This window comes from Barbus barbus (genome assembly GCF_936440315.1).
Source record: "Barbus barbus genome assembly, chromosome: 3".
NCBI lineage: Eukaryota > Metazoa > Chordata > Actinopteri > Cypriniformes > Cyprinidae > Barbus > Barbus barbus.
This window is the reverse complement of record NC_136731.1, coordinates 26,486,026-26,539,076: the sequence shown is the minus strand read 5'-3', so window position 1 is coordinate 26,539,076 and position 53,051 is coordinate 26,486,026. Positions and strand designations below refer to the sequence as shown.

The following is a 53,051-nucleotide window of genomic DNA, read 5'->3' as shown; positions in this document are numbered from 1 at the left end:
CCTAAAATATGGGTCAACATGATCCATTTCTCTTTCGGAGTGTCTATTTACACTAAGTGCAAATAGCCCATCTTGTTGGCAAAGGCACTAAATCCGCCCACTAACTTGTGATTGAGTTAGTTTAACAATAAAAAAAGAAGTTAGGTCAACTGCAGTTTCAGTGGTGTAGATGGTAAGGCGCATGCGTTTTGACGCGATCGACGCGAGTTCGAGTCCACCTTTTGCCAAACATTTTTTTCTCCCTTTTCAAATCTCATATCGCATCAGAAAGGCATTTATTTTCAATAAAAATTAAGGAAATAATCAAAAAGTTGAAAATAAAGTATCGGGTAGGGTTAGGGAGGGCTTTATTGTCCCAATAAGGTGGCATCCATTTAATACATTTGAATTAAAATTATAATTTACACTCAGTATGTTATTATTGCGTACTGTTTTATAATGTACTACAATACTGAGGTGCAGATAATTGCCACTATTTGCAATAAGTAGTATAAATAGCAGAAAATCTTGCTATTTTAACATAGTGTAAATAGAATCTGTCACTAAAAAAATATGCTATTTGCACTTGGTGTAAATAGCGTCTATAGCCGCTGCCTTTTTCTTTTATTCCAAAAATCATTAAGAAGTAAAAATCATGTTCCATGAAGATATTTTGTAAATTTCCTAGCGTAAATATGCCAAAACTTCATTTTTGATCAGTAATATGCATTGCTAAGAACTTCATTTGTACAACTTTAAAGGCCATTTTCTCAATATTTAGATTTTTTTGCACCCTCAGATTCCAGATTTAAATAGTTGTATCTCAGCCAAATATTGTCCGATCCTAACAAACCATACATCAATAGAAAGCATATTTATTCAATTCTGACATGGTTCTGAATCTAAGGACCATATTAAATACATGCAGATTGTTTCATTGTTAGATTATTATGTGAAAAATGTGTGCAATCATGAATCAAGAGATGGATGTGCAATATCTAAGTAAATAATGTGTTTGGATTGATCTTTAATTTCTATTTTTCTTTTTTTAATCACACATGACCTTCAATATTTTTTGTATTATATTTATATGTGCTTTATTATATATAAGTTATATAACAATATGCTTTGTTATATATATATATATATAAGGTCTAGTTTACACATTAAATATGTTGTACTCAAGTACTTTGTATTGCTTAAAAGTTATTCAAAAAGCTATTGTCAGTTGTGATTTTTCATTTGCATGCTATTCAGATAAAGATGTGGTTGAAATCATGTATGCAACCAAACCTGAATATTGTCAATGCATCACATCCGTGTATACTTAATGTTTTGTTTTAATAAACTGTCAAAAATAATGCAAAAAAGGCATTTGTTTTAACTTGATTTTATTTAAAAATATATATTGTTTATTCTTCTCCTTGTTTGTGAAAAATAAACTTGGTGACATTGTCCAGAATTTCCATAGCAGTGAATGAGGTATTGTATTCATGGCCTGACTACAGAGTTAACTTTGCTTAAGTGCTGAGCAGTGAGCCGTGAAATCACTTTCAGCAGCTAATGCACATTCACAACACCACCAAACAAATGCAGTGTCACATCAGGCTGTTTTCCATAATGTTAAGCATCCAATAGTGTCTTAGACACTCACTGGACTTTCGTAAGCTGTTCTTCCAAATCATTTTTGAATTATTTAAATGGTCCAGTGGTACTAAAGCCAAACACTTACTCTGTCTAGATATTGTTCACATGCACATGTTGTACTGGCTGTTCTATTTTATGTTGAAGAATTGAAACCATCTATCTGGCTACTGATATCCTGGTCAATGCTTTTTGGACTTCTTGTTGACTCACCTTCAGTTTTGCAATGGAGTAATACATGTCATGCCTACTGTTCAGGGAAGCTCCGCTTTCTCGTAAACAATTTATATGTCATACCAAGCAATATATTTCCCATAGAAATATACTTTTGGTTACATTTGGAGCAGAAGGAAAAAGAGTAAATGACAGCAAAAATATCAAAGTTTTTTATGCATTGTATCTGTAAATTTAATTAAAAAACAAATCCTACAATACTGATATTTCATGAAGAGGTCTTTTTACATTTATTAGTTTTGTTGTAATAATTTAAAAATGATAAATACATGACAGATACAGAAAATTCTGTTATTTTTGAGGGGATTTCAAATAAGGTTTTGCAATCCCATATATCACTACGGTGAGCCAGACCAAGAATGGTTCTCTGTTAACTAATGTTAACACTTTTGAATCATTGCACAATAGCAATTTTATGTAACAATTTGATTTATTATGACTTAGTTCAGAAATTTCTTTTAAACAGCAAAACCTTGAGGTGTTCTCATTTTGTATTTCAAGTGAACATTCACAAACTCTTTTAAACATTATATGATGATTAAAGCTATTTCTATCTAATGGACAGAGAAACTCGAGTGCACTGAAGAAAATCTATATTATTTCTTATTTTGATGAAAGACTGATTTAGGAGACACCATCTGTTAGCTAATAAATCTGTTGCCTACCATTTTATTGACTTGGCAGTCATAACTGCAGGGGAATGATTTTAATGACTAACATTTCAATAGATTCTCCTGCTACGATGCTGGTAATGTCTGAACTTGACTGACGACTGACAGGGTGAAACCAGCATTTATGAGAGATTTTATGAATAGCTGATATGTTTGTATAGTCATTTGCAGATGAAGCATTCATTCTGGAACGGAAAATGTTTTTTAATGAGGATACAACAGCTTTTAGCATATGGCACAGGAGTTGAAGCCCACAGGTGCTACATTCCTCGCTTTGAGTTCGAGAAGTAATGACTGTGGTTGCAGTTTACATTGGTAGGATCCCATGTTTAGATTTCAAGTTCATTCTTCCATATGGCGCCAGTCGTGGCCATCCGATGCATGCTTTTCAACTTACACTGGCCTACTTTGAAATGTCTTCATCATTTTACTCATCACCTTTTGCAGGAGAGCCTGTTGCATCCTAAGGGAGTCTGAGCATAATTGCCCACTGTTCATCTCTCCCAGGGCCAGCATATTTTCCATTTTCATGAAATGAAGCTAAGGACGGTCACTTTGCTTGAATTGGATCTGTGCCATTCAGAATAAAGACTACTTTGTTGGAGAGGCTGATAGGTAATTTCTTTGGACACAGTTTGGCATATTTTTTATAGTCAATAACGTTTTTGGTTAAATGTCTGTGATTAACACAAGCTCAAGATATTTAAAAATGTTATTCTATGCTTTAAAAATGTTAGTGATACCCCATCGTGATTTTTTTTAAAGCTTTCACTCATATGTGATTGTCTTGAAAAGGGTGATTTATCCATCTATTTGTCTGTCTGTCAATATATTTAGAGACAAAGACAGTGATAAGGATTTATCTGCAAATCACCATAAACATTAGAGGGAAGACATGTCCCCCAATATTCAAAGTAAAATATATCAAAATAATTAAATAAATAAATACAGTACTGTAGAGCACAGTAAGTAAAACTTGAAATGTGGCGTTTCTTGCCTTTCTTTATAAAACATAAACAAAACAAATGAAAGACTGATAACTGTATTTCTATATTTTTCACCAATCCTGTCTTGTGGATTTGGATACAGGTTTACAAAGGCCTACATGCAACCATGTCAAAACAGAAAACATTGAAAAGTGGGACATGGGACCATAGAAACAGTGTAGGGAAAATAATGATGATGAAATATTACATCCTTAGATAATGTAGTCAAAATATTACACAGTAACTGATGTCAATGGACCATATTATCCTGAAAATCATTAGGCCAATCTGACATGCAAAAGCCTCTAAAAGCCATGTTGGTCAAAAATGAGATACATAGTATATTTTCATCAAGTACTTTCACTTCAAATGCGCAAAATCCCAGCCTCAACAACCCATTTAGAAGTACCAGTACTTACATAGAAACCTATACAAAGTAGCCAGAAAGAAATGCTTATTTTAAAGAAAAACGTCAAACGTACTTACAGGCTTTTGCATCTGAACTCTTCATCTAAACATGGAATAGCCTATTGTCCGTCAGTTTCCATAAAACAATGAATTAAGCATGATTTAGAAGTCTACAGTTAGCCTACTTCAACTAATAGTTATTTCATCGTAATGAAATGAATAGACAGTCATCTCAGACTTCTCAGATTTCAAATTTGTGAATTTGCAATGGAAATACTTTAAGTTGTAGCTAATGACTTTCAATGAACTAATTTTCTTAGGTTATGTGTATCCAAGCAATTTAGGGAAAAAAAAGTGGTGAAACACATTCAAGATTCAAGCTTCAAGATTTTTATGTCACATACACAATTATACAGAGTATAACCAGCAGTGAAATGTAGGTCAGGTCCGCTCCAAGGACAGTGCAATTATAAAGTATACAAATATTAAGAAGAAGAAAAGTAGAAAAAATAAAATAAAAGAATAAAATAAAATAAAAGATAAGATAAGATAAAAAATATAAATATAAATGTGCAGGTCAGTATGTTGTTGACTTAAGTAGTAATAAGAGGAATGTGCAAAAATAATGTGCAAAAAAGTTGTACAGGGTATTTAAATAGCAGCAATATGAGGTAGAGAAAAATTATGAATAGCTTATTGATATATGATATTTACGGAAGCGCTTACCAGATGGAAGCAAAGTGAATAGACGGTTACCAGGGTGATTTGAGTCCTTGATGATTTTGACAGCTCTACTTTTGCAGCGTTTGAGGTAGATGTCCTGCATAGAGGGGAGAGCAGACCCTGAGATGCGCTCAGCTAAGCGCACAACTCTCTGTAGTGCTTTGCAGTCCTGATTGGAGCTGTTTCCATACCACACTGAGATGCACTGAGTCAATACACTTTCTATGGTCCCTGAATAGAAAGTTTTCAGGATTGCTGGTGAGACCCTGAATTTCCTCAGCTGACGCAGATGGTACAGTCTTTGCCTGGCTTTCTTGACATGACAATCGGTTTGGAGATCTGAATCTAAAGTTTTTAAAAATGACATCAAAGTGATTGTAAAACTGTAAGAAGGAAAACAGAGACACCTAGAGAACGCAGACTCCAGGCAACGCAGAAGAACTACAACTCCCGTGATCCTCCGCGGCTTCGCCTACAACGAGACGCATGTGCGTCTGACGTCACACCCTGGCTTGTTTTGGCCGTTTGTTTCGATATCCGGCGATCAAACGCTTTCGATGTGCTGGATATTGTGTCTGAGAGGTACGTGCAGTTTATTAAGCAGTCTTCGTGTGTTGTAGTCTTATTAGAGTTGGTTTGCCTTCGCCATTAAGTTGGGATGAAATGCCCGGCTGAGGATGAAAATCTGTCTTGTTTTAGTGAAATCAGCTGGCGCGGAGGGTTAACACAAAACAGCTAACTTAGCTAAGCCTGGCTAGGGACTTTAGCGAGTACATATTTGTTTGTTTCGTTTACTCTACTGTATATTTGACTTCTGTGGCACTGTCCACATGTTATAAGAGACAAAGGAAAACGAAAGGTCATAACATCAACAGGGTTTCTCAGCACTGCTATGCGAGGTCAGCTAGTCTGTTCTGCCAATCTGCTGGAATTAACAGGCTGTGTTTCAAAACCTAGTGAGCAGACTATTCAGACAGCATGTTTGGGTGTCCTAGGCGCGTTGATTTGAATCATCATAGATAAACAAAACACACTTAAGTCTCTGCACACAGAGATACTCATTGACAACACTCATTTAAATATAAATGCACTCAATCCTCAAGGACATTAACTGTCTTAACTCGTGTGTGTGTGTGTGTGTGTGTGTGTGTGTGTGTGTTGTATATGAACTCAAGCTGAATAATGGGTATAATGAATATAATGTTTTGAATCTGTCACACTTGCCTGCTTTAGAAATGTCAGTCATGTTTGGAAACTACATCATTTCGTGGGAAATGGGAAATGAAATCTTACCAGTACACGCACAGATGTATCCAATCTAAGTGTCAAATTGAGAAACTATGACTGTATTTATGTCTTAAGCATGATGAATACACCGTGTCATGAATGTGTGGTTATGCTTGTCTCATTTCAGGTTCCTGTGTGTGTGCATGGGTGTTTGTGTGAGAGAGAGAAGGTGGTCGACTCAGGGAGTCTGTGTGTCTTATCATGGCTGACGGGTCCAGTGACGATGACGTCATCCACCTGGCTAGTTTCAACACCCATCGCGGTCGAGGTACTAACACTTTTAGGCTTTATTTTGGTGTTACTTTCATCTTTATTGGAAGTACTAGTAGTATTCTGTGTGTCATGACTCTTGTTTGTTGTGTTATTTTGTTAGCTAAAAGAGTTAGGGCGAGGATGTCCTACATAACCATATCTTCATCGTCGGATTCTGATGATGAACCTGTCAGATTCGTACCAAATGTCCCTGTCGTGGTCAAGGACGATGAAGAAGAGGAGGAGGTGCGCATCTTAGAGGTAACTGGAACTGCGTTCCAATTCACAGGGTCCCTGTGTAGTATTCACTGCTCTCTACATGCTTAGCAATGCATATCTGTAGAATTCATGAATATGATAATATAGCCTACTAGTAGGGCGAGTCAGCAGGGACCTGGTGATTATGGTTTTATAACCATATATAGGTAACAGTATAATAATATTGCGTGATAGTTGTTCAAAAACGTGCATCTGCATTTGACTTTGGTACTTTGCACAGTTGTTATTCCTATTTGGTTTGCATTTTGTTTGAATTTTGTGAGACGTCACACCTTTCAAAAACAACTGAAGAAGAGACACCTCTTCTGCAAGAACTTAACCTCCCCACACCCATAAACCAATGCACTTAGACACACACACCCTCTGCATTTCGCCTCTTCTCTTGCTTGCTTTCTAATTTAAGCATCCAATAAACCTGGCATTGCATATTGCAGATATTGCTGGCTATTTGACTCATAATAAAAACAGTTACTCGCTCGTGTGTTGTGACATTACTGTCGAATCCAATATAGTCAGCACAGCATCGTCTTTTACTTTAAATCTTTCTGAAAATCCCACATTTTGTGTAGTAAAATGAATTGAACAAAGGACCAAGTTCATACTGATGCTGTCTGGCACAAGTTCATCAAATAAAGTTTATCATTTGGTTTCTGCATAGACTTGCATTTGCCGCTCTTGTCATTTACCTACCATATGTGCAAATCGGTGGGCGTGGCTGAACAAGCAGCGATGTAGAAGCAGGCGTTGATCTTCCTCTGCGGAGGCGTTGGTTATCCACACTATTACATCATAGAGTAGAACATTCCACAAGCTGGCGTTTTGGCGGATTAGCTTCAATATAAGCTGTTTTTAGACTAACGAGAAAGTTTTGAGTTCTGAACGTTACAGAATGTTTTTATAGCACAATGACCTCTTATCTGTCAGAAGATCAAGGGAATTTTGATTTCTCAGTTCAAGACCCCTTTAAGGTGATCACAATCCTGAAGCAAAGTCAGACCCATTGTCTTGAAGGGTTTTTATTTTTTGCAATATGGCTAGATTACTATATGATATCCTAATTATTACATGGTTACTTACCAAATAAATAAATAAATTAACAAATGACAATTAGTTTTCCTCATTTGTATGTCACTTTGGATAAAAGGGTCTGCTAAATTAATGAATGTGAAACTTGGTACATTAATTTTTCATTTGAATTATTTAAGTGAAACTTAATAATAAATGTCAATGAATGGCATGGGCTTAAATAATATATAGATGCTTAAAGAGAATCTTACATGGTATATTGTGAGCTTTTTTGTTTTACACAAAAGAATTGTTCAATGTGGGCACGCAAGCAGTTGCTGTGGTAACAAACAATATGATGCCTGCTCAGGGCTCGCAAAATTTCAAAATCCCTGGTAGCCCTTCGGGCAGGTACTCTTCAGATTTTGGTAACTGAAAATTTATTTAACTAGCCCAACTAAAAAAAGACCATAAATGTCAATCAAAAACATTTTCAACACACATATCAACAAACCTTTATTTTACTATTTACAGGGTATCTGCAGAATTTTAAAAAATCAATTTAAGGCAATTTATGACTGAGCTGCACAAGTAAAATGAACACCGTATGAGTGGGGTTGGACAATATTTGTGGCACCTGCTACAATTCTTAAAGGGATAGTTCACCCAAAAATGAAAATTCAGTCGTTAATTACTCACCCTCATGTCGTTCCAAACCTGTAAGACCTTCGTTCATCACAAATTAGTATAATTTTTATGAAATCTGAGAGCCTTCTTACCCTGCATATACAGCAACGAAACTACCACATTCAATGCCCAGAAAGGTACTAAGGACATCATTAAAATAGTCCATATGACATCAGTCGTTCAACCGTAATTTTATGACGCTAAAAGAATACTTTGTGCGCAAAGAAAACAAAAATAACTTTATTCTACAATTCTTCTCTTCTGTGTCAGTCTTTGACAAGCGTTCATGGGAGTTTCAATTTAGCATCAAACTGCCTTGCTATTTTCTAGGCAACAGGGATATTATAGTTAACTAAAGCTAAATTACTTGATTAAAAATATAAATTAAATATAAAATATCACAAACTTTTAATTTCAAGTAGTTGCCAAGTCAACATTTTTCATTTTAATTTAGTTAAATTTGATGTGCTAAAATATGTAAAGGTGTGTATATATATATGAATAAAAAACTGCTTTTTACTGTTACAAATAAAAACTCAATGATACTTAAATAAAACTGGTGTGGAAGGCAATAGCGCATGTAACCATTTATTATCTTGTGAAGTCTACAGTCTAATGATTTTTAATGATTTTTAATTGTTCCTTAAATGTCTAAATACTTTTTTAGCAGCACTGTTTTTGTTTTGGCCATATTTTTTTTCTCAAGAAGTGACAACTACAGAGAAATTGAGTTGAGAGAAATGATCATGTGTTCAGTGCTTCAATTTCTGATTTCCTGAAAATTGATGTGTAATCACTGCACTAAAATGTGATGAGCAGTTCCTATTCAAATATTAATCATACACACACTTTCCATCTGGCAGCCACAGCCCTCACCTCATCGTGAGCTGATCCGACCTGCTGCCAAGTGGGGTGCGAGCACCTTCCCAAGCCAGGCATCTGGATCCAACAGACATCCTACCAGCTCACACGCTCATCATCCTTCTGTAGTCACCGTACATCCTACATTAGGAAGCCAAGCCATAGGTGTCTTAACCACGGACCAGAATGCTGTACCCTCAACGTCTAGAGAAAATGCCTTGCACAGACCTCCAATGCCTGTTAAGGACTCACTGCCCCTTCCTAAGGACCTTTCAGCCAGTGCACACTCAGTGAATCAGGCCAATTCTGTTTTCTTAGCTCCTCCCACCACTGAATCAGGTCAGTCAGACTTGGGCAACAAAATTAAAGTGGTAATCTGGCCGAGAACTGAAAGGACCACAAAAAGGCCTCGGACACCACAGGAGACTGTGCTAGTAGAGGTCAGACGAGATGAGCAGCCAGCGGCCCCTCTCTCTCCTGCACGTTTCCCTGCACCGGCTGACAATGAGAGGCCTGGACCGTCAGCGCCTAGAGAACCCATCATACAGCAGACCCCTGACCGGACGTCCCTTGATATGCTGGTGAAGGGGGTGGTGAGTCTTCTGATTAGCTCCTCATGTTAAAGGGTTCGTTCACCCCAAAATGAAAATTCTGTCATTAATTACTCACCTTCATGTTGTTCCAAACCCGTAAGACCGTCATTCATCTTCGTAGCACTAAGATATAATAGTAAGATTATATTAAAGCTAAAATCGGAGAGCTCTCTGACCCTCCATATACACCAACGCAACTGAAATGTTCCCAGGTCCAGAAACATAGTAAGGTCATTGATGAAGCAGTCCATGTGACATCAGTGCCTCAACTTCACTTTTGCGAAGCTTAAATTTTTTTGTGCACAAAGAAAACAAAAATAATGACTTTCTTCAGCAATTTTTCTCCCTTGAGTTACCATCTTCCACCATTTTGGAGAGTATCACAATGCACACGCACGCTTTCCTCTAAGAGTCAACAATGCTGATTGTGCCGATTACATTCATGCACGTTTTAAGTTTATTAAAATTTTGGGGTACTCTCCAAAATGGCAGAAGATGGTAACTCGGGGGAGAAGAATTGTTGAATAATTCGTTTTTTTTTGTTTTCTTTGCGCACAAAAAGTATTCTTGTAACTTTGCAAAATTGTAGTTGAACCCCTGATGTCACATGGACTGTTTTACCGATGTCCTTGCTACGTTTCCGGACCTGGGAACATTACAGTTGTGTTTCTGTCTACAGAGGGTCAGAAAGCTCTCGGATTTCATCAAAAATATCTTACTTTGTGTTCTGAAGATGAACGAAGGTCTTACAGGTTTGGAACGACATGAGGGTGAGTAAATAATGACAGAATTTTCATTTTCGGGTGAACTAACCCTTTAAAGGATCCGAGTGTGCATATTGTATTTTAAAGGTAGGATTAATTTTGATTTGTTTTGACATTTTCAGATGGACCTTTTCCCTGATGTGCAGGATGCATATGTAGCAGAATTGATAGAGAGAGGTGACCTGAAAGATTTAAATGTGTAAGCACAAACCTTTTTCTGCTCATTTCTTGATCAGACATATTTTGTTCACGTTTAAAGAACATTATTTGGGTTCTTTATCACAGAATATGCAATCTATTGTTGGAAAATCCTGATTATCCGAAAAAAGCAAACTCCGTTTTGATACAAAGCAGTGTTCTCCTTGAGACGAATGATTCTGAGACGCAGGTTTGCAGGTTTTTGTTGTTACTATAAATGTATTAAATATAAACATCTAACTAATGTGCTATAATTTACTTGCTTTTTCTCTGTTACGCAGGAAAGTGAAAATTATTTTGATTATTTCAAACTTACGACTGTTGGCCCAGAGGTTGTCATTCAAGCTGCAGATATGCTGATGGGTGACTTCAGAATGTTGAGCTGTCAGGATATCAAATGGGCCCTGAATTGCCTCAAAGGACACTATGCAATCACCCGAAAGGTGAAAAATATTCTCTGTTTTCATTGTGTGTATTTTAAGGAAAATTGTGAATGATCTAAATATTGATTTGATTTCAACTAGGGCTGTAACACTTGTTATAGAAATTTTGGCTTGTGGTGTCCAAGAAGTAACTGCGATTTAAGAAGTAACTCCCCTAAGAGTCAACAATGCTGATTATGCCGATTACGTTCATGCATGCCCCCCCCCCCCGAACGTAAACAGCGCTGATTAAGTTGATTACATTTTGGGGTACTCTCCAAAATGGCAGAAGATGGTAACTCGGGGGAGAAGAATTGTTGAATAATTCGTTTTTTTTTTTGTTTTCTTTGCGCACAAAAGTATTCTTTTTGTTACACTTGTTACACTTTTTATAACACTTGTTATAGAAATTTTGTCTGGTGTGTTTAAGAAGTAACTGCGATTATTACAATTAATTGTTTGTTTTAGGGCTTTGACGATTATGATGAATAATTGTCATACATTTTTGTGTGCTAGATTTAAATGTTACAAATGACTGTAATAAACTAAATCCTTTGGTTGTCATCTGCAGTGCAAGATGGATACACTTAATATTGAAGTAATTTATTACTTTTTGTAAATAACAGAAACATTCACAATAAACGGGCTGTTTTTCAACTATTTAGTGTAAAGTTGCAGCCACGTTTACTGTTGCTCGGCAAAATGTTGTGAGCGAAATGGGTGCAATGAACGGTTTCGCCTGATAAACTTCAAGTGGCAGAGAAATTGTGTCAATGGTCCATTTGAGACGGGTCACCAAGTTCGCTCCAACCCTAATCAAACACACCTGAAGCAGCTAATCAAGGTCTTACTAGGTATACTTGAAACTTCCAGGCAGGTGTGTTGAGGCAAGTTGGAGCTAAACTCTGCAGGACACCACCCCTCTAAGATCAAGTTTGATGACCCCTGATTTGAGAGATAGGTGGCATCACGCGCCAGCTGTTGTGAATGCGCTCAGGACAGTTGGACAGTGTATTAGTTTTGGACACGTATTTCATGGTCATTACTTTAGTATCATTTGTATTTTGTCGCATTCATTCATTTTTTTTTTTACCGATAAATTTCACAGAACAATTGCAAAAGTCACTCTCCAAATATTGGAATCAGCTATTGCCAGTCTCATATTGTATGTCCACTAGTCATTTGTGTGGCATTAATCTTTCTGGTAACCATTCAAGGCCTTATTCGAAGCCCTCAAGAAGTGGCAAGAGAACTCCACTGACCCCTCAGGGAAGAAGAAGAGAAGGAGAGAGCCAAATGAGCGCGCATTCATAGACTTCAAGTTTGAGCAGGGTGAGTACATATGTATTTGTTTTTTGTATGCTTTTTGAACGCAAAATAAAACCAGGTAAACAGTGAAATGCTCATTGCATCTCGTTCATATCAGGTTCTTTTAAACTGGAGAGAAAGATGTACTTTCTGGAGAAGAATCGCAGATGGAGCCGCGGTAACGAGACTACACTGGAGCCGTCGCTCGTGAAAGAGCTGCAGTTCTATGAGCAGAAAGCCAAGGAAATGGCTGAGGTACTTTACACGGTTCACTTCTTCAATTTATTTCTAATGGTTCCTCCTGAAATAACACAAACAAATAGGGTTGTGGTGAAATGAGCTGATGGGGTGTTAATTGTTGAAATAATTATGAGGGTTTTTCTCCCACTCTCAGCATGAAGATTTCCTGTTGGCTTTGCAAGTGAATGAGGAGCAGTATCAAAAGGTGTGTGGGTGTGAAGAGCCAGTTTATGTACTTGAAATTTTCTTGTAAATGACATGTCTATGGAAGTAGAATAATGACAATAGTTTTTGAAACATAAAGCATGCTGAATTCCACAAATCAAAAAAAAAAGATGCATTGCAATTAGCAGTGCTTGCATTTTAATGCCTTGTATTTCTAGGGCTTGCATTTTTAGGTCCTGAAATTTAACATAGTTGTTTATTTAAGCTGTGAATATTTCAATTCAAAATATTTTGCACACTTTTTAATAATTAAAAATTCAATAATTCATATTCACCTTACAGAATTCACTTCCAAAATATTCAATCTGTTTAAAAATACGATGTGTAATATTCGACAGGCAAATTTCTGTAATTTTATTTCACTTTCCAAATTCGCTGCCACAAATTCAGGTGGTTAAAATTCGGCAGAAAAATCAGCGGTACACATCCGGGACCCGAAGGAATAGCAGTAGAGCACCGATGCATGATCTCCAGCTGATGTCGGCCGCTCACCAGCAGGTGGTGCAAGCGGCTCTTGATGAAGGCCATATGTGGATCAAGTCATTCATTTACAAAAACTGATTTGCAGAAATGGAGCAAGCGCTAAGTAGAAGTTTTGATTATTTTTTATTCTTTATTTAGGTTGCTTAGTTTCTGTAACTTTGTATCATGGCTTGTGTGACTGTGCTGTAATACTGGGGTTCCCCGTCACACTCCAGGATTCCCCAGCGACGCGTAACCGCCTCAGTGATATAACTAATACAGTGATATAAGACCTCAGATCTCAAACACACTTTACTGATGATTATGCGGACAATATACAGGCAAGCAAATGAGGTCAGAAGAATGCAACGTGCTGCATTTGCGTTGCTTTCCCTTACCACTGATCTATAGAGTCGACAGTCCTACAAATATATCAATACCACGATTAGTTTTAACAGTAAGCAACCACTTTATATCAACATAAAAAAGGAGTTCAAAACCGCCTAGGTGTATTGTTGCTGCAAATGAAAACCAGAGAAATCATTGACGCGTTATCGCACCAAAGGGGCTGTCTAACACTTCCACCGACTAGGTTAAAACGTCGAATGTATTTAAATTAAAATGACTTTTAACATTTAAAATAACACACTTTCAAATTGTAAAGCTTGTATTGCTCATAGTGATTTACTACAGATGAGATTGTGCCAATACCGCCCTTTTTATGTACATTACACAATTATTTACATATAAAAAATCCCTGGAAAGATTTTTTTTTTTCATGTTCCAACGGTTGTAGTATGTTGCTAGGTACAAAACTGACTTACTACAGGGTTAGATTTTGCCAATATCTCCCTTACAGTATGTACAGTACACAAATATTTTTTGGAAAAAACTACATAAGGGTTTTTCATGTTCCACAGGGTGTAGTACGTTGACATTTTACCAATATTTCCCTTATTGAATGTGCAATTTACAATTATTTAAATCAAAAACAAAAAAAATCTGTAAGACCCCAAAAAGGAATTGTTCATGTTCCAAAGGTTGTAGTATAAAATGTTGATGTACTTTATGTACATTAAGGGAGGTATTAGCAAAATTTCACCTATAGTAAGTCAGTCTAGTAACTAGGAATGTACTCCATCATCAAGAGCCGCTTGCACCACCTGCTGGTGAGTGGCCGACATCAGCTGGAGATCATGCATCGGTGCTCTACTGCTATTCCTTCGGGTCCCGGATGTGTACCGCTGATTTTTCTGCCAAATTTTAACCACCTGAATTTGTGGCAGCGAATTTGGAAAGTGAAATAAAATTACAGAAATTTGCCTGTCGAATATTACACATCGTATTTTTAAACAGATTGAATATTTTGGAAGGGAATTCTGTAAGGTGAATATAAATTATTGAATTTTTAATTATGAAAATGTGTGTGAAATATTTTGAATTGAAATATTCACAGCTTAAATAAACAACTATGTTAAATTTCAGGACCTAAAAATGCAAGCCCTAGAAATACAAGGCATTAAAATCTTTTTTTTTCAATTTGTGGAATTCAGCATGTTTTATGTTTCAAAAACTATTGTCATTATTCTACTTCCATACATGTCAATCCACATCATAAGAAAAAACAAAGATTTAGAGTGTGAAAGCTATTTTGTCCCTTTTCACATAGTTGAAAATTATTGCATCAAACAGATTAGAGGGACCTCGCTCAGCCTTATGTGTGTTGAAAGCATGTGACATTTTTGACCTGTGCTCTCAGGACGGGCAGTTGATTGAGTGTGGCTGCTGCTGTGGGGAGTTTGCCTTTGAAGAGATGACCCAGTGTACAGATGGCCATTTGTTCTGCAAGGAGTGTCTGGTGAAATATGCCCAAGAGGCAGTGTTTGGCTCAGGACGGGTAAGTCTGTTCAGACTGTTCAGTCTCTGAGGATACCTTTATCTTTTGAATTGTATTACTGGAAACTTTGTGTGCGGTCATGACCATTATGATGTCACAATATTTTCAGGCATTGAGCACAGGGTTCATGATTTGTTCTCATGTTTTTAAAATTCCCGTTTATTTTGGTTTCATTTTGCCATGTGCTTTTTAGGTGCTTCCCAGTTTATCTCCCATCTGAGTTTCATTTTCATTCCAATATTCATAGACAAAAGATATATTTGATTTTTGTACAAAAAATGGGATACAAGTTCTCAGAAAAGCTGTGGCAACATTGGTTTGCAGGTGTTTAATATTTTATGTCTAATGGAGTGAAGTTCATACCGTGTGTTTAAACACATCCTCTACCATTCAAACGTGTGTGGCCTGTAAGTGTTTTTTCAAAAGAAATGCTCACCAAGATTGCATTTATTTGATCATAAATACAGTAAAAACTGGGGAAAAGAACTGTTTTCTATTGTAATGTTATTTAAAATTTAATTTATTCCTGTAATAGCAAAGCTAAATTTTTAGCAGCCATCAGGGTTCCTACAGGGTTTTGCCCCTATTTATTTCATTTTTTTGTAATAGAAAATTAAGAATTTAATTAATTTAAATTTATTGTACAAGACGTCAGAGTCAAAATATGACTGAATGAATTCAAGGTCTACTTTTCATTATGCAAAATGCAGGTTATAAGCATTTTGGGTTTCTTCTCACAATATTCTTAGCACCATATTACATAGCCTCAAGGACTTTTGCGAAAATAAAATATATACAGACTTTTATGTGCGCACGAGAAACCATTAAACTTGGCATATAGTACGATGCACACTGAGCCACCTATTGTGCCATCAGCCCATTTCGCAGTGTGTTTTTTTTTTTTTGGCCACCGCAGAGTATGGGTTAAAGAGACCTAAGACCTTGAAATATGGCATACTGCCCTAACGAAAGCCAAATTTTAAACACTTTTTTTTTTTTTTTTACTGTACCAGTCTTTTTTATAAACCCTTGAACTTGGCACATTTTATGCCATCAGCTCATTCTGTGTCATGGTTTCTGTGCCGACACGGAGGATGTGTTAAATTAGACATTAGGCCTTGATATTAGAGGTACTACGAGAAAAGCCAAAATTTGAGCAAGTAGATTTCTATTACTTTATGTGCATCCATGCTCTTGTTTTATTGATAGTAAGATGGTAGTGATGCACAAAGGAAATAGGTTATATAAAACTAGAAACTGTAATCCGTAAGCATGCAAAAAGTTTGCAAAAACGTTTCTTGTGTGCATGTAAATGTCTGTTGTTTTATTTATTATTATTATTTATATTAAGGGCTCTGTACGTTAATGTCACTTAGAGAAAATCGTTGAAAAAAAAAACATTTACAGATGACTACTATATAAAATAAATAGTAATGAAAATAATGCTCTATGAACCATTTATGTTAAATATGTGACCCTGGCGCACAAAAGCAGTCATAAGTAGCACAGGTATATTTGTAGCAATAGCCAACAATACATTGTATGGGTCAAAATTATTCATTTTTCTTTTATGCCAAAAATCATTAGGATATTAAACAAGGATCATGTTCCATGAAAATATGTTGTAAATTTCCTACCGTAAATATATCAAAACTTCATTTTTGATTAGTAATATGCATTGCTAAGAACTTCATTTGGACAACTTTAAATGCCTTTATGACTGGTTTTGTGGTCCAGGGTCACATCTACTGAGAGGTTTGGAAATTTGAGTCTGGAAGAGTATGTAATTTTGAAATGGAAAATGTGTAGGAACCCTGAGCCATTACTCCAGCCTTCAGTGTCACATGATCCTTCAGAAATCATACTAATATGTTGATGTGCTGCTCAAGAAACATTTCTTAATAATTATCAATGTTGAAAACACTTAATATTTTGTAGATTCTTTGTTGAATAGAAAAGAACAGCATTTATTTAAAATATAATTTTTGTAGCATTCTAAATGTCTTTACTGTCATTTTTTTTATCAACTTTATGCATCATTTAAAAAAAGGAATCTTATTGACCCCAAACCTTTTAACTGTAGTGTAGATTCTCAATGCAAGCACTCGTTGAATTATACAGTTACAGTATATTTTGGTATTTTTGTTTCAGATGAATTAAAAAAGCGTTCTTTGTGTTTGTTTGCAGTCGGAGTTGAGTTGTATGGATGGGAGCTGCACCTGTTCATTCCCTACCAGTGAGCTGGAGAAGGTTTTACCTGAAAACATTCTGTGCAAATATTACGAGAGACAGGCAGAGGAGGCAGTAGCAGCCACCTGTGCTGATGAACTGGTCAGGTGAGTTAAACGTGTTGATAGACTATATGACTTTTCTTTATCTGTGGAACATAGTAAGAGATGTTTTGTCGCATGTCCAGACTGTTCATTTCCATACAAGGAAAGTTAATTGTAGCTAGAGCTGTTAAGCTCCAATAAGGGCAAAAAAGTAATCCACATCAAGTAGTCCATATAGTGCTTCATGCTTCAACTTTTTGAAAGCCATGCGATAGAGAAACAGCATTCAGAAAATTTGAAAATGTAACACCACTATTTTTCTTCACTTTCTTTTCAAGGTGTCCATTTTGTAACTTCCCAGCACTGCTGGATAAAGACATTTCTCTGTTCAGTTGCCCAAACCCACGCTGCAGAAAGGTTAGTCCGTGTGCCTGGATACACTAGTGTCCATGTGTAATTCAATCGTTGCATCTCTCATTGCAGTGATCTCTTTATTAATGTTCTATCATGTTCTGGATCAGTTCTCTCTTCCTCCTTCCACTTCTATCTCTGAACCCCTCAGTGGTCACTTGGTGGCGACATAGGCCTGTGGAAAAGGTCAGCAGAGTCTGTGGTTTGCCGTCTGAGGCTCCATAATGAACCATGCTAAAGTATGTGAAACTAATGGTGTTTTTTCATTGGCAGGGTTTACTCTGCTGGAATCAGTCAGGGCAGGGCAAGAACAGAGACAGCCATTCATCTTGTCTGCTATAAATATTCAGCTCTCCGAACCCTAAACAGAGCTTAACCAGGGTCAGGGAAGTTCAGCAGAACTACAAACCCGATTCCAAAAAAGTTGGGACACTGTACAAATTGTGAATAAAAACAGAATGCAATGATGTGGAAGTTTCAAATTTCAATATTTTATTCAGAATACAACATAGATGACATATCAAATGTTTAAACTGAGAAAATGTATCATTTTAAGGGAAAAATAAGTTTATTTTAAATTTCATGGCATCAACACATCTCAAAAAAGTTGGGACAAGGCCATGTTTACCACTTTGTGGCATCCCCTCTTCTTTTTATAACAGTCTGAAAATGTCTGGGGACTGAGGAGACAAGTTGCTCAAGTTTAGGAATAGGAATGTTGTCCCATTCTTGTCTAATACAGGCTTCTAGTTGCTCAACTGTCTTAGGTCTTCTTTGTCGCATCTTCCTCTTTATGATGCGCCAAATGTTTTCTATGGGTGAAAGATCTGGACTGCAGGCTGGCCATTTCAGTACCCGGATCCTCCTCCTACGCAGCCATGATGTTGTAATTGATGCAGTATCTGGTCTGGCATTGTCATGTTGGAAAATGCAAGGTCTTCCCTGAAAGAGACAACGTCTGGATGGGAGCATATGTTGTTCTAGAACTTGGATATACCTTTCAGCATTGATGGTGCCTTTCCAGATGTGTAAGCTGCCCATGCCACACGCACTCATGCAACCCCATACCATCAGAGATGCAGGCTTCTGAACTGAGCGCTGACAACAACTTGGGTTGTCCTTGTCCTCTTTAGTCCGGATGACATGGCGTCCCAATTTTCCAAAAAGAACTTCAAATTTTGATTCGTCTGACCACAGAACAGTTTTCCACTTTGCCACAGTCCATTTTAAATAAGCCTTGGCCCAGAGAAAACGCCTGCGCTTCTGGATCATGTTTAGATATGGCTTCTTTTTTCACCTATAGAGTTTTAGCCGGCAACGGCGAATGGCACGGTGGATTGTGTTCACCGACAATGTTTTCTGGAAGTATTCCTGAGCCCATGTTGTGATTTCCATTACAGTAGCATTCCTGTATGTGATGCAGTGCCGTCTAAGGGCCCGAAGATCACGGGCATCCAGTATGGTTTTCCGGCCTTGACCCTTACGCACAGAGATTGTTCCAGATTCTCTGAATCTTTGGATGATATTATGCACTGTAGATGATGATAACTTCAAACTCTTTGCTATTTTTTTCTGAGAAACTCCTTTCTGACATTGCTCCACTATTGGGGGAATTGGTGATCCTCTTGCCATCTTGACTTCTGAGAGACACTGCCACTCTGAGAGGCTCTTTTTATACCCAATCATGTTGCCAATTGACCTAATAAGTTGCAAATTGGTCCTCCAGCTGTTCCTTATATGTACATTTAACTTTTCCGGCCTCTTATTGTTACCTGTCCCAACTTTTTTTGAATGTGTAGCTCTCATGAAATCCAAAATGAGCCAATATTTGGCATGACATTTCAAAATGTCTCATTTTCAACATTTGATATGTTATATATATTCTATTGTGAATAAAAGTTTATGAGATTTGTAAATTATTGCATTCCTTTTTTATTCGTAATTTGTACAGTGTCCCAACTTTTTTGGAATCGGGTTTGTAGATGAATCAGTATTCCGGGATATCACTACCTCATGATGTTTTGGAAATGATAACATGGAAAATGTGGCTTTTACCTTTGGGATATGAATCACAAATCACAACCTGTTATGCTTTTGAGAAGCAAGGTTTTGGAAAACATTGAATTTTATCAAGTGTTTGTTACAAACGGCTGGTGAAAGGAGATACTAGCTTAACTACAGTGGCATGGAAAAGTTTGGGAACCCCTTGCAGAATCTGTGAAAATGTGAATAATTTGAACAAAATAAGAGAGATCATACAAAATGCATGTTATTTTTTATTTAGTACTGTCCTGAGTAAGATATTTTACATAAAAGATGGTTACATATAGTCCACAAGATAAACAAACAGCTGAAATTATTAAAATAACCCCCTTCAAAAGTTTGGGAACCCTTGGTTCTTACTACTGTGTGTGGTTACCTGGATGATCTACGACTGTGTTTTTGTTTTGTGATGGTTGTTCATGAGTCCCTTGTTTGTTCTGAACAGTTAAACTGAGCAATGTTCTTCAGAAAAATCCTCCATGTCCTGCAGATTCCTCAGTTTTCCAGCATCTTTTGCATATTTGAACCCTTTCCAGCAGTGACTGTATGATTTTGAGATCCACCTTTTCACACTGAGGATGATTGAGGGACTCAAACACAACAATTAAAAAAGGTTCAAACCTTCACTGATGCTCCAGAAGGAAACACGATGCATTAAGAGCCGGGGGTGAAAACTTTTGAACAGAATGAAGATGTCCAAATTTTTCTTATTTTGTAGAAATATAATTTTTTTCCATTTAGTTCTGCCCTTCGGAAGCAACAGGAGCTACTTGCATGTTTCCTGGAAGACAAATTAAGTACAATTTACCTTGATCTTCAAATTCAAAAAGTTTTCACCCCCGGCTCTTAATGCATCGTGTTTCCTTCAGGAGCATCAGTGAATGTTTGAACCTTTTTTAATTGTTGTGTTTGAGTCCCTCAATGAGTTCCAGGGTTTCTTTCGTCATAGAAAACCTGGGAATATTAGGGATTTTTTAGTGTTCTGGAAAAGTCATTAAACTTGTTAAAAGTCGTGGTAAAGTCATGTAAAATGGTCCCCAGATCCCTTGTTGAGAAGCACTGCTATAGCGTGAGGCAAAGCTCTACCATTCGGGTAAATATAACGACCAAAATGATGCTTTCAAACTAGCAAAGAAATAATACTTATGCATTAAATTTGACAAAAGTAGCAGTAAAGACAATAATCATATTTAAAAAGATTTAGGAAGTTACAAAACAAAAACAAAAAAAAGTAAATGCTGTTCTTTTGAAATTTTTAATCCAAAGAATGCCCAAAAAAATTGCATCATGTTTTCCACAAAAATGACATATTATAATATTTATATTACATAAATAAAACATTTTGTTGATAGAAGATGATTAATAGATGTCATGAAAAATATTGGTCAAAAGTTCTATATACAAAAAAAATGTATATTTTGAGACCGGGGATGTCCCCTTAGGTAGGTTTAATATTGTCTCCTACTTTTTGTTAGTAGCTTGTAGTATTTCCAAGAGTACTTTGTAGCTTGATAAGTTTCATGGTAGCTTCTCCAACATTTGATATTTTGTCTTGAGTCTTATCAGTGTTGGGCTGTGAGGAATGTATCAGCTCTCTGAATGACACAGAGAGCTGTCAGTCCGTCTGTGAGTTAGTGGATTTCAGCTGGCAGGCGGAACGTATCAAGGACTCTGAACTCACAGCTACTTTCTCAACAGGCCTGAGAGGAATGCTAGAGCCGCCTGCAATTTGTCAGGGCTATCTTTCCATTCATCTGTCAGCCTCCATTTCTCTCTCTCTATCTCTATTTGTACCTCCACCACTTTTAAAGTAATAAATGCATGTGATCGTGAGTGCCTTTCGAACATTATGAAAGCTGAGAGTGTACTTGAGTAAACAGTTGAGTATTTAGTATATTTTTTGTTTAGTGGTTAGGAGTTGATCTGAAGGGCCCTTACTGTCCAACACAATATTGAAAGTCCCCCGTAATGTTTAAAATATTTCTGCTGTAAGTATGATAATGCTGCTTGCTTTCAGACTTTTTTTATTAACAGAAACAGTGTTGATACATTTATATATAACCCCACACACACACACACACAATATTCTGTATTTTCTCATTACTGAGGGAAACTGGCTCCCTGGTAGTGTGTGGTCGAACTTTGTATTTGTGTTTGTAATTTTTTGTGTGCATTTAAGTGGAAGAATGGAACCTGGACCATTTGAATTATTGAAAATTAGTGCATACCAGAGATTTATTATTAATCGTGGTCTATTAACAATTATTCTCTATATATCTTTGTTGATTATTGTCTGGGGGTAGTCTTACTGATGTAAAAAGGAATATGATGGTAGGTGTTTCCCTTTTAATATCCCGCCATCAGGAAGGTAACAGTACTTTTGTGTTTTTAGTCATATACCTGTTGGCCACTGGGTGGCGCTCTTGTTATATGTTACTAGAGATGCTTTATTCCACCACACATCTGCTGCTGATTACACGACTAAACCCCGCCTCACACTTCTGCAGCAGCTCACAGCAGGGCGGGAAAGGGGGGTGTGCGGGAAACCGCTCAAATGGCCGCCTCTTTGGCCTTCCTCTCAGCACAGCCGATAGATTAAGTGTGCCATCAGGCAGGACCTCCATTTTCTCCTTCTATCCGTCTTCCTCTTGGTGGAGTCACAGGACTGGACGGGAGGAAATTGAGAACGGTTGTGTGGTTCGATTTCATAATGTGACCCACTTTCATTTCCTCTTTTTGGCTCTCAGCATGGCATTCCTATCGAGATGGAGAACTGGGCTCTTGTGCACAGCAGTGCTTGACTTGGCCGGCATTATGAGGACTTTTCCAAAGCCGAGCTTCTAGGGAACAAATTTCTTGGGTAGATAATCTGCATAGAATGTCAACCACCTGATAAATGGTCAATTATAGTCAAATGTGTACAGTGCTGTGGCTTAGTGGTTAAACATCTGAGCTGGTCATTGAAAGGATGTAGGTTTCAAAAGGTTGGTCTATGAACCGTCACCTTTGTATGTCAATAAAATACCGGTCACAAAAACATGAATTAATGTCCTTGACCACTAGGTAAAATATTTATAAATGTGCAAAGTTTTAGGCATGATCAGTGTCCAAAATTTGTGATCTAGAAATGGTGAATGATCTTAAATATCTCTTGTTTTACATTTTACTTTTGTTTGTTTTGAATTTTCTCCAGAAGTCCATCTGGCGGTACATTACAGTTCTGTAGAAATAGACACTTCGGTTTTTCCCTTAAGTAAAAGTCATTGTTGTTGTTCTTAGTAGACGGTTTCACATCACTTTCATCATTGAGAGTCATACTATTATTGTTGTGGTGCACTAACATTAGCAAAATTACAGCGAAAATTTGGGCCACATTTGTCAATAGTGTACGAAACACAGCTGAGGCAGAAGTCACTTTCACACCAAGCAGCTTTTTGTTGGTTCACTCAGAAAAAAAGTACAAAAGCTGTCACTGGGGTAGTACCTTTTTAAAATGTACACCTTTGTACCTTACTTACCCCTAAAGCTACATATTAGTGCCTAAGTGGAATATATTAGTACTTTTTGAAAAGGTAGCAAATTTGTGTGATGGACTTAAACCCATTGTGAAAGTCGGTGCTGATAAAAGCACGTGTGGGATGCACGCCAATAGAGCTGTTGTGTTACAGGCGTCCCAAGTTCGAGAACCTTCCCCAATCCTGTCCCCCCCTCTCTCTTCCACTTCATTTCCTGTGAGCTCCAGACTATCCTGTCATAATAAAGGCAAAAACACCAAGAATAAAACAAAACATTGTGAAGTCTTCATGGGGAAATATTTCCAAAAACTTTTGTGCAAAATTCCCAATTACATGCATACTTATTAAAATGACTGGACAACTTCATGTTTGTTACAGTTCCATATAATGTTACTGGCCCCAAATTATACAATTTCCCCCCCCAAAAAACATGTTGATGGATCTCTATTCTAAATATTGAGGGTGACTTCTTCCCATTTCTGATTATTGTGCATGAAGATTTTTGCAGCTGTCTAGCCCATATTTGTCGTCTGTGGAAAACTCTGGAATCCCAGTGCCCCATTAATGACTTCAGTGCTCATGTTTCAGCACAAGTTTTTTTCCTGTCTGATTTCCCATTTGTTTGTGGTGATGTGTGCCCTCAAGTTCCTGTGTTTAGTGATGAGGAGATGTCCTCTCCTCTGCCCTTCTCTTAACTCTTTTCCCCCGGTGAGGATGAAGTTGTATAACTGACACACTTTCCCCTCGCCAATGCCTCTGTGGCCCCACCCCTTGCTGTGGATCAAGGACTTTCATTGGCTGGACCCAGATCCTTCAAATTTGAAATGTGGTACAGTTCATATTTGACCCAGATTTTTTCTTAGGTTTGTACATTTTAAAAAATGCTGTTTTTCTCAGTGATTGGATGTTACTTGTGGTTTTCACATGAAGACCTGCCAGCATTCCCTATTCTCTGACTCAATTGAGTTGCTTTTGTTTGCACTGTTTATTTTCCATGTATCAATGATGTTTCTGAGATTTGCCTTGATAGACAGCAGCAGCTGCAAGTCCAAGATTTTTCCATAGTGCCATGTTTAAATATATATATTGTAACTTTCATTAAAGGAACACTCCACTTTTTTTGGATATAGGCTCATTTTCCAAGTCCCCAAGAGTTAAACATTTGAGTTTTACCGTTTTTGAATCCATTCAGCTGATATCTGGGTCTGGCGGTAGCACTTTTAACTTAGCTTAGCATAGATCATTGAATCGGATTAGACCATTAGCATCTCGCTCAAAAATGACCAAAGAGTTTCGATAATTTTCCTATTTAAAGCTTGACTCTTCTGTAGTTACATCGTGCACTAAGCCCGACGGAAAATGAAAAGTTGTGATTTTCTAGGCAGATATGGCTAGGAACTATACTCTCATTCCGGCGTAATAATCAAGGAACTTTGCTGCCGTACAGTGGGTGCAGCAGGCGCAGTGATATTACGCAGCGCCTGAAAGTAGTCCCAAGCTATATCATAACTAGTTACCTAGCTGGGGACTACTTTCAGGCGCTGCGTAATATTGCACCTGCTGCACCCACTGTACGGCAGCAAATTTCCTTGATTATTACGCCAGGCTTTAGTGTCACATGATCATTCAGAAATCATTCTAATATGCTGACTTGCTGCTCAATAAACATTTCTTTATCATTATCAGAGTTGAAAACAGTTGTTCTGCCTTGTATTTTTATGGTAACCGTGATGCATTTCTAACATTGCAACATTATAAATGTCAGTTTTGATTCAATGCATCATTGCTTGCTGCTATTCCTTTCTTGCACAGTAGTATATATTACATTGGAATGCATTCTGTCGAACTGATCTGGTTCAGACATGCTGCATACTCAACTGTCGATGAGTTTTATAGGGAGCTGTGTTTGTTCAGCCCCGCCTCACAGCACTTATCATGAGCCAAACCCTAAAATATTTCATCAAAACCGCTTTTGTATTCTAGCTTGATGATATGTAGCCTTGGCTTAGGGATGTTTGTGTGTGCTAGCACACGCTGTGGGTGTGTCGCTCTCTCCCTGAGGCTCATTCAGGCCTGTGCTTCTCCAGAACAAGCAGCCCCCCAATCAGATGCTCAGCAAATCTCCTCTTCTGCCTTATAAGGCCTGCTGCTGCCGCACGGCTGTTCAGGAGAGAAGCAGTGTGCTTATTCACAGAGTGCCTCAACAGATGTTGCAAAAGTTCACACTTTGTACTAGTGTATGCTGCTTTATTTGGGAGAACTAGCCACATATGCAGTGGAATGTGTCATGGTAGCTGTATGATTATGATAGAAATCATAATATTGATTATTACCTTTGCGATTATTAGAATTTACAATAAAATGCTTATTTTCATGCTCCTGTTTTAGTATAATCACAGAGCGCACAGGTTCATGTGACAATTTGAGTACCAGAATTTAATGCAAACTAACAGATTGTCCTGACCAAGTTTAGTCAAGCCATTTAAAAGGATGTTGTGGTCATTTGCTCACCCTCATGTCATTCTAAATCTGCATGAATTTCTTTCTTCTGTGGAGCATAAAAGAAAATGTTTTAAGAATTCAGTCTTTAAAAGTCAGTAGTCACCAAAAGTGTTTAGTTTACCAAAATTCTTCAAAATAATCTTTTTTTGTTTCACAGATGAGAGCAAGTTAGGGATTTGTTCGCGGATGCTCTCGTGTAATCAATGAAACTGTCTAGACCGGAGAATAAATCCATGTTTATGTCTTATTGATTATAATGGAAGCATTTTAGTTTTGTTATATCTCTCACTCGCTCATTAGAACAGGCCTATTGACTATTTTAGATGGCTCTGATTTGTCATTACATTCACATGCATGGCATGTTTATGATCGCATACAATTCTCAACCACTGCAAAAAAAAAAAAAAGATGGTGGCTTTTCCATCTGAGGTGGTTATAAAAGCTGAGTCCAACAGAGGAATATACTAAATTTACACAAGAATATGTTCAGTCAAGATAAAACTAGTGTGACTACCTAGGGCTGTGGTTTCGGGTTATAAGGTTTCAACGTAAATGAGAGGTATGCACACAGCGATTAACAGGAAAGAAGGGGTTGTTAGTTTTGGTGAATCAGATTTATGTTACAAGAATGTGGTGTAACCACAGTTTTCACCTTGGGCTTGTTTTGTTGAGATAATAACTTGCCGTTAAAGCCGTTTTCCTCTTGTCACATAAGCTGTTTTTCCAGTTTGTTGTGGTACTTTTATCACTATGCTAGACGTCAACCATTTTCTATCTTTATTACACAAAACAGACCCTTATGCAGGTGCAGACGAACGCTACATACATCCTGTGTGGTTAAAAGGTTCCCGTGGCTCATGTGAAACAGTATTTTAGTGTTAAATGACATCTGCAAAGTCACTTTTCTTCACCTTGTGCTGTACGCTTAGTACTGTGATTCATGGCACTGTATCCTGTCTGATATCGTTCTCGGCAAGGAAACCATTTTTTTTTTTTTTTTTTTTTTTTGGTTCAGCTCTGTAGTACTTTTTGCTGAAAGGGTGAGATGACAGCTTGGAGATCATGAAAGAGTAATGTTAACGGGGCTGTAAATTTCTTTGGTTGCTCGTAAGCTCCATAAATCATACAATTGCTCTGAAGGAATCTGCAGTGTTTGCCGATACAGATAAGAGCTGTTGCATAACAGGGCCAACTTGTGTGAATCTGAGACTGACTCCGCCCCGTTTCCAGAGTGTGCGCCCTGCTGATCAGGAAGCGTCGGCCTGCCCTTGCAAGGTATACTTTGTACCAGGAAGCGATGTTTAAAGTGATGTCAGTGTGATGTCACCGCTGTATTTTTAGTCGTGTATTTAAACAGGCACCAGTGTGTGTTCACACTCCTGACTGTGAGAGTCACCTAAACTGAGAGCCGCAGTCACTTCCTGTTAACTCCTTTTGTCTGTGCACATACAAACACGCCATTCAGTGATATAAACTCTTAAATCGATATCAAGAAGATCATTTAGCTTCTTTCATTTTTGTTTTAAACTTTCAGAATCACTTTTTAATTGTTTTAAAATAATGAAATAATGACATAAGCAGTTAGTAATTCATAATCTGCAAATTGCTACTTTTTGATGTGTAAAATATACCTAAAATATTTAATATGTAATGTGTGTGTGTGTATATAGATAGATAGATAGATAGATAGATATAGATATTGATATTGATATTGATATATATAGATAGATAGTGTGTGTGTGTGTATATCGAGGGGTGAGAACCGGAAAGGCATAAGTGACATTTCACCAACTTTACAGGAGAGCCAAAACAAAAATTTTACCATAGTTAGATCTGACTTTGTGTACTGTTATGTGTTGTAATTATCTGTTATGTTGTGTAATTGTTTATAATAAAAATTTGTACACTCATGGATGACGTTACTTTTGCCAGTAGAAAGAGCTCATTAAGAGCTTTCATTTGAGATATATCTATATATCTCCATTTCACCAAAAATGTCACTTACGCCCTTCTGGTTCTCATCCCTTGAGATATACATACATATATATATATATATATATCCCTTATATATATACACACACACACATATATCACATATATACAATACGTCACGACTGACTTTATATATATATATATATATATATATATATCCCTTGTGCACCGTTATGGACATTTTAGTTTTTAATATAATTTTGCCTGTGTTAATGTTAACTGCATAAATTTTGGCTCAGGTGTGTATTTCTATTAGAATTTTAATATTCCACCCTCATTTCCTTTAATAAATCTATTTTACACTAGGTACAAAAAAGTGAAACGCACAGCATCGTTTGGACAAAAATGTCCCTATTAGCCCCTTTCGCACACCGCTTTAGTTCCAGAACTAAAAATACAGTACTAAAGTACTGGGACGATTTTCCTAGTACCATTTTAAAGGGTTGCATTCGCACTGAGAGTGGGTACTAGGAAGTGACGTAAGCCGGTCGACAGCGACGTCATTTGTGCGCGGCTGTCAACAACGTAAACAAAGAACAATGACGTTAACAACAGTAGGATGGAGGACGCTGTGATTGGAGCTGTGTTTTTGTTGTGTCTCGCAGGTTTCACAATAATGGACATGGAATGTTTACACAGTAAGCCTGCGTCCCAGTGTGCATACTATCCATCCTAAATTCTATGTGATATTAGTCATTTTCAATACTATTTAGGGCAGATAGGGTGGATAGTATGCACATTGGGACGCAGGGTATGTGTTTACACGGCGTTTTAACTCATGGCGGGTGAGGGCGCTTTCGTATGCGTTTAGCCAATCAGCGTACACTTATACGCTGTGTATATCCTATGGAACTGTTTTAGACCATACTCTGAAGTAGGAGCTAATTTAGTTCCTCCAAAAAGTGGGTAGTTCCACAATTAGTTCGGGTACTATGAAAAGGTCCCTGCCTATTGAGAGGGCCTATTGAACCCCATTAAAACCGCTATTTTTAATCGCAGTGCTGTTTAACTGTAAAATTATGCCATTTTTGTTAATAGGCTTTCATTCTGTTGGCAAGGCTTCAAAATTTTATTTTGTACCAGATGGTGCCATTTTTTTCAAGTTTGGTCTATAAAGGGTCTATAAAGCAAATACTTGCTTTATTCTCGTTTTCTGCTTCTGCATATTATAGAGCCAATTGGAAAATAATGCAGCTATAATTGTGTGGGTGAGTTGATATAGATGTCTGAGTGTGGTTTGTATGTGTTATAAAAAAAAAAATTGTGTGTGTGTTCTTGTAAAAATTGAGAGAGAGAAACTCTACTGTAAATCACAAATCCAACCACTGTGTGCACCAGCAGAGTTTTGCTGGCATCTAATGGGAAAAATTTGGTACTGCGCCCAAACAAAATTTGACTGAAAGCTCATTTTTTGAGATATCAACCTCAAATTTGGAACATAACTTGTTTAGATTTGTGGCTTTGATTTTCTAGCAGGTTTAGAGTTCAACATGTTTCATATATAAAATATTCATAAAATAAAATATAAAATATTGTTCATAAATCATTTTCATAAACTTAAACTTGTATAACTTTTTTTTTTTGGTTTCACTTTTTAAGCTTTTTTTTTTTTTTTACTTCAACAATAATCTGCCATGGGTCTTCTTTAAAATTAGACCAAACTTAAGTCTGTGCTCCCAAGCTTCCAATTTTTATGACCATTTTTTTGACATGGACGTTTTGTCCGCTATGGACCTAAGTGTAACTTTTTTTTATTTTTTATTTTTTATTTTTATCGATGCACACACATACATATATGTGTGTGTGTATATGTGTGTGTATGTGTATATATATGTATATATGTATGTATATATATATATGTCTAGTTATATTAGCTAGACAAAATTAGCTAGAATAAATAACTCTAGATAGGAAAATTTTAATTCATTATATTTTTATTTTATCCTTAGATTTCTACTTAGTTTATTTACTTTTTTTAATGCATGTTTGAATAAATTTATGAAATTAAGTTTTTATTACAGCCACTGTTTAAACGTTTATATTTTAAGAATGAATTGGAGTAGAAACATTTATCGTTAAAAAGTTGATATAACCTGCCTTATGTTCAATTTAAATGTTTATATGCAACTTGTTTTTGAGTGTTAATTATTAAACAAGATTCAACTTATGGATCAAACTTCTTTTCAGCTAAATATTTTTTTGGTACATAACTAGGTATTATGGCTTAAATGTGTTTTTAGTAAATAATTTTAATGATTATTAAATGTGATTTAAATAATCGATTATCAAGTAAACTCTAGTTTTGGTTCTAGAAAATAACTTAATAAAATATTTTTTATGAACAAACACAAGAAATTAGTATTGTTGTGGTCTAGTCTGACCATGATCTATTTCAAATATGAGAATGAAATCTGTAAAAGGAAATATTTTAATCAGTTAAATGGTGTTGGCCCTCCCATGCTATGCTGTTGTGCTCCACTATGGGGCAGTACATTACTGCGGTACTATAGGTCACACCTCCTCATGTCTCCATGCTTCACGCCTCATGGCTATTGTCTGGCCTGATCTTTGCATCGTTCACCATTTCCACTATAGTTTCTGGTACAGCTTTTTCACAACAATACGGATGAATGATGATTTATGTTTTTACAACATGCAGCCTGAGGCTGGATTTCATAAATATATTTCTGAGGAAGCCACTTTGCTAGTGTAGTTCATCATGTAGGTACGTTTCCCACTTAAGATGACCCTCGGGGGCAGGAGCAACTGTTCTGAGGGCTTCTGCATCACACTAAGCTGTCATTTATCATCTGTCACTGTCATTAATATTCAGCTTTATCTTTAATTATTTATGCTAATGGTATTTACCATGGGGTTAGCAGGCAACAATGGGTTACAGGATTAGAGAGCTCAGTGGATAGTGGCCACATCTGCTGCTTCTCCATCACTGGATGAAACGGCTAATACTTATTTTGAAAATACATGCAGCTTGGCTATTTTGGAAATATTCTACTTGGCTACAGTCTTTAACGGACTGTCAAATGTGATGAAGCACCATAGCAAATGTTGAAGTGTCAAGTACATCCTAATTTAATAGCCAGATGTGTGGCTGTGAAATGCGGAGGCGTTTACATGGTCTTCGTGCGCTGAATGTAAAGGTTTAGCTGCATGTTGCACTCAGATGTCCTTTCCAGTCAGCTGAAAGGCAAAGCATTGTGGGCAGGCATGGCTAAAATGGAACAGATAAAAATGTTGTTCCTAGGCAACCAGACAGATGACGAATCACATCCAGAGTGGAGGGCAGGGAGCTGTTCACACTCAGTCTGCGCTAGCTGCTTTCTGGTATTTTATAAATGAAAACTGCTATGCCAGACAGTTTAGATTAGTTTATTATTATTATTTATAATTCTAATTTACGATTCTGAAGCCTTTTGCTGTAGACAGTCGTATTTTGGGCCCTGGTCATTCCTTTATTAGTGTTGTTTGCAAAGGCAAGCTACTGGTCATACTTGCATTTAGGGATGCAAATAAACCTCTAGCCTATTATACTTATTAAACCTCTAACTTATTATACTCTATTAGACTAACAGGCATGTAACACATGTTTATTTTTAGGCTCATGATTAATTACTCAAATCATGCTGTTTGTAAAGGAAACAGACCTACTAATTTTACTTCTTGGACAGTAAAATGACCAACAAAATCGCATAGAATTGAATTAAAAGAAGTGTCAAATATCAAATGGGAAATGGCCTTGTTTAACTTCTAGATGCCACAAATATGATTTTTGCAAGGAACTCCTATCCAAACATTTAAAAACCACTGTATAGTTTGTATACATGTATAAACACCAAATTTATTCAGATTTATGTAGATTTTGTTTGGAAAATAGTTTTACACTATTTCAAGTTACACTATAAAATTTTTTCCAAAACACTGTAGTACTGTACTGTATTTATTCATTAATTTAAATCAATTTTACATTTTTGCAGTTAGCACACATCTTTTCTTCTCTGCCTGTTATATATGACTCTACTGACCAAAAGGGTATTTCACTGTCCAGTGGTCACACCTTAATTGAGCAATTTCTAATATCGCAATACACGCGCACACACACACACATACACACACACACTAACATTTGAGACCAGTGGCAGTAGCTCGAGCTGGGATGCAGATGCCAATTTATTTTCACAAACAGTAACATCAGTAAAAATTTGAATCTTTAATTTTTAAAGGGTAAAATTTGAATATTCTTATTGAGGTAGAACACTAATCTTATTAAAATTCACCTTTGGTCTTCCATAGTGTCCTACATTTAGATCATGATAACTACAGGTAAAACTACACATGGCACTACCATTTTAATAAGTAACAAATATGGTTTCTATGCCATCTAAAATGGCACATTTAAATATTTCAATGTCAGTATTGTAGAGAATGTCAGTGCTGTTTCATCTGGCTTTAAACTAGTTAAAATCAGGGCGACATTTGTGGTGTGTGTGTTGGAGACCTCTGTGCCAAACTAATGCAATTTACTGGATCTTGCAGCAATGTGTAATAGTCACGTGATGGAGACCAATCAGCGAGTGAACACATTTGTTCTGAGCTCATGCAGCGCTGTCTTTTGTGCCGAGCTAATAACGGTCCGTGCAGCATACTTCAAACAAGTAGTGCTGTTCCACTTTTGGTGCATTTAAGAATTAAGAATAGCAACACTAAAAACACCTTAGCAACCACGTAGCTGCAAACCACCTAGTACTCTCTAACTAACACACACAATATTTTGCAAGGGAAGTCGTGACCTAATAGTTAGAGAGTTGGACTCGTAATCCAAAGGTTGCGGGTTCGAGTCTCGGGCCGGCAGGGATTGTAGGTGGGGGAGGTGAATGTACAGTGCTCTCTCCACCCTCAATACCACGACTGAGGTGCCCTTGAGCAAGGCACCGAACCCCCAACTGCTCCCCGGGCGCTGCAGCATAAATGGCTGCCCACTGCTCCGGCTGTGTGTTCACGGTGTGTGTGTTCACTGCTGTGTGTGTACATGTTGGATGGGTTAAATACAGAGCACGAATTCCGAGTATGGTCACCATACTTGGCCGTATGTCACTTCACTTCACTTCACTTATATAGCATCAAAAAACAGAGAAAATCACACATTCACATCACATCATTCTACCAGCTGACATGCTAGCAATGCTGCATTTGCATATTTATATTTTCTGGTTGATGTAACTCCTTTACTTCCTACTATGTTTTGTACAATAATACTGGTTGCCAATGCAGGGTATTTACATTGTGATTAATTCCAGAATGGTCATATTAACAAAACTAGTGCATTATGCATGGGGTAGGAAGCAATATGCACAACATGCTGGGAACACTGACTCCTTCCGTATGCATAAACAGAGGTGACTGAGCGACAGAAACTTGACTTTTTTTCCCACTGGATGAATGAAATGTAGTCCAGGTGTTTCTCTTTCCCCTGTGCACTTCAATTGTGATCAATAACACAGATGCTTATTTGTGTCCCCTTCCTCAGGAGAGTTGCAGGAAGTGCCATGTGGTGTGGAAGGAGCACGCAGGAAAGACCTGCGAGCAGGTGCTGGAGAGGGACGAGATCCGGCTACGGGTGGCCTTGTAAGTGCCTGACTGAAAACTCTAAGCTTGTTAATAATTCATCACTCAATAGTGTAGCGAATCACCTGGGAGATCATTAGCATTCCTGATACTGAGTCAGCTGTTTCCCCAGGCCTTTCTCATGGCACGCTAAAACACTCGCTGTATTTGATGGATTCCCTTGAGTGTTATGTTTGCAAATACACATCATCCAGAGCTGCCCCTGTGTGCAGCGGGCATTCATGAGGAAGTGTTACTGGAGCGTGGGTGTCTGTGTAAACTTATGCGGTGTGAAAGCAGCCTATCACTGCTGCTCAGCCTCTGGACTGGACAGGATGTGATCGCCGAGCTTCCTTCCTGTCATACACATGTATCAAAGACTGTGTATCCTGTTTACCCCGAATCTTTTCTGTTGCCTACATTTATAGAGACAGGAAAGTGACCCTGACTGGAAGATTGAGCTATATATGGTGTCACAAAAGCAGATTGTGTTTTCACATTGATGTGAGACAGCAAGATAATATGTCTCAATACCAGTGTACTTTCTGTATGTTAAATAGCCCAAAATAACTGATGCTAAAATGAACATATTGGCTTTGTTCCACCAGCCAGTGAACTGCAGCTACCTACTAAGATAGCATAACTTATTGTAAAGCGTTATCCATTTCTTAAATTTTTTTTTTTTTGCAGATTTAAAGTTTCATTGCTTTTTTTTTTCTTTCCACTAAGCTTTAAGACTATTTTTTGAATTGTAAGTACCTCTGTTTGGGCATTAATTGTTGTAAGAGAGACTTTTATTTTGAAAGCTTTCTCCATCTTCATTAGTTTACTGTCTTGTTTAGCTGTTCTGTCTATGAAGGCAAATGTCTATTACTAGAAGGGCTATAATGCTGTTTTTCATGTACTGTCAGCATCCAGAAAATATTTGTCATTTATGTCAAAGACTTAATTCCACAAACAATGCAAACTTCTGCTAAAACAGCTATTATATCTTCTGAGGTTTGCATTGTATCCTTTTTAAAAATGCACAAATGTCTGTAAACTGAACCCAAATGTCATTTGTTTCATGGCCAGTGAGGAAAAGATGACTGCTGCCCGTGTCAGGAAGTGCCACAAGTGTGCCACAGGTCTGGTGAAGTCAGAGGGCTGCAATCGGATGTCGTGTCGCTGCGGCGCCTTCATGTGCTACCTCTGCCGGGAGCCTATTAACGGCTACAACCACTTCTGCCAGCACGCTCGCTCACCTGGTGCCCCCTGCCGACACTGCAAGAGGTGCTCGCTGTGGACGGACCCCACGGTAAATGATGCCACACTACACTTCTTTTGTTTTGAGAGAGGCTGCTTTCATGCTCAACATTAGCGTGCGATCATCCTTGAAAGCAGCGAACTCCTTTACTTTCTACTTGGCTTACAGCAGGTTTAGTCCTCCAGGTTTGGTGTAAAGCATGCTCAAGCCTTTTGTTCACTAACCTGAGGGTATTTGTGCTCAGTTGAACACTCCTGTTACATGACGTACTTGCTGCTGCTACTTTTTGACCCTCATTTTGGAATGTTTTTGGAGCTGTTAATTGAATTTAAATTACATGAATTGCATTTGCATTCTCGCTTTTATTTTAAATATTAAATATGAATATTTTACTTTTTATTTTTTACTTAATATTTTTTAATAACAGGCAATAGCATTAAAAACATTACATTTACATTTTTATTGCATTATTTTTTGAGAGAATAAATGGCAATACATTAACCAGTTAAAATGACAGCCCCAACCTGTGTTGCATTGATAGATTATTTGTAATAAGAGTGATTCAGTCTTAGGATAACACCAGGTGATATATGGAGCAATGGCTTTGTTTTGGTTTTGTATACAGGACTCTTTGAGAGTATAACATACAAGAGGTACTTGAGTGGAGCATCATGCATGTTGATGGATTAGGAATGCTGAGAGGACTCTACTGCAGGAATACTGCAGCTACCACAGTCAACCGTCATGCATTCGCCGCATATTATATAACAGCACTAGACTAAAGCACAAAGTGCTCATTCATTATTCACAACATGTTGTTAATTTTTCCATTTATTAATCATAAAAGGTTGTTATAGATACCTTCTTGGTAGAAGGCTAAATTACACAAAAATTATATTAGATTTTAATTATGAAAATCATCTACTTCTCCTCATTTAACATGTTTTTTTCATTTATTTTAAAAGTTATCTAGCAGAATGTTCCTCTTTTTACACCCTAGATTTAAACTAATTCATATTTGTAATTTATGTATTATGAATTTAGTAAATTAAGTACTCCACATTGAGGCTGCTTGCAAAACATCATTAATTTATATACTTTATATACTAAAAATTAACCTTTTTACAATGGATTTTAAATGTAAGTCAACTGAAAAAAAAACCATATGTATATGTGTGTGTGTATGTGACCCTGGAGCACAAAACCAGTCTTAAGTCGCTGGGGTATATTTGTAGCAATAGCCAAAAATACATTGTATGGGTCAAAATTATTGATTTTTCTTTTATGCCAAAAATCATTAGGATATTAAGTAAACATCATGATATTTTGTAAATTTCATAATGTAAATATATCAACTTAATTTTTGATTAGTAATATGCATTGCTAAGAACTTCATTTGGACAACTTAAAAGGTGATTTTCTCAATATTTCGGGTTTTTTTGCACCCTCAGATTCCAGGTTTTCAAATAGTTGTATCTCGGCCAAATATTGTCCGATCCTAACAAACCATATATCAATGGAAAGCTTACTTATTCAGATTATGTATAAATCTCAATTTCGAAAAATTGAATTTGGCTATTTTTGTGGTCCTGGGTCTTACACACACACACACACACACACACACACACTCACACACACAGACATATATATGTAATATTGTACCATATTATTATATAAATAATATATTTGGGCTTTTAGGGAGAGATGAAAGCAGCCCACTGTAAAGGAAAGGGCTACACTGGATTTATAACACAAAAGCATCGTTGCGAAATGGAATGCTGTCCAATATCAATCTCAGTTATTTTGTTTTCATACTTTGGTTAGAGACCAAAGTCATAATTCCCAGCCCTACTCTACACCATGAAAGAATAATGAAAAATGACATTTCTTTGGTTCAAACATCACATGTACCATGAACGATGAGTAACATGAATGCGACTGAAGAGCTGTTTGTCCCTGATTTTCACCATCAAAAAGAATGGACATTCTGCTTGCAATCTTCCTTTTGTTGTTCTGTGGCAATAATACATTTTGGGTTTGGCACAACTTGAGGATGAGTACATGATGATGGAATTGTCATTTTGGGGGAAACTATGTCCAAGCAGTGAGCATGAGTGAGAAATCCCTTTCCGGTTGATCCAGGAGTTCCACTAATTATCCGATTAAGGCATTTGAATGGTGTTTCTGTGTGAAGAGTGCAGTCAGGGTGCCGTCCCGCTAGCAGCCCGGGGGCTACAATTACCGCTCCATTCAGAGCCGTGCCTAATCACCTGGCACCATGCACCAGGCTGACTGGTGAACTTGAGCTGTTTTGTGTTTGACCGATGAAGTGGACTCCTCCCCAAGTTCATCTGATGTCCCATTTTCGTCCAGGCTGTGGTCTGACATGGACATTGTCATCAGATTGTTTCTGGCGGGGTTCGCTGGCATGATTGAACAGTAACCGGAGATCCCAATTGCCGTGCCTTTTTGAAAGGCTTTTTTGTTTTCTCTACTTCTCCCCCTTTAACTTTCTGTGTCTTTTTCAATCCACAGCAAGACGATGAGCGAATCATTCAGGAGATTCAGAAAGAAGGTGAAGCGGAGTTAAATAAGAAGACCAATCAGTCAGGTCAGTGTTCCTCAGCTGGATAACGTGAGTCGGCCACCTAAACCCGAGTGGTTTCTAATGATATTTTGTAATGTCTCCCTCAGAAAGCACAGGGAAGCGAGTGGGACCTCCCCCTGAGCCCATCCCAGCGAAGCGCCCTCGGGTTACACCGCAGGCCCCTAACGCAGCACCTCAGGCCGTGCGCGCCCCACTGCTCATCCCCCAGGTCATGCTGCCCGGGCAGCAGCGTGTTTTCCTTCAACCCATTCCAGCCCCCTACGTGCCCCCGTTGCCCAACCTCCCCCCAGTAAACTACAACCCACATAACCTGAACTTTGACTTCAATATGCCTATGCACTATGGACCACCGCATCGCTTCTTCAGACCTCTTTGAGGACATCATGGTACAAAGCGCCACATTCAAACTACTAAAAAATAATCCAGGCTTCTGTGTCTTAACTGTTAGCCCTCGCTGTTTTTTTCTACGTATTTTGTAACAGGACCTAAACTGATTTTCTGGCGAGTTTTCAGGATGCCTGTTGGATTTGCTTCTTTGTTGAAAGGCATTTTTTTTGAACAGCATACAGAGTGAATAATATGAACACCTGTTAGTTTTCAGTTCAATAAAACAAAGATCTTGATGGAAAATTAAACATTGTTTGTGAAATCAGTCAAAATGTATGGTTTGGCTGGGATTTCAAATCACTTTTTTTCATCCAGGGTTTTTCTTATACGACATCTTGCTCCTCATGCAAATGTCTAGATTATTAGTTTAGAAGGATACTGATTCCATATCAGATCTGTAAATCAAACTGTAGGACCAGTTTTTGCTACTGATGTTTACATTGTTCGAATCTTTGGAATCTGAAAGACATTTAGTATTAAGAAATTAATACTTTTATTCAGCAAAGATGCATTAAATTCCATTAAGACAATGTTACAAAAGATTTTTATTTCAAATAAATGCTGATCTTTTGAACTTTATATTCATAAAAAAAATAATAATAATAAAAATTTCAACCTGGAAAAAGTGCATCACAATTTTTACAAAGGTATTAATCAGTACAACTGTTTTCAATATTGATAATGATAAGAAATGTTCATTGAGCAGCAAAACGGCACATTAGAATGATGTCTGAAGGATCATGTGACACTGAAGACTGGATTAATGATGCTGATAATTCCGCTTTGCCATCACAGGAATGAATTGCATTTAAAATATTACAATAGAAAGCAGTTATAAATGTTTCACAGTATTTACTGTTTTTACTGACTCCAAACCGTTAACTGTTAGTGTAGATCAGACATTATTAGCTTTAACCCCCTCGTACTCCTTGAGTCATGAACCTTAAAATCATTACAATATTCACAATTTTATATTTGCGTAAATTGGGAATATTCAATTTGGTGCCCAGCCCTAGCTGGGATGTAACATATGAGAGCTAATCTGGTTTGCATCACAAAGGGAAATGGAGGAGGAACTGTAAGCAGATGTAAATGAGATGGTGGAGAATATTCTAATTGAATTATACTGGACATTTCTTTGTTCTGGTACATCCTCACCGTGAGCTTGACAGTCTCTCTCATGGATCTTTTTAAATTTAGATCTGTTGAGCTATTTTTATAAACGTATTACCATCTCTTGTTTTCCATGTTCATACGTGCTTCCAAGTATATTTTCTGCACTGATAAGGGAAATCTGCAGAATTCTGCGGAATAGATTTAAGCAAACGTGCGGTCACATTAGCAAAACCTTGGCAAAATATCATAAGCAAAGATGCTCAATTGTCAGTGTAGTGATGCATGAAGCACTGCTTACTCAGAGGTCATTTCCAAACTAAGTAGTTTTTTTGTTAGTCAATTTGTGTCCGAAGTTAACCAAATGTGTGGGGAACACATCCAAGGCAAGGCAAGTTTATTTATATAGCACATTCCATACACAGTGGTAATTCAAAGTGCTTTACATAAAAGAAAGTGAAATAGACATTAAAAATCAATAAAAACATGGAAATAAAAATAATAAAAACAAGGAATTTTAAAATGATATAGAAATTGATTTAAAATAAATTTAAAGAAAATGATTATACATAAAATTCATTGCAGTCAGTTCGGACATATAGCACAGTGCTCATTCAACAAATGCACAGTTAAACAGATGAGTTTTGAGTCTTGATTTAAATGTGGCTAATGTTTTAGCACATCTGATCTTTTCTGGAAGCTGGTTCCAACTGCGAGCCGCATAATAGCTAAACGCAGACTCCCCTTGTTTTGTGTGAACCCTTGGTATTTCTAACTGGCTCGATCCTAATGATCTGAGTGGTCTGTTCGGTTTATATTCAGTGAGCATATCAGCAATATATTTAGGTCCTGGGCCATTGAGTGACTTATAAACAAGTAAAAGTACTTTAAAATCAATCCTAAATGTAACTGGAAGCCAGTGTAAGGACCTGAGGACTTGTGTGATATGCTCAGATTTTCTGGTTCTAGTCAGAATCCTGGCAGCAGCGTTCTGGATGAGCTGCAGTTGTCTAATGGTCTTCTTGGGAAGGCCGGTGAGGAGACCATTACAGTAATCCACCCTGCTGGTGATAAAGGCATGAACAAGTTTCTCCAAGTCTTGACTGGAAACAAAACATCTAATTCTTGCAATGTTTTTGAGATGATCGTATGCTGATTTAGTTACTGCTTTGACATGACCACTGAAACTAAGGTCTGTCTCATCACCCCAAGATTTCTGACTTGATTTTTAGTTGTTTGACCCCTAGAGTCAAGGTATGCATTCACCTTGAGAACTTCATCTTTGTTTCCAAATGCAATGACTTCAGTTTTCTCCTTGTTTAACTGAAGAAAGTTCTGGCACATCCAACTGTTAATTTCATCAATGCATTGGCAGAGGGAGACAATGGGGCTGTAGTCATTTGGAGATAAGGCTAGGTAAATCTGGGTATCATCAGCATAGCTGTGATAGGCAATTTGGTTCTTCCTCATGATCTGACTTAGTGGGAGCATATACAGGCTAAACAAGAGCGGTGCAAGAATTGAGCCTTGTGGGACTCCACATGTCATGGCCGTCCACTTAGACTTATGCTCTCCTATACTCACATAATAACCTCTCCCTTCTAAGTATGATCTGAACCATTTAAGTGCCATCCCAGAAAGCCCGACCCAGTTTTCCAGTCTCTCTAGAAGTATGTTATGATCGACAGTGTCAAACGCAGCACTAAGATCTAGTAGTACCAGCACTGATATTTTGCCAGAATCAGAATTGAAGTGAATATCATTTATTATCTTAATGAGTGCTGTCTCTGTGCTGTGATGCGGTCGGAAACCAGATTGAAAATTGTCCAGGTATCCATTTGAGTTTAAGTAGTTGTTCAGCTGATTAAAAACTACCTTTTCAATAATCTTACCTATGAAAGGAAGATTTGATATGGGTCTATAGTTGCTCAACATGGTGTTATCAAGATTGCGCTTTTTCAGAAAGGGCTTAACAACTGCAGTTTTAAGGGAGTTTGGAAAAGTCCTAGAAAGAAGTGAGGCGTTCACTACTTCTAAGAGATCAGCTTCTAAACAGTTAAGCGCATTTTTGAAAAAGGATGTGGGAAGTGTGTCAGGATAGTAGGTTGAAGATTTAAGGTGCTGTACTATTTCTTCCAAAATTTTATAAAAAAAAATTTAAACACACATAGTCACTTCTTTTTGAAATTGCGGTCGAATCTGTGTGACCTCTGCATAACCTGAGGATGTGCCAATCTCCTTTCTGATATTATTGATCTTCTCAGAAAAGAAGGAAGCAAACTCATTGCATTTGCTGTCGGAGAGCATTTCACTGGGAATCTGACTTGGGGGGTTTGTCAGTCTCTCAACAGTCGCAAAAAGAGTGCGAGTGTTGTTTAAGTTACTGTTTATAAGGTTTGAAAAGAAAGTCTGTCTAGCTGTGGCTAGTTCCACATTGAAAGCATGAAGGCTGTCTTTATAGATGCTATAGTGAATTTCGAGTTTCGTCTTCCGCCACATCCACTCAGCTTTTCTGCATTGTCTTTTCATGCTCTGAACTGCTGTTGATTTTCTCCAAATTGATTTTTGTCTACCAGTCTTCTTGCTGACCTTTATCGGAGCAATATCATCAATAACATTTTTAACTTTTGAGTTAAATGACTCCAGGAGAAGATCAACAGGGTCTGCAGAAATGCTTGGTGTTAATGATATTGCCTTCATAAATAGCGCAGTAGTGTTCTCGTTAATGCATCTCTTTCTGATAGAGACAGATCTAGATTCAGTGGTGACTGAGATCAATATATCAAAGAAAATACAGAAGTGATCAGATAGTGCTACATCCTTAATTACAATGGATGAGATGTTTAGACCTCTACTGATGAGTAAATCTAGAGTGTGTCCACGATTGTGTGTGGGTCCGTGCACATGCTGACTCAGGTCAAAAGTGTTTAAAACAGTTATAATTTCTTTTGTAGTTTTGATTTCTGCATTATCTATGTAGACAGCTGTGTTTTTCCGTCTCTGGAATGTAAACTGCTGGGAAAGAGTCTTAATTTTCCCCAAAAAATGTGTTGTCTGAGCACTGTGCTGATCTGCTGAAGTTAAAATCTTAGAGAGATCTGAGAAAAGTGCAAAAATAGGGAGCAAAGTCACAGAGCAATAAGCAAGAGCAAGAGCATCCGAACAGTAGCAAAGCCAGAAGAGAAAATGCCCAAACCCATCAGATTCCTAATGCACTGAGAGAATTTTGCCTTACAAAAGTAAATGTGTTCACACTTACGCAGAGAGTGTTACATTCATACTGGTAGCTAAAAGAGTTATCAAATAAATCCAAATTTTTAATAAATAAACTTGCAAAGGTGACTGCAAAATTTGTGAATGACAACCGTTCCACTTCTTCAGAGAGTTCTTCAGGCTCGTAATCCATGTGGACCTGCTAATCAGACACACAACAACATCTGACAAAATGATTCAGAAACTTGCTTTTGATTTGTAATGTAGGCTGTCAGTGCCAAAGATCAATACATTATCAAACATTAAGCTGTTGTTATTCCGCACGTCGGCCCATAATGCATGTGAAGTGGGTTGTTTGTGTGGTATTGCGTGACTTGTCCATTGGCGTGACTGCAGTGCAGTGAGACTCCCGCAGAGGAGTCCCGTCCTCTTGCCCAGAGCTTCAACAAAGAGCCACAGCTCTTGCTCACTAATGGAGCCCACAGGATCCTCACCTCCAGCTCTCCTCCCTGCTGGCAGCAGCCACTATGCCCCGGGCTTTATTCAGACCCCTCACGCCTCCTAAAGCACATTACTCATCCTCACAGAGAGCACGAGGCTCTTACAGAAGCCCTTTCTTTGGTGAAATCAAAGGGATGGTGGTGTGGAGACCATTGCGTGCCAATCAAACCAGCAGCTCCTTAAATCAGTGCTGAGGTGTAACACAATCCTGAGAAGATCAGGATAATCTGGCCATTTTCTCCCATCTGTTGTTGGTGGTGTATCTGAGCACCGGTGTATCACACCTGACGCGAATGAAGTGTCTCAGTTTGACACTGTAACCTCCTAATGGGTCAGCAGATGGACAGTCTTTAGGCCTGTAGGCCTGCAGGTGTGAAGGGTCGACCCTGGCAGCTTGCGCGCTTAAGAGCTTCCTGAAACTGGATCTGTGCCTCATGTTTCCTCAAGTCTCTCATTCTTAAAAGTAAAGCTTCTTTTTGGCATTGATGGTTCCATGAAGAACGTTTAACAACCATGGAACCTTTCAATTGGACAAAACATTCTTTACAGTGGAAAAGGGTTCTTTAGATCATTAAAATGTCGCGCACATGAAGAAAAAGGGGTTCTTTTAAGAACTGTTCATTGAAAGGTTCTTTGAGGAACCGAAAATGGTTCTTCTATGGCGTTGCTATGGAAACCCCGTTTTGGAACGCTCTCAATGCTTTCAGAAAGGGATTCCAATTGATTCCATGCGTTGAGAAGAACCATTTTGGGTTCTTCAAAAAAACTTTCAGTGAAGTTTTTTTTCTTTGTGTGAAGAACATTTGAATAATATAACTGAATTTTCATCATTTTCATCATTCATCATTAATGTACCGATGATTTCCAGAGGGAGAGTCAATGTATCTAATAATCAGCCTGAAGGGAAGTCGTGTTAAGATTTCCTTCTTTTGTGTTTGCTGCAGCGTTAATGGTGTGAAGGGCTGGACTTGCAGTCATGAGAGTGTCATCATGAGCCGTTGTGATCCCCTGGGCAGTGGTCACACATAGCAGCGATTTCCTGGGGTCAGTGATAGTCATGTGACTGAAGGAGCTGCTCTCCGTGATATCATAAACTCCCAGAGACTAGGTTATATGTTAGGAAGGAGATTGGTGGGGGGTGTATACAAGTACATTGTTGTTGTTTTTTACTACTGAGCTCTGAATAAAACTCAGTTCCAGATGTTTTGAATGGCTTTTGTTGCTCTCATAATCATATAGAATGACTAAGATATAACGCATCTGACAGTTTGGAAACTGGTCTTTCTCTGGTGGGTCTCTGTTTTATTTTTAGCTGTTCTTCACACTGAATCATGGAACTCGGTGTTAAACCAATTCTGGAGCGTGTCCATGATCGTTTTCTGTATGTGTTTTTCATCTGTTGAGAGTGCGAGTTTAATTTTTGGTATTTAATTTACAGTTTAACCTGATCAGTAGTAAATCTGTGATTTATTTTGGCTCTAATTTACAGATGTCAGTCTTTTCGTTCTATAATGGAAACATCACTTTGGCATACAAACCTCGGCAGTATATACACTATTATACAAAGGTTTGGAATCAGTACTTTTTAATACTTTTATTCAGCAAGGACACATTAAGTTGCTCAGAAGTGACAATAAAGATAAAATGATACAAAGATACAAATATTTCTATTTCAAATACATTTTTAATCTTCTATTTATCAAAGAATTCTGGAAAAATATTAAGCAGCAAAAGAGTTTTTCACATTGCTCATAATAAGAAAATGTTTCTTGAGCAGGAAATCAGAATATTAGAATGATTTCTGAAATGTGACACTGAAAATTGGAATAATGATGCTGAAAAGTTTTACCATCACAGGAATAAATTACATTTTAAAAGTAAAATTGGAAACCAGTTAGTTACTTGTCAAGGGCCTACTAGTTTGAAATTTCAGTCATGGATAGAAGTGTACTGTTTCAGTTACTATTTTGAAAAAAATATTAGGCAGCGTACCTTGTACCCTATGTCATGTTCCATTCCACACATATCAAAAAAATGCAAATGCATGTAAAACTTAGAACCCACATGCATAATTATAGAAATGTCCTGACATTTGTCACAGTGCAAATATTGTTCTTTTCCCACCGGTCACATCTGTGCAAAGCTGTTTATTCAAATGCTGTACACCGGTCCATCGTGTGAATCTGAATTCAGCCTCTGTGATCTGGATGCACGTGTGTCTCATGAAAGTGATGACTAAATGAAGAAATCCCTGCTTGCCCACCTGAAAAGCTGCAGTTCCAGCCCCACCATCAACCCCCACAATAGAGCCCCTTCCAATGACATGCTCTGAGTAACCATGGAAACATTAGTCCCTGTGCCAGCCAGGCTAGATCATTTAACCCTTTCAGCCTCTTGAGCATTTCCATTTAGGAATTAAGACATGGCATCGTTTTCCATGGTAACATGGAAAGGCTGTATTTGTAATCTAATATTATAACACTCATGAGGATTAATTAGTCTACCAATCAATCTGGTGCATGCGTATTTATTGAACTCACAAATGTCTGAGCGGCTTCCTGTTCAATAAACCTAATTTCCCAGTTGCAATAAGTCTGTGATCTGGGTATCTCCATTTAAAAATATGTCTGTTCTGTTTCTTATTCATATTGAGTGCTTTCTCTGAGGATCTTGCAGAAATATTGTGGATTTTAAATCTTTTTATAGCTTGCAGGAAAGCTGACATGCTTTCAATTTGTATTTCTATCCGCATTTTAGATACTGAAGCTCCTTCATTGTACAGTGTAGTGTCCTTTCAGTTACAATTTTAGACTCCTTGAACTTCAATAAATGACTTTGTTTCAATAACGCAGCAGATGGGATCAACATCATTTTGCAAACTGCTGCTCCAGCAATAACACCGAACAAAAGCCTCATTGATGGAGTGGCGACCAGCCAAAAAAAAGAAAAGAAAAAAAGATGGAGTTGAGGTCTCAGGAGAAAACTAATTTCTCTCATTCTGCTGCAGTGGGGAAGGCTTTCAAAATAAACTCTGGGAGCTGCGGTCATCCTTCACTAAATCCTGCTCAAGCGTAATGACCGTTACCTAGATAAATTCATACCACTTAAGAAGAGTGTGTTGATCATTGCTCTGCCACTTGAAGAGAATGTTTATTTTCTAGAATTAAAAAGAATTCACTGACAAGACTTTCATATTCAAACCGTATTTATTTCCGGATTTCATTTGTACCCATGGCACTTGAGGAAGCAGAACCATAATAATCAAAACAATATAAAAAGACATTTTGTAAAGTCTTTAAAGAGTATAATGTGGAATGTATTTTTTCCCCCCATAATGGCATTTTAAGGCACAGTCATTATCATTCCCTTAGCAATGGGAGATCATTATCATGTGAAACGATAGCTCTATTCTTAAATGAGCAGTTAAGCTCAGAGTGGCTCGGTTAATTTGATGCACACCTGAAAACTAATTAAGCACCAGTTTAACCTCAGGTTTAAATCTTTAAGCAATCTTGTGTGAAGCGTTGGCTTTTTCTCCGAGGTGTAATGTGTATAAAGGAATAAGGTTTATGATAATGTCTGTGCCTGCTCAAAAACAATAACATTAAAAAAAAAAAAAAAAAATGATGTTAGGTGACATTTCCAGAGTAGACCACTGCACGAGTCCAGTGAACCCAGACCCGCCTTTCCTTTAAGACTTGTCAGGTTTAAGAGGGGAAAAGTGGTTTAATTTAGCATAAATACTGTGTTGAACCTGCAACAACATATCTCACGTCAGTATCTTCACACACAATGTAATGATGACATCACTTTCAAGTTGCAGAAAACAATTTGCACTTTAATATCTATACTTCTCTTTTCCCACCCACTTGCAATTCCATGTGTCCAATCCCTAATTTTGAGATGAGGGACTGTACAGTACAGCACCAATCCAGTTCTCTTGGTTTTTCCTCTTTTTAAACATTAAAATGAATTCTAATGGCACAGATATTGAGGCAGCAGACAAAGCACTGCTGTACTTCAAACACGAAAACAAAACCGTTTAGCTCATCGCCTTTTCAGTGGCCTGAGAGCTTCCTTCATAACTCTGTCAAGTGTATAGAAAGAAAAAAAAAAAAAAAACCCTAAACATTCATACATTTACCTGTAAATATTGCCTTTGTCCTCAGGTCATGAGTACTTATGACTGGCAATACAGTGGGAGGAATTACATCATCAATAGCGCACAGTCACAAGGTTTTCTTTAACATATTTCGCTATGTGTTAATATTAAGAGTGCGAGGCTCATACAGGACTGTGCAAAGACTAGGAAGAGGGATCACGCTACAATCTGGTACATCACAATCCTGTGACTCAACGTGTGCCGCCCGCATAGTCAATCTTCCAGAGAGTGAGTCGACTTGTCGATTAGTATGACAGATTAAGAGATGACACTAGATGTGCTTAACCACACAACACAAATTTGGATGCCAGTTAAGTCCCAGTTTTGGCCACTCATTGTCAATGAAAACCGCACCACACTGCGGTAATGCTGTGGCACACAAACACTGAAGTATTTAGACAGAATAGAGTATACGTGACTAGAAGCAAGACCCTTCACCTTTGGGTTTCTCTCTGCTATTGGCCTGTGTGCCCACTCTTATTCAAAAACCATATTCAAAATGCATAACAGAAAGGGAAAAACTGGAACGGAAAAGCCACAGTGGTTACTTAAGTGCTTTTAGTACTCCCACATAGTGGAGGTGTCCAGATCATCGGCGTTGGCCTTCAGAACACCTGCGTGATCGCCCTTCAGATATTTCCCCTCGGTTGACTTGATGGCCACTTTGTTGTAGTCGCAAAACTCGAGGAAGAAGTCCACCGGGGTGTCGCTACTGCTGAGCACGTTCGACTCACTGCCCACCATCCAGTATTTCCCTGTGGAGTCTGAGAGGAGATTAAAGGCATCAAGAAATGTCTTAAAACCTGGCTTTTCCTTTTCAAAACGACAAAATCTAAATTGAAAACATTAATATGCAAACAAACCTCGCAAGCTATAGGCACCATCTCTGAACTCCAACCCAAAGACATCATATGATGAGCGGTTGGAGTCCAGGGTGCCGGTCACCTTCCTGCAGCCAATGAAGCCATGCTCCCCTCTCAGCACGATGAGGGGCCTATTGATGAGCTTCATCAGGAACTCCTCAGTCTCACCTGAAAAAACAATTTTTCAAAATTACAATGGCCAAGCGGGAATATGATTGCGCTATTGAAGTGCTCCACTTAACATCTATCTATCAACAAGTTTACTAAATCACTGCAGCATTTCCAAACAAAAGGTTGAAACAGTGGAAATCGTGTACAACACCACACCCCACCTGCTGTGTCAATAGTGGCAGCCAGCTGTCCGTTCTTTTTGGCAGCCACATATTTTCCATTGTTGGCACGCAGGGTTATCTTCTTCCCACGCCACTCAATGTCAAAATAGCAGTTAGCAGACCTGGTTGAAGAGATTATACCTTAAACTATGAAATATAAAAGATACTCCAAAAAGATACTTCCATCAGCAAAATGATTATCAAAAACTTGAAAATGCTGCATGAAGTTTTACCACACCACAGAATCGGTTTGTGAAGGAATAATATTCTAGCGTGCTTGTATTTTGTTACATTTACAGATTTGTATAATTTATTCATTCTTTCTTTGTGTTTAATGCTATGCCATGTAAAAATATAATAAAATAATTAAAACCTACACTACTGTTCAAAAGTTTAGGGTCAGTGAGATATCAAAAGTAACAAAAAGACATTCATAACTTTACAAAAGATTTTTATTATAATTTTAAATAAATGATGTTCTGTTGAATTTTCTACTCAATTCAGAAAAAAAGTATGGCAGTTTCCACAAAAATCTGCACAACTGTTTTAAACATTGATCATAAGAAAAGTTTCTTGAGCAACAAATCAGCATATTAGAATGATTTCTGCGGGATCATGTGACACTGAAGGCAGGAGGAGAAAAGACTGTTTTTCAAAAGCATAAAAAAATAAAAAAGACACCAGTGTATACGTTTTCATTAAAAAGGTTAAAACTGAATGTGGTCTGACATGATTTTTTTCAAAAGGGTCTTTAATTTTAATTACTTATAAATTGAATGTATTAATTATGATGTTGAAAAAAAACTAGTAATAACATTAAAATACTGCATATAGATTTTAGATTTATTTTAACTGATTGCAAGATGCCGCTTACAATCTAATTAAATTAATGTTGTATAGTTAGAGCAAGATATAAAAAAAAAAAAAAACAGGCATACACTCTTTCATCTAAAGAATGTTAGTACGAAAATACTGGCAATACTAAGCTCTCTTCATTATGGCATGTTCCTGTGATTCACACTCACTTAGTAGAGGCAGTGCATTGAAGGCCACCATTAGCTGTGAGGGTCCAGTATTTGCCAGTGCAGGTCCTGAAGGCACACTTCTTTGTGTCCTTACTGATTTCCATCTGGAAAGTCTCCTGGTCACCTTCTTCATCCTGGTTGGCTGAGAGGTCCATGCCTGTCAAACACAAAAACACAGCATTCTGTAAACCACATTATAACAACCACCAAACCCCTGGCTTTCATCAGCGTGAGCTCACAGCACATTTTAGATCTGGATCAGACATGCTGAATGAGCAGAGAGCTCGGCAGTTTAGGGATGCTGATCTTTGAGATTACTTGACTAAAGACTGTTGAATGTCATGGACAATTGCAATTGACTCTGGCAATTGCTTTGGCCTCCACACACACACCGAGTTAATCCCCCTTAAGAATTTTGGACTGTCATATATGCCAAGATGCTTAGTGGGAGGCTTCAGTACAACAATAGTCAATGCATCTGGTTAGTAATTTAGATTCATGGAGCTCAGTGAAAGACCAGAGCATCAGTCCTCTACTGCAGGAAATCTAATTAAACTCCATTGTGTGCATTTAGACGCACAGTCATCAGATAAATTTAGCATTTGTGGTCTAAACCTCTTTGGAGAGGAAAACAGAAGACAGGTTTCTGAACGGAAATATTAAAGCTACATAAAGACAAACATCTACAAGATGAAGTTACAGTTAGAATTTTATTAACATTTACTCTGAGAACGAATCCTACAAAGTTTGGTTGGAGAAATCAAATCATTTGGATTGCCATGGTTTATTTTTCAAACATACATGGTCAAACACGTCATCTATATTTTTAATCTGCGATTCACCATGATTGCTTTCATGTTCCAGTTTCACCAAGCTCGTAATACAGCTACACAAAATTGTGTATTAGCACTGCCGCAGCCTGGCCTCTGGAAGGCAGATTGAGTTTCCCCCCAAAAAATGCGTGCCTGAATGAGCAAGGAAAATAAATGGCCAAGATGAGAAACACATGGCTGCAAATGGAAGATCTGCAAAGGAGAATGACTAAGACTTGCTCTAAATCAGTCTCAGGCAAGGCAAGAGGGGGGGAAAAAATCCCCTCAATCATTCTAAGGAGGTATGCATCCTCACCCGGCATTTAAATGGTTTGGGAGGATCTTTTAAGCTACCAGCAGACACCCCCCCCCCCAACCCCCATTGCTCGACGCCTGACTGCAAATGGTCGATCCATACACACAACTGCAGGGCTTCTATTCCCCAGTGAAAATCCTTTAACCTTGGCAGCAAAATATTGTAGGGACATACATTTTGGATATTTTAAGTCAATTTCACTTTATAGTGAATTGCCAAACACTCAAAACAGCTCGTCGGTCAACTGGGTCAAGCAGCTGTTATCATATAGCAGCATAGACACACAATTCTCAAATGAATACAAAATATAACGCAAGACACGGTTGGGAAACCATTAAAGCATTTATGGAATGACAGACATCCGATGTCCTTGCCACAAAGGAAGGAAGAGAAGGCAAGCAAGCAGGGAGACTCCTAATCTTTTAAGACAGATGCATTTAAGCATGAGTACATCAGTGTTTTTTTGTGTGTGCTGAAATGGCTAAACTTGTGCATAGCGAGGCTCCATTGTCCTGCGTGCTGGGCTGCCTAAAGACTCTCAGAAGCTGGGCTGCATGGTGTCTTTGTTCTCCTTCTACCCTCAGCACACGCCTGAAACCTCAGCCCCCTCACAAATTCTATCAAAGAAACATGACACAAACATTGAGCCTTATTCCTCTAAGGATTGTATCCCTGAAGGCAAATATTTGATCTAGGCAAGCATGAGCATTGGTGGGGTCTCGATGTAGTAAGATGCTGTGCATCATAATTAAGTCCAGATTGCTGAAAGCAAATGGCATGAACTGCTTTTTGAGGACAGACGAAATCTTGCACTACCACAAGGCTAAATGAATCACAAACATAAAAGAAGCAAAGTCTAAGAAACAAAGGCCATATAGAAGAGCCTATCATGACCTGCAGAGACCACGTGCCTCTTGGCACAGGCCCAACACAGCACTGTCCTGCCTCAACAAGCAATACTGGTAAACCAGAGCTGGGATTGCCAAGCAAATCCCAGACATCCTCATGTAATGATGTAATTTATGTCTTTCAATTTAATTTTTTTTAATTTAGCGGTTACTAAAACATAGCAGATCACCTCATTTCATTTTCAGCAGTAACAGGGTAGCAAAGCTGTAATGGCATCTCTGAAAAGTGCGATATTTCACCAGTGCAGCGTATAGCACTGTATAATTTGATCTATTATTTCAGTCTGGCAGTCTCAGGTCAATTCTTCTGGGTGTTTACAGTAATGATTGCCTTCACTCTCAACTTAATTACAGCACACTGGCCTCTCCAAACTACAGCCGTTATGGAATTTACAGAAGAATGATTGTGCAAAGCTGCAGACAAGGGCTTGAGTATTGATTTCATTCTCAGCTAACAGATTTCTATTGTGACAATAACCAGAGTACTGTAACCCAGAGAGAGTCATCAGACAGAAAAAATGGAAGCAAAATGGAGCCTCACTTGGATTCATAACCAGATTAATCATTAAAAAAATATCTCCAGGAAACATTTGCAAGAAGACCAAATTTTAGTCTTCAAACGAAAAAAAGTCCATATGCTTTACTTTTCCCGCATTTGCAATGATCCACCCCTGGGCTCTGCCCATTTCCACACAACCACAAGAAAAAGAAAATAGTGGAATATCTATAATTAAGAACGAGCTCTAGATAATTATGGAGGATTTACAGAAACCCAACCCTGACTGATATACCCTTGCATAAAGGAACGCATAAGTAACTTACAATCAAGCAGCATCGTTTACCTTGCCTGGTGGACACATTCCTGTCGTTGCCAGCGGTGAGGACCACTTGAGGGTGGCTCTGCTCCAGAACAAAAAGCTCGTCTTTGCCAACCTTCGAGCTCTTGCCGGACTTCATGGTTCCACTGGGACCAGAGGGAGCCAGGTACTTTCCAGTGCAGTCTCCGAAGGCAACCTTCCCGGACCTGAACTCCAGCGTGTACCCCGTGTTCTTGTCGGGGTTTGGGGACAGGCTTCCGTCGTTCTTCAGGAACCGGTTGTCGGATGTCTGTAAGTGGTACCTCTGGTCCTGGAAGACCAAGGTGATGAGGGAATCGACGCCCCAGGGAACGTCTCGGTCGATGGCGATCTCGCTCTGCTCAGTGCCCAGGTGCGCGTATCTTTTCCTGGTGACGCTGAAGATGTTGACCTGGGGGTGCATGGCAATGTGCACGCTCCATTTCTCTGCGATGGAGATGGTCTGGGCGAAGCAGGTGATTCTGTCCTCGGTGCCGCCCAGGTAGCGCTTGTGAGGCTCAGACTGCAGTGACCAGCGCCCATCATCATGTGCAGTGATCACGAACCGACAATCCTCGCTCGGGGTCTCGCTGTCACCCGTCACGTTGCCGTCTTTGTCAGCTGCGATGTATCTTCCCAGATGGCTCTTCAGGTAGAACGTGCTCGAGTCGTCACCGTTCTGCTCCAAGGTCCAGATCTGTTTCTTCTTCATGCTGGTGGCTGATGCATTGATCTTGAAGCCGAACGTTTCAGCCGTGAGGTACTTGTTCCCACAGTTGATCAGTCCGAATTGGATTTTGAGCATGTCGCTGGTTCCGTTTGAAGTCATGTTTTTCTCGGCCTTGCTGGATTGGGTTCTGCTGGTGCACCGTGGATGATGTTGACTGGTCTCTTTGTTTGAAGGAGCGAGCGTGCGCGCGCCTCTCTTTCTCTCTCTGCAGCCTCACAGCGCGAGCGCACAGGCACAGCTGTAGTTTTTATACAGATGAGTGATGTCACGCGCGCCGTCCCGCCTTCCTTCATCACTCTCTCACAGCCCAAAATGATTTGGGAAACACAGAATTGGATAATATTCTCACTAGTGAAAGAGTTTAACAAACTACTTCATTTCCAAATGCGCGGAAACTATTCCGTAAAATAGACACGCGTGTCGAACTTTCGCGTGCACTTGAAAGAATAGTTCATTCAAAAATGAACATTCTAAAAAATTTGCGCACACTTCCAAATTTTAATTACGTTCCAAACCTGT

General features: G+C 38.1%; 2 protein-coding genes across 2 annotated transcripts; one reads left to right on the top strand and one right to left on the bottom strand.

The window, feature by feature from the left end:
* The first annotated feature begins 5,135 nt into the window (after positions 1-5,135).
* On the top strand, positions 5,136-38,341 carry LOC306853887 (E3 ubiquitin-protein ligase RNF216-like). The gene is made up of 17 exons (XM_079391554.1): positions 5,136-5,227; positions 6,060-6,200; positions 6,306-6,445; positions 9,019-9,609; positions 10,496-10,572; positions 10,659-10,761; positions 10,853-11,014; positions 12,211-12,325; positions 12,420-12,556; positions 12,696-12,746; positions 14,988-15,125; positions 17,313-17,461; positions 17,737-17,815; positions 33,404-33,501; positions 34,555-34,777; positions 37,262-37,337; positions 37,421-38,341. The coding sequence occupies exons 2-17, from the start codon at positions 6,134-6,136 to the stop codon at positions 37,708-37,710; spliced, it is 2,496 nt and encodes an 831-aa protein (XP_079247680.1). The 5' UTR covers positions 5,136-5,227; positions 6,060-6,133; the 3' UTR covers positions 37,711-38,341.
* Positions 38,342-45,738: 7,397 nt separating this feature from the next.
* On the bottom strand, positions 45,739-52,754 carry LOC306855743 (fascin-like). Its single transcript, XM_079394575.1, has 5 exons — positions 51,809-52,754; positions 48,931-49,087; positions 47,906-48,027; positions 47,574-47,741; positions 45,739-47,474 (listed from the first exon to the last, which is right to left on the bottom strand). The coding sequence occupies exons 1-5, from the start codon at positions 52,629-52,631 to the stop codon at positions 47,269-47,271; spliced, it is 1,476 nt and encodes a 491-aa protein (XP_079250701.1). The 5' UTR covers positions 52,632-52,754; the 3' UTR covers positions 45,739-47,268.
* Positions 52,755-53,051: the final 297 nt, after the last annotated feature.

Excerpts from the sequence above, each read along its gene's own strand:
- LOC306853887 (XM_079391554.1), top strand. The coding sequence starts at position 6,134 with ATGGCTGACGGGTCCAGTGACGATGACGTCATCCACCTGGCTAGTTTC. Across the intron at positions 12,747-14,987 it reads ATGAGGAGCAGTATCAAAAG|GACGGGCAGTTGATTGAGTG; the intron begins GTGTGTGGGTGT and ends CTGTGCTCTCAG. Across the intron at positions 33,502-34,554 it reads ATCCGGCTACGGGTGGCCTT|TGAGGAAAAGATGACTGCTG; the intron begins GTAAGTGCCTGA and ends TTTCATGGCCAG.
- LOC306855743 (XM_079394575.1), bottom strand. The coding sequence starts at position 52,631 with ATGACTTCAAACGGAACCAGCGACATGCTCAAAATCCAATTCGGACTG. Across the intron at positions 48,028-48,930 it reads CAATGCACTGCCTCTACTAA|GTCTGCTAACTGCTATTTTG; the intron begins GTGAGTGTGAAT and ends CTCTTCAACCAG. Across the intron at positions 47,475-47,573 it reads TGGTGCCTATAGCTTGCGAG|ACTCCACAGGGAAATACTGG; the intron begins GTTTGTTTGCAT and ends ATCTCCTCTCAG.